Genomic DNA, 72089 nt, shown 5'->3' on the forward strand with positions numbered 1-72089 from the left:
CATCAACAGTAGGTTTTTTGATAAGACAGAAGCATGTTCAAAATTAATGTTTTGAGCACAATTAAACCATGATACTTGACTTTCACATTTAGTTCAAGCCATTATATAAAAATAGTTTTATTAAATCAACAGTAGCCTCTCTACAGTGCAATATAGACTACAATGTATTTTGGACTAAGTCACTGTGAAGCTTCTTTCTGGTGTGCCATGATGAGTTCCTGAATAGAGCAGGCAATTAATCAATTTGACTGAAAAATGGTCGATTTCAACAATTTCAGTGACAATAAAAGTATTGGAAATGTGAAAAATTCATTGTCACTCATTCAATCCCGAGCAACGTCGGGTCTCTCTGCTGGTATATATATAAAAATGACCTTGTCTGTGTGTGCAAAACGATCTTTACCAAACACCCCTCTCAATTTTTAGTCTACAGACTTGAAACTTGATATATAGGGGATTTGGTCATGTGGAACCAATTCGATTTGGTTTTTAACTGGTAAAAATAGCTGATAAGGGGTCAAAATTGAAAAAAAATTGAACTTGGCATGTGTAAGTCGACTAAACTTATTAATTCTACACAAGCACGTTTATATGTTATATGTTTATACGCTTATATGTTAAACTCGTTTCATTTTTAACGTTTTCTTATCCATCTGTCGATAGGTCAAACAGAAACGCTTAAGGCTGTAGTGCTAAATGTTTTGGTTTCGATTCTAGCTGATGGCACTCAAGTAATTTTTTTTAACTTTTAAAATTATTACTATATATTGACAACATAATAATCAATAGAGAATTAGGTTTATAATAATGAATACTAAATCTGCATGAATACTTATCATATTTAAGCGTATTTTACGACTGGACGATGTGTGGGTACTATTACATATTGGGTACAATATAATAATCAACAGAAGATTAGCTCTATAATAATAAATACGAAATCCGCATAAATTACCGTATTTAAGCAGATTTTACCTTTGGGCAATGCTGGATGGCCTGCTACTTTATGTATAAAATTATTTGGTGTAAACTGAATTTAAAAATTTCAGTCAATTCATGAGGATTTTATTAAGAATTTAAAAGCCAGAAATTACTTTCTATTCGACAGTTTAAGTGTTCCTGTATCCATTTTTTTTTTTTTTTTAAATTTTGAAGAGTCACAATATTTGAGGGCTTTTCTCTCCACATCAAAATCAACAGAATCTACATCATTATCTAGATGACTTTTTCCCTATTGAGTGAAGTATAGCTTTAATCTTGTGCAGTTTTAGGATGACCACCCTCTTCTTCCCTTGAGAAAGGGTTAGTTTATTGCTAATTGTCAGAGCCACCTTCTGTTGGAATTTTTTTTGTACCAATAATGGTGCATCCCCCCCCCCTGTTTATATTTATTATTTTTTATCTGGTTCTTGTATTTGATTTTTTGTATTTCGTATCTTTTATGATTCTTAGTTTTGTACATTTTGAGTTTGTATGAAACTCCCTTTAATTTGGAGAAAAGGGAAATGCTAGCTCTGTGATGACGTCACAAGTCCAGCGCAAGATTCGCCCTCTTTTGAAATTCCGGTGACGAGGATATTGGACGTTCGTTTCATTGCCCGGCACTGAAAATGGAATTTTGACGAGCCTCCTTCAAAGAAGAAAACCTGGTAAGAATACCCTGGGCATGCGACGAGGCATGCTTCTGAAAACTATCTACGTTACTACGTTTTGCACGTATATTGAAGGAGTCTAATTATTTAAAAAAAAAAAAAAGACCTTATTTTATGTGACAAGGAATTTTGGAACCTCCTACAAAGAAGAAAACCCAGCAAGAATACCCCGGACATGCGACGCGGCATGCTTCTGAAATCCATCTGTGTGGCTACGTTTTTTTTTTTTTTTGCTCGCATATGGAGGGAGAGAAAATTCTAAAAGGACTTTAAACAAAAAAAAAAAGAAAAAGGCACGTGCCTGACTGGCTTTCAATTTGTGAGTACGCTCCTAAAATTTACTACATATGAGGGTGTGATTAGAAACTACTATTTGAATCTTATTGTTGTATTCGGTCATGGATACAACAACTTCATTATAAGAACCAGTGTTATTTTTTTCATTATATGTTACCTTGCCGTTTTTTAAATTTAATGCCTGCAAAGGGAAAAATTTGCAACTAATTTTATTGTGAATAAAATCTCTTCTTCGTTTCAAAGCAAGACCTTTATATTTTATTCTTTACCCCCCCTACCCCACCCACTTTTATTTCATGCTGTCATTTTTTTTTTTTCAGGTTAGTTACTTTAGCGTCGAATTTATCTGGAAGCAAGATAAAATTCCGACACTACTAGAGAATGTCGATGAGGCTGCCCAGGCATTTTTTGCAAGTCAGGTTGCTCTTCTTCTATGGTGCTGACTTTTCAAATCCCACTTTATGACTCTTGTGTCTGATATCGCAGTGGGTAGAAGATAAATATATTTTTTTCCATTATTAACAAAATAAAATTTAAACAGCATTCTTATTTACGAAGAAGCCTAAATGCATTATAGTAGATTTAATTTTTCTCACTCTACTATTACATTAAATGTTCAATTAATAGTAAATAAAAATAATGACAATTAAATATGTAATTAACAAGATTATGTTGACTCGAGAAATACACACACACACACACACACACACACACACACAAAAGCGGTTACACAAGTTCAAACGTGTTTAGTCCACAAAGAGTTAGGTACTTATTTAGAATGACACTTATTAAAAGAAAAAACAAAATTACAGAAAAATCTTTATGAAGTAGTACTCATCATGGAACAAAGATGTCACATTCCAAATAATCACGTAAATTGATCAAGTAGTTTATTTTTTTAAAGTAAGAAAATCAAATTTATGACAAAGTTAGACGTAACATTTGATTCTTGTTGAGTAAATAAGTGGGGGGGGCAACTCAGTTCGAATTATCGAGCTCAAAATCAATCTTATAATTAAATTTAGTATTAAAATCGCTAAAAATTGTAAATTTTTATTTTCTTAGTTAAAAAAAAAATACTAGATCAATTTACGTGATTTTTTGTTCCGTAACGAACACGTACGCATAAAGGTTTTGTTTTATAAGTGTAATTACAAAAAGCATCAAGAATTGCAACTGTTCACGATAGGTGGCGTTACTGTTGCGAGCAAAAAAAAAAAAAATATAGAACGTGAGATTGGCTGCTGTTTTGCTGCTCCCTGCCGCCATATTTGCACACGTACGTCTCTTAGCGCTAATATTATTTCTTATATTTCTCTCTGATTATGGCATTCCGACGAAAACTCCTTGCCTTGGAATACCATAGCCCGGATCAATTCAACATTAAAGATGAAAAATGCATTCGTGCCATGGTCACTTGGTTGGAGGACCAGAAAATCCGCCACTACAAGATATCCGATCGGGATGCCCTCCGCGATACAGACAATCCAGCATGGCCAAAAGCCTTCGAACAATACCTGTCCGAACTAGGATGTCTACACGATATACAAGACACTCCAGCCGTAATGGACTGGCTGCTTGGTTATGCCGTCCGTCTGGAATACGGTGATAACCAAGAGAAATACAAGATGGCAAGCTCTGAAGCGGTGAAAAAGCTAAAGGCGGACGGAAAGGGTCAGTCGGCGAACCCTCTTGACAATCTTGATTTTAGCGACCCTCACTTCAAGGCCGGTATCGCCTCTCTGGCTATGATGTTACAGGTCCCACCACATCCCGACCACCTGGAACAACTGAAGGCCATTTGCATCCTCGTAAAGGAGAAGTTCTCCAAAGAGGGCCTTGCGAAGGGTGACTTTTCCGGCAATGTAAAGGATAATATTCCTATTGATAAAACTGAGTTAGGGTTCGATGCCGGCGACTATATTCTGAACGATGCGGCCAAGGTTTTGCGACTTTTACATATCAAAGAACTGCGAGAATTGCAAACAAATATCAACAGTATAATTGTTGGGGTGCAGGCTATTACGGCAGACCCCAAGACTGACACCAGACTCGGAAAAGTTGGACGAATGTAAAAAATTTGAAATATCATCATGGTCCTAATTTCTTTTATTTTACACTTATCTAGACTCCCCTGACTGCTAATATTAATTCGGTAAAACCGGATAACTACAGCAGCCGAAAAACAACCACACAAAATGAATCCCGGGTTCCTGAAACGGTAAAGAAAACAAATGATTTTATAACACAATTTAAAACACGGAGACTACAACAAACCACATTAAAACCAAACTAATAATAAAAACAAACTTAATGTCACTGAAAAAAAGCTAACATTAGGAAACAATAACAATGAAAAAAAACAATTTACAAAAAAAAGTACCTTGTAATAGTAAAAAAACTGAAATTTAAATAGAACCGTGCTTTTTTTTTTTTTTTTTTTTTTTTATTCCCCGTTTCAAGAGCCCGGGTTTCGCGTTGTGTGGTTTGATCAACTTTCAGCTGTTGTAATTCTTTGCCGGAATTTTACCGAGCCAGTATTGATTGCCTATGGGGTCTGATCTTGTATAAGTTCCTCCCGTTCTTTTCGTATTGCAAATACATTTTCAGTCTTCTTCGATATTTTTAAAGACAAAATGAAAATTGCTATTTTTTTATTTTATTTTTTTTTATTTTAATGCAAAAACATTAACTATAAAAAAAGTTTTAGGTTTAATTCGACAAAAGTCGATTTGGTTCAGATTTGTACAAGCACTAACATTCTTTAAAATTATTTTTGTAAATTCCTATATTAGCCCGATAAATTATTCGGAATTAAATGTGTTTCAGCATTAATCTCCAAGAACTTGGCGTTAAAACTGTATCACCCCCCCCCCTACCCACACACTGTTACCCGGATATAAGAGTTAGAGACATGGGGGAGCCGGGGAGACTCTTATACCCAGGTTTTGTCTATTTTGTTTAGGCAAGTATAAAAACACTTCATATAATGCTTTTACGTATAGAACACTAGTTTATTTAACAGTTATAGACATAAAAAAAAAACGAAAAAAAATGCATTTTCAATCAGTTTTCACAAATAAGTCAAAAATTACTTAAAAAAAAAAAAAAGTCGGCCATTTTTGATTGTAGAGAAATTTCTCTGTTAACATCATAAACACTTTCATATAGTCCGTAAATCATTTTCAATGCGCCATCAGGATTACTGCTTTTTACTTCAAAGTAGGCTGTCAGAGTTAAAAGTGCATTCAATGCAGCCCGAGAATTTGGCACTGGTTTGTCAGTTTAAGAAACTTCAGAATTTACGCTTTCAGCATCATCTTTGTCAAAATCTTGATCATCCGATTTTATACCACGTATGATGTCCGTGTCAGTAAGTTCTCCATAATGTGTACTGTTGTCGAAGCTGATAAATTTGTCAAAATCTGTTTGCTCCATGCCTAATGGTGGAGAAACTTGATCATTTTCGTCGAGTTTTACTTCCACTTTCAGCCTGTGATTCAATGACAAAGCCAGCCTTTTTAAAATAATTTTGAATTGTTGACGGTTTGACCATGAAAAATGCTTGTTTTATCATGTGCATGAATTTTAAAATAGTGATCTGCTTAGTCATTTCGAACAGCAGCATTGGTGGTGTAGCATCGATCGCCGCGATTTGCATTCGAACAAGTTACCGATGATAATACGCTTTGAATGATGCCTTGATTCAAAGGTTGAATAAAACTGCTGTTTGGTGGCACGAGCAACAATTCGAAGTTTGACAGATTTGTACCTGGCAGTAAGTGATAACAAGTTTCATTGTCCAAAAACAATCTTTCTATTTTGAGCAATCCCTTTTTTTAATCAAGCGTTTTCATAACGTCGGTAAAGAGCTGACTAGTCATCCAGGCTTTACAATCAGCGAAATTAGAAAATGGCAGAGTTTTGACATTTTTGAAGCAGCATGGTTTTGCCAACTTACCAACAACTACAGCTTGCTTTTCACTGCTGTCCATGTTTGTGAACTGAAGCATAGTGAGTCTGTCTATGGGAACTTTGCCCATTTGACTGTTCATCGTTGGCAAATCGCAAAGATCCAGCAGGCATGTCTTTGTAGAAAAGTCTCATTTCATCACAGTTCAAAACATCTTTGGATCATATCCACGAAAAAGTTGCAGCAAAACATTTGTCACCCATTCGTTGACGGAACTGTGATCTACTGGCATTGATTTGCCGTGAAACTTTTTTGAACAAAACGTTATTGGCCTGCTTCCAGCGCATGAGCCAGCCATTGTTTGGTTCAAAATCAACTTCCAAGATTTACAGCCAGTTGTGATGCTTTCGGCCGAGTGACGTGATCGGTGACGGTAGCTCCATGAGTACATGTTTACGTAAACCATTGTGTAAGTGCTTCGTTAACGTCCTTGTGTACCGATTGCCATTTGTGTTTACGATTAGTGTTTCTGTTCATTTGCATGCAAGATCTGAGGTCGTCTTTCTTGATAATTTTTGCTGCTGTTGAATAACCGATTCCGTATTTATTTTGGCTGCACTGACCAGTTTGAGTTTCTTCACTTTGACATTGTTGAGCTCCAACTGTTCAGAAATGCTCGGGGTTTTTTGTTGAGGCACTAATGCTGACATCCCTAATTGCAATGATCGCAATCAAACGGTTTTCAGTAGCAAAATTAACAAACTTCTGACTCAACAGAACAGTGGGTCAAGTGAAAATGCTGTCCAGATAAATGCAACGGCAAGAAAAGTCAGCAAAAAAGCGGGCGGCACTACCTTTCGATGCATAAAGCAAAATCATAAGGTAGAGGGTGTCTCCTACAGACACAAACTGGACACTCTGTCTCTGGACTGGTCAAAATTAAGTCATTGAACTTCACTCTCTCTCCCTCTCTCTCTCTCTCTAACTCATCTCTGACTGATTTACATTGCACTGTCACTCAAAACAAACTCTTATATCGGGGAGAACGAGACCAAAGAAAATCTTATATCATCAGGTTTCTCTTATATCCGGGTTACACTATATGGTTGTATAGTACTAGTTTCCTAGAGGTAAATCCACTGGAACTATCAAAAAATGCTCGATGAATGAACAGAGCATATTTATAGTATGTTTATTTATATAAACCTTATTAGACACATATGTGCTAGGTGTATCAGAATTTTTGTAGGAATTTTTGACACCCCTAACACGAAACTGCGAATAAAATATAAAAAAAAATCGTAATTTCTCTTTTAAAAGTGGGTTGTTTATTTTCTTTATGGATTATACTTCCAAAATAAACTATTAAAGTTGTTTTAAAAGTAACAGAAATATTTTTTTATTTTTTAAAAAACGGTAATGAATTTTACGAACTTAATATTTTTCAATTTTTAAACTTTAAAAATCTATCAATTTTTCTATTGATTCTATTTTTACGATGTTTTCAGGGTTAATGTGAAATTTTATGCTCTTTCCAATAAACCGAATAAAATATTTTAGACAAACTTTTTTTTTTTTAATTCACGCCCCCCCCTCCATTTTCAAGTGTCTATTAAAAAGTAAATAATTAATTTATTCACCAAAGTGTTATATATCACAAATTGAAGAGAAAAGGTCAATAAATAATATATTCAAATTTAAAACGAGAAAAAAGTAGTGTTTTTTAGAAATTTACCTGTAAAGTCTGAAGTTTAAAACTTAAAAAAAAAAAAAATGTTTTTTTTTATTTTTATTTTTTATGAAACCTTGGTCCTTGTTCCTTAATTGAAAAAAAAAATTAGGGCTTGAATTACATTTTTCGAGGAGTTATAAGCTTGGAAAGACGGGGTGGAATTATTCACTATTTTTCACGAAATTTCTGACACACCTACATATGTGCATACATGTTTCTGTAGTATCTCTTTTCAGAGATCATTGGGCTAAAAAAAATCCATTTTGAGACAAAATTCAAAACATAAAGACGTTAATTTATAGCTACTTGACTCGTCTACAAGATGTTATCATTTACGTGGAGAAAAATAACCTTAATGTTAAAGTAATGGTTTCAGCCCCTTTTGTGTAGTGATTTATTTTCGAAAGCGAAAGGGGAGATAATTGAGTATTTCCTTTCTGAAACTACAAATTTGACATAAGCGTCTTTTTTACATGCTAACAATAAGTTAATGTCTCGCAAACAAGTAAACTAGATATAAATATATTTTTTGAAAGGAAATGGTGTTTGAAAATAGTGCTGAAACCGTTTCCACTTTGAATAATTTTAAGTGACTAAAATAAGAATTTACTATTTTTTATTTATTTATTTATTTATTTTTTTTTTTTAAGCGAGTCAAGCATTGTTTTATCAGTACTCTTAAACAAAAGGAAAATCGAGTTTTTGAATGTGTCCCTGTCATATCAAAGAACCAAATGTGTATTAGCATGAAGATAAAACTTGCAATTACATTTGAAAGAAAGTGGTACTAAATTATCCTGTGGATAAATGTTTCTTAATGATGTGATTTTGGAGCAACAAACCTAAAAGTGGTCAAGAAACAACTATATAACAAGGCCAGATAAGTCACTCTTCTACCTACTGGGATAAGTTTTTTTGGTGTTTAACTTATTTAAAAGTTTTATTTAATTGAAAACCCAAGTAGTGCCAAGTGCTTAAGGTAGAACAATAACAAGATGGCAGAAACGAGGCTATCGTCTTTTGAAGTTTTGATAATTGCGCAAAAATAAACAAAATACTTATTGAAACCAATAAAAGTCGCTGTGACATTGATTGAACCACAGAACTTATCCATGTAGGTAGAAGAGTAACTTATCTTGCCTTTGGTAACCTTTATTTTCTTGACCACATTTTCAGTTTGTTGTTTATAGTAATAAATGCATAATTTTTTATTTTGATTCGCATTTTGTTTAACTTATTTCAATCATATAAATTATTTGGAGTGAAATGGATTTCGGTATTATCTCCAAACAATTTATTTTTCTGCCATGTTTTAACAATAATAATGATAATAAATACAAACATTAAAAACAATAAGTTACAGAAAGTTTCATAGTATATGTGAAATATCAAAACAACTCATCCAGAAAATATTTTATAAACAAGAGGCTAGCTAAGGAAGGATGATAACATCATAATTGTCTAGTTAAATGTTATGAATTAGAGTTTACCATAGCTGGCTATTTTATTGGCCTAGTTTTCATTTTTACATACAAAACATTGCTATAACTTGTTGTTAATTTTATATTTTGATTTCCATTTTTTTTTAATAAAACATGATTGAAGTAAACATAACTTTGGAAGTACTTGAATAATTTACTTGACTGAAATAGGAATTATTCTTATTTAAGAAAAAAAAATTTGGATTTCAATTTTCTTTGTTTATTCTTTCACTGTTGTCAATTGCAAACCCAAAATCAAAGGAGTTTTTACAATATGTTGTATAGTAAAAAAAATCCTAATTTTTATACATGATAAATAATGGTTAAAAGATTGTCCTAATGTGCAACCTCTTATTTGGAGTGAAATAAATTTTAACAATTTTCACATTTAAAAAAAAAAAAAAAGTATATCAAGTTTAATTATAATTGCTAAACGCGAACAAAACAAGTTTACCGGGAAACGGAAAATCTCATTTTTCTCTTTTAAGATTGAAAAATAAATCAAGGGAGATAACTTTTTCCGTAAACGATGGTGAAATCTCTCTTGATTTATTTATATCGGCCAATATGTCAACTTTTTCCACGTTTTGCTATAACATTGTTTTTAATGTTTAAAATTCTTTTTTTAACATGGCCTTTTAAGTAAAAGGCAGATAGTCCTTGGTCTGTTTAGTCAGTAAATATATTATTAAATATATACTTTAACTTTGACATTGGTTTATCATGCTTTTACGAGAATTGCAAAGTTGAAAGATTTCATCATGTCAAAATACATTATGATAGACTTTCTTTTTCTCTCTTCCCTTTCTATTACTTCCACCATCTAAAACATTCACATAAAGATGGTGTACACATTGACAAGCAAGATAACATTCTCAGAGTTTTGGTAGCATATAGATAACTTTTTTTCTGAATCACCACTTATCAAAGCAAAAAGATACTAGAGGATAACAATGAGATAGATTGTCGGTTAAATAATGAAGAATTTTGAGAGGATTAAAATTAATGAGCTGCAAAAAATTAGATTACATATGACAAGAGTTTGACAAGTATTTGCTGACATTAGGTTTGAAAACAATCATGCACTAGCTTGCAAGGAAGCAATCACATGGTAACATGTTCCACAGATGAGAAGTTCTTTGGAAAAAAAAAACTCTTTTTATGGAAATTTCTTTTGATGTCAGTCACACGGAAGAAAATGATGTTCTTTACCGTTGGGATCAATGAAATTTTTTTAAACCCATTTTACTGTGAATAATAAATGGCTGTACATTAGGACCTTACCAAGTTTAAATGACTTTTTTTTTTTTATTAATTTATCATAAATTTAAGTTCATTTTAAAATTTTCTTGTTTAAAAGTATTACAAGAAATGACTGAAGAATAAATACTTCAATAAAATGATGTGCAAAATGTATTTTATTTTTTATTTCTTTTGTCAGCATTATTAAACTTCAAGAATTTACGATATGGAAAAAAGAAATTGTGCATTTAAAAATTTTTATTCCATTCAGAACTTCATATTATCAGATTAATTATCACAAAGGATATGTTCATGTTCTTTTATCTATTATGAAGGCGGTAATAGTCAGTTAACGTACTTAACTTCCGGCGTGGCTGCTACCAGAAGCAGTGATAAGGCAAATCGGTTCCTTCACTTTTATTGCTCTTCAGTATTTCTATTTTGCAGTGATTTATTGGAATAAAAGATGGGAAGACATTATTGAAAAATATATAAATATACAATAAAAGTTAACAAAATTATGCAGATAAAAAATAACAAAATAGGCTTTATTTGCACTTTTAATAACAAAATTTAAAAATAAGTTTTTTATTTCAAATTTTATAAGAAATATGTTTATGAAATTACGTTTTTTTTGTTTTTTTTAACAAGTTTATTTGAATTTATATAATATTTTATGAAAGTATAAAAATAAAATTATTGAAATCAAAATAACAAAATTTTAAATATTCAAAAAAAAAAAAAAAAAAAAAAAAATCCTATACGTAATATTCCCAAAGTAATTTTAAAAGATTTTAAAGTGTTTTAAGTAACCTTTTAAAAAAATAAAACTAATTTCAATAATTCTTAATTAAAATAAGACCAAAAAACTTCAACGATTATTAAATAAAAATAGAACACTCAAAAAACTGACATGAAAAAAAGAGTACCTTTGATTTTAAGTACACATAGAAAATATTTGCTGTGGTTGAGATAAATGAGTTCTTTCTGTGAATGCTTTACATGATGTGGGATCATATGCTCAACCTCTCGATGACAAATGATGTTCTCAATGCTATTTCCATAGTCTCTTTCATCTTTTCTTCTGGCTGTGTTGTCGTCTTTCACATTGGTGGCAAATATGCACAGGTTAGCAAGTATAACAATAAAACAAAACAAATTCTGACACATTCTGAAAATATCAGTTGCATTATGAACACTAAGGTCAACATCTACATCTTCTGTCAAGGCTATGTTCATCAGTTGATGTCGTCTCATCTCGATCTGCTCTGAACCACAACCTGTCTCCAACAGGAAACTGGCCTCAATTGTTACAAACTCAAGACTATCTCTAACTGTTGCAAAAGTTATTGCTACTCCTAAAACTGGCCATAAACTAATTCTAAACATATTGACCTCCATTGTCCCAATGACCAGTATACCTTGATTAATCATCTTTAGTTCACTTTGTGTACCTTGGTGAACAACTTATACCTTTGTTGGCCCCTCGACAAAAACAGGATTGCCCCTAGTAATTCATGCCCGTTCGTTTGTTCACACTTTTCTCAATAAACACACCTTGGATTTTTTTTTTTTTTTGAAATTTTGCACAAATATTAGTTATGGTGAAAGTAAATTTTTCACTTGTGTAGGGTAACCCCGCATGCTCAGCTTGTTCTACTGATTTCCTCGTTTTGTTATTTCTTTTTTTTTTTTTTTTTCCTCTACTTCGTAACACTTGCTGGTGATAGGGGAGCGTCAGTATTATTACACTAGCATGTGTTGCTTTGAGAAATATTTAAAATATTAACTTTTAATATAGTAATTGTTTCGTCATTTAATTACTCAATCTGTTATACATTAAGTTATCTCCCTTGCTTTTTTTATTAAAACTATTGAGTTTATTCTGGAAAATTGCCATGTCTTTTGGTCATTTTGATAGTTAAATCAGACATTAAGATTAATAGAATGTTGTTTGTCGTTTTCTTTGCTTTATGGAACCAAGAAAACACTTTATTTAATATTTGTTTTCAATTCCTTGAACATTGTAAGGCACATCACAGAAAAAGGCTCATTACAATTCTTTTTTGTTATAATCTGCTACAGATGCTCTATTAATTATTTTTTATTAAAATGAAAACTTGCTTGGAAAAATTAGTGGCTAATTTTATAAACAAATCCTAGGACGATAGCTCTAGTACTTGTATTCATTTTACATATGAATTAGATGATTCTATTATTGGCATTGATTTCTCTGATATCTTTCGAGTTGAAACTCTTTCAAGAAAGACATGGATACTTATAAGAGGGACCACATGAGGATTGCTTACATTCTAAATGAAAGTGTTTCTCAAGAATGAATTGGATTCGAACTTGGCACATCCAGATCTACAGTTTGTATTGTCAATCACGTAGTCATCTTCATCTTTCATTTAAGTACAAAATCATTTTTTTTTTTTTTTTTTTTTTTAAGAATTTCAATATTGTTTTAAATGCTAAGAATACAATGTCAAATCGAGTTTAATTTTCATGAAAAAATCCTAAATAATATTTTCGTATTGAGTTTTTTTTTTATGGAAATTGCTCCAAACAAGGCATGAAGCCATTGAATATAAAGAGCTAAAAAATAGTACCTCAAGGTGAAAAACTTGCTAGCGATAAGTGTTAGATTCTGATAATTAGATTAGATAAGTGGAATAGATTCTGATCCCAAAACAGCAATTCTTCCTTCTGTGTCAGGAACATTGCTCCTGAATGTGAGGATTAAAGGATAAAATAAGGGAAGTGCAAGTTACTGTTCTTATCAAGAATACAATTATGAATTACTTCTACCTTGTAATGGCTAACGGAATGAAAGTAAGGTACATTGAATAAAGTTTCATTCAAAATTCGGTACAGATTGCAGATTTCCAAGTTCGACAAAATGTACCTGAAAAAGTTTGCAATGAGAATAACAATGAGAACAGTAGTCTGAATAATCAAAATAATATAAATTATCAATCATCTCAAAATTTATTTTCGTATTGTAATTTTGCAGTGTTCATGTTTATTACCCGAAGAAGTAATCATTTTGACACATTGGTTCTCGTTAAATCACTGAAGTTAAGTAACATTGAGTCTGGTCAGTACCAGTTGTCTGAGCATTCGGGAATATCAGAAACTTTATGTAGAAGGATGTTAACACCTCTCTGCAAGAACTCCAAAAAACCTAGCGTCGTTATCTTCTCTGACCAGAATATACATGTGACTGGGAGCCATTTGTGAATTTAATATTCCCTTGACACTTCCTCCTTCAGAGGAAGCTGGTTCAACCCACCTAGGACAAATGACATATGAATATAATGAGTACAGGGTCGAATGATAAACATAAAGAAAACAACACTACAACTTCATTTTAAAACTTTTATTGAAAAAATCAATTTGAGTAACTTGATTATGTAGTAGAGCTGACATCTGTTCAACATAGCTGCCTTCAGCTCCGATCACTGCCTCGATATGGGTCCGGAATTGTAAGCATGCTTTTTCCACAAGCGCCAGCGGGAGCTCGGCAGATGGTGACAATCAGGTTGGCTTTGGTGTTGTGGGAGGTCATGTTGGTGATGTTCTCTATGTATGACCAAATGAAGTAGTCCAGCAGATTCAGGTTGGGGAAGAGAGGAGGCAGTTAGAGAAGGGTACAAAGTCGTAGCACTCCTTCTGAAACCAAGCCTGGGTCTGTTTGGATTTGTGGGCCAGTGTCGAGTCCTGCTGCCACATTCAGGGTCTGCCAGCGGCCATCTGATTGCACCAGCGGATCACCACACTCTCCAACACATTCAGGTACACTTTTGATTTGACTTTCAAGCCAACTTGAGGTGGCATGATGTGGCCCTCATTGGAAACCACAGCAAAAACCATAACTGTGGCTGGAAACTTTGTTTTCGTCACCCTGGGCATGTTCCTGTTATTCGTGGCTATCCAGCAATGCATTTTGAGGGTGCTGGCAATGGTCCTGTTGTCATAACTTGGATCGGTAGAGAGTATGAGTTGTACAGCGATGCATCTCCGATCTCACTTGTTGAACATTGTGTCACTTTCAGACATGATAGAAGGCTCCTATAGCTCCTGGGATTTGTACACATCTGGCCGACTAGTAGAAAAAAAAAAAAAAGTTTTCATCAAATGGAAATGGAATCGTGTTGTCTTTTCTAGGGTATCAATTTTATCATTCCACACTATATACAAAATGAAAGTGATTTTTAACTTGCATTATCTCTATATTAATAACATGGAAGCAATTTTTCTGCTGTAACTTTTGACATTATAGAAAAATAAGAAAACACTTCCTATGCACAACTTTTATGCTCACTACTTACAGTTACTTTTTAAGTGAGTTCCTGGCATATAATACTTACATTTCATCTCTGTCTAATGATTCTTATTTTTTGCTTATTCTCTCAAATATGTAATCTCATAAAAGAACAGCAAAATCTTTCACTCTGATGCAATTCACTTCTCTTCCAAAACCCGAAATCACTGCTTACTTTTATTCATTGGTTAATTTCTTCATATGTGGCCGATTTTATTATTTAACTTTCTACATATTATTATATACTACTTAGTACTTACAGCTTCATTTAACAAACACTTCCTTATTCTTAATGGTTTGATGAAATGACAGAATAAAACAAAACTATCAGTTTAGAATACTTATGAATAGGAGATCGTAAAAATGAACAGCCCAGCTTGCACTAATATGGATGGTGTCACTTAACAATAACACAAACACTACTTATACATATCACAATATTTACTTAACTTCCTCATAGAATTGAACAAAGAATACATTTCCTTTGCCAATAAGCATAAAATAGATCGCAAACAAGTCCTCACTTTAAATTATGTACTGTTTACAGATTTCAATCCGAATTTGTTTTCTAATCTTTTTTTAATGTGCCTTGCAGAATACGGCTTGTGCCATTTTTATTTTACTTACAATTTTCAAGTTATAATCAATTTTAATGATATCTTTTGTTTATTACTTTATTAGATGAACGTACAACATCCACCATTCACGTGTTAAGAATGAGTTTCTAAATGATAATGCTATCATTTCAACACAGTATGTATACGTTTTTCAAACTTAACTTATGCTTAATGTATAGTTAAAGTTAAAAAGAACATTTCGGTTCAAATTCTGTAGAAGTAGCCCTTTTCTGAGCAATAAAAAGGAGGGGAGTGCTTCTACAGAATTTGAATCTAACCATATCGACTTTTTCAAATTAAACTTGAATTTAAATGAACCCTAACTTAACTTAGGGTTCATTTACAGTTAGGGTTAAAAATAACATTTTGGTTCAAATTGTGTAGGAGTAGCCCTTGTCGATTATAATTTATGGTATGAGTAAAAAAAATAATAATTTCAATTATATTAAAATAATAATAAAATAGCTACTCACTATTCCAGAGGAAAATCGAACTGTCCCTCTTTTATATTTTGTTTAAAACTACTTTTTTTTATGCTCCAAATGATTATTCGTTACAAATCAGAAAGTTTTAGATAAGTGTTACAATTTATTTGAAATAATATAGTATTAGTTAATACTATTTTAGACAACATCATGATCAACAACGATTAAAACTAAATTGTAGTTAAATATTAAAGACAAGTCAATTGACATTTTATTCGATAGTTTAACGACTTCCAGTTTCAAACAGTCACAAAGTAATTGATTTTTTTCAACTATTAACACAATATGAAAATGGCTGACTTATTTATGAAGACACCGACATGCACTAAAATGGATTTAATCTTGTGATTGAATTCTAATTTACTACTTTTTATTATTGTTGTAATTAGAAAAGATAACCATCTTCTTAGAACAAACATTTAGAAAAACCAATTTTATTTGCTTTAAAATTACAGTACATCATTTTTTTTTTTTTATAGCAGGGAGAACAACTATTGAAAACAATATTCCCATAAGAATGCTTGTAAAATCGATTATCAGTTGATATTTATCCCATAATTGCACATTTTTCCTACCTTACTAAATCCCCCCCCTCCCCCATTGTTAAATTTTCCGGGTACAATAAAAACCCAAATTTTCCTGATGCATATCACAATTTTTTTTCAGTACAATTATCACAGTCTGGAACAATTTCTCCATCGTGAAAAGAATATGGAAAACAAACAACCAATGATTTCAGCATTTTCCAATATATTTTTATTGCCTTTGTGTGTGTTTTGGGGCGGAAGGCTTATTTTTTCATGAAAAATTCATGTCAGCATTTTTGTTTTAACTCGGTAAATTTCTCTTTTAAGTAGGGTAAAGGGTGGACCTGTATGAGAGTTCTCCCCCTAAAAATGCGTTTTTTTCATCTTTATTTAACTTTTTTTCCAATAATTATTATTAAATGTAATAACTTTTAAGAATGGCGTTCACTTTCTCATTATAACATTCTACTCACTTAACGTACTTTACATCACAGTGAGATTCCCTTAAATTCCCTTACAACAAACGGTCAGAAAAAAACAAAAATATCCCCTACTGATCCTGAAATATATTTTAAGCATCTTTTAATACGGGACCAGAAGGCCGTCTTTTTTTTTATTTTATTTATTTTTTTATTTTATTAGTTATTAAAGTTACATAGACATAAGAACTACGTACACACAGAAAATCTCATTGGTCATGTGACACATCGGTAAAGAGATGTACAGTAAGTCAGGGAGCAAGTAAGTAGAACATAATAATAAGAAAGTGAGCCCCTTTCTTAAAAGTCATTAAATTTATTTTTTATCAAATTTTTTTCTGCTAATATGATAGTTAAGTCTATAATCTATGATAATCGTTTGGGGGGGGGGAATAGGGAAAAAATGCATTTTTAGATAGAGGCACTCTTGTGCAGGTCTGTGGGCAAAGTACTATTTTAGTTTTTCAAAATTTATGGGGGGAAGGGGTCATTCTCTAAATAATGACCACGAGATACCTCCAAAGCACACCATAGAATTGACATCTCTATGTAACACAATATAATTTAATATAAATTAATATTATCATCATGCAAAAGAAGAAGTCTAAAATAAATTACTAATAATTAAAAAATAAAATGCGAGATAAAATTGTGGGGGTTGTATTACTGTACACATAGATTCGAAAAAGTTGTCAAAAAAAAAATATATAACAAATAAATGTTATCAAAGCCAAGATAAGTTACTTTTCTACCTAACTGGATATGTTTTCAGTGTTTTTATTTAATGTAACATGTTTATTCAGCTTGAAAAACATACTGTGTTTACCGATGTCTTCGAAAATTCAAAATTGTGTCCGACTCTCTCTTTAACACAGTAAGTTTGGGAAAAGGCGCTATAAATATAAAACTAGACAAAATACTGTTAGAAACTCGCTCAGTATATATTACTGTGACATAGGTTGACATATATTCGGTGGTTTTTTAATAGTATTTTGTCTAGTTTATTATTTATAACAACTTTTCCCGAACTTACCGTGTTAAAGAGAGAGCCGGGCGCAATTTTGAATTTTCCAATACATCGGTAAACAATGTATGTTTTTCAAGCTGAATAAACATGTTATATTGAATAAAAACACGAAAAATATATCCAGTTTGGTAGAAAAGTAACTTATCTTGCTTTTGATAACATTTATTTGTTATATATTTGTTTTTTGACAACTTTTTCGAATCTATGTGTACAGTAATACAAACCCAAATTGTGTTTACATTATCGATACCTTAAAACACTGTTCTAACATAGTGGCCTCTTTTAATGTGCAGATTTACATGTGTTTATGAATCTATGCCATATCTATGGCAACACGGTGGAAATGCCATTCAAATTTTGATATTCATTTTTATCAACAGTTCTACTATGAGTATGAAGAAGTATTTTATAAAAAATGACAATTTTTGGTTCTTGTTCAGATTGCCGTATATCAATAAAGAAAAATCTGTATGATGTATGTATCCATGATGAAACGAAAATATCATATTACAAAAATCATATAAACTGATCAAGTAGTTTTATTTTTATAAAGAAAATCATTTTTAAGTGATTAATGGAAATTCATAGACATTAAAACATAAATCTTGCAAGTTTACATTGCTAAGTTATCTCCCTTTGTTTTGTGGGTTTTTTTTAGATTGTTTTCAAAATAGCAGACACAACAGCTGGTTTTTAGTTACTCATAAAATTTGGTTTTCTTATTTAAAAATAAAACTACTTGATCAATTGACATAATTTTTGGAATATGATAGTTTCGCTTCTGAATTTTTAGGATGAGAATTGGTTATCCGTATTGTTTGGATTCTTCAGGCTACTATTCTCATCTTGAGTGTCATTTTCATGTTTCGGTCAATGTAATTTCCAACCTTTTTCAGGTGTATTTTGTTGAACTCGGAAATTTTTTCTGTCAAACCCAGGAATCTGCACGGAATTTTAAACAGAACCCTTCATTTGATTCATGGGGATAGCATGCTCTTGTTCTGTCAGCCATGACTGGATAGAAGTCCTAAGTAATTCACGAGAATTGAGCCATCAACCTTCAGAAGAATGTCAGTTTTACAACGGAATTTTTCCAAGTACTCTAATCACTGCACCACGGATCTTTGCAGACAATTCTAGTACGAATTTTAGGAGCCTTATACCTATTTTATTTCTAGATGTAAATATCACTATTTATTACTACATATTATATATATAACTACTTATTACTAAACGGTTCTCATATTGTGTTAAATTCCATACTATGTCAATGTGGCTGCAATATGTGGATAGCACATTCATACTTTAGCCTCACTAAGATGTTCAAGCATTATTGGACCATGTGAACTCTATCCATCCATCTATACAGTTCACGATAGAAAAAGAACATAATAACAAAATATAATTCTTAGATGTGCTGACAATTCATACTGGTCATCTGTATACTGAAAGCCAGCTTTCACTAAACAGTACCTAAACTTCAATTCCCACTATCCGTATAATGTAAAGAAAAGAAAACGTCCATTGCCTACAACATAGAACAAAAGCATTATGTAGTAACAGCAATTCATATCGAAAGAAGATGGACAGTTTAAGAGAAACCCACCAACAAAATAACTATCAAGAGAACATGATATCATCTCCAAGAAACCAGGAGCAGACACTAAAGGACACCATCCAAAAACGCACCACACTTTGTATACCATACATGAAGAGTTTGTCGGAAAAAGTTAAAAGAATTCATCAGTTATGTATGTAATAAATCAGGACATAAGATAAGGCCAAGGAGAAAAAGCAGACATTAAATAAACTAATCCGAGCAGTGGCAGAAGGGGATACTGTTAGCAAAGAACTAGCTAAGGAGGACCTTTAATGTGAAACTAGCAAGTGTTATGAGGGCCAAGTAGTTAGTGCAAAGCTAAGAAAAGTTTTGAACGAAGCCATGAACTTTGATGTGGACAAATGTAAGGAAGTTTCTTGGTGTGGCTTAGATAAGTACATCATCAAAGTCAAGCACCTGGATGGACATACCTTAGGATCGACTTGGGAGATCTGCAAGAGATTTCAAGAATATTTTTAGGTGCACTTCATCCAACTGTTCAACCTCCTAGTCCAGGAGTTTGGCATCTATTTAGTCGACTCTCTCCATCCTGAGGTAGCTAAAGTAAGGTTATAGAGTGTGAGGTCTTGATTGCGCTGAAGTAGGTTGGTTACAACAAATTACCAGGACTTGATGGTCTGCTCTATGAACTCTATTTGAGGCTGTTACACATGTTTATACCGATACTGACAGATATGTTCAACCATTAGTTTGAAAAGGGTTCCATCCCTGGTCAAGTCACTAAGGAAGTGATCACATTGTTGAAGAAGTAGGACAGGCATGGTAAAACTAGATGATTACAGACCCATAATTGCTAAATAGAGTTAAAAATTTTAGCCAAGATCCTATTGAACTGGTTGCAAGGAGTTATCACAGAGTTGATCGGACCTGAGCAAAACTATGCTGTTAAGGGAAGATTGATTCAAAACAACTTGCATCTGATCCATACAATCCTAGAGGAAGAGATAGATGACATGGTAGCTGCGCTAATAAATTTATAGTCCAAAGCTTTCAATAGGATCGATCATTGCATCTGTTTTTAATCTGCAAATAGATCTCCATTCTGTATCATGCACCAACAACAGTGCTGTAAGTCATTGGAAAGTGCTTGCAATCCTTTGCTCAGTACGTCAGGGATGTCTGCTATCACCCTTGTTCTACATCCTTTTGTTGGAGTCGCTACTTTGCAAGCTAACAAAATTCAAGTCCAGTCCTATGTGAAATCGCATTGCCTGATGGATCATGAGCCAGGGTCTCTGCATTTTCCAATGACATCACTGTCTTTGTGTCGGGCTTCTAAGACATTGAAGTGGTGACAGAGGCGCTCTCATATGAAACGATCACAAAAACCAAAATAAATCGCAGCAAGTCAGTCGGTTTATAATTGGGTACCTGGAGCAGTGTCACCACTTTTTCAGCTCCTCTTTGCTGGATGGATGACTCAGTTTGAATCCTTGGCACATTGGATGAGATCTCCAGCTGGAGAGGAATTGGTTGGAGGTACAAGGCTTCAAAAGAAACTCTCTTTAAGGGATAAAACAGAGATGTGCATCACTTAATCTTTCCTCTCATCCTCTACCGGTTAGCTGTACTTTCGCTGCCTGTAACAACCCCCAAAAGCCTTCTGTCCTTGCTTCTCTGGGACAGGAAGAGGCATTAGATTTGGAGACAGGTCTGTATTCAACGTTTATGTGAGGGTGTAAAGATATTTTATCTTACCGTTTTTTGTTCCTTGAAAAAGCGAGACAATTAACAATAAAGGTCTACCTTTTAAATTTAATACAATTTTTATTGATCATTGCAAAAAAGGAATGCCTATTTTTTGCCTCTGTAAAAAGCTGGTATCGATCACAAGCATCCTCGCCCACTAAACGTTTCCTATTTATTGTGTGTGTGTGTGTGTGTGTGTGTGTGCGCAGCATTTTTTCATTTAAACAGTTCAGTTGTATAGAGGGTAGCTAAATGTTTTAAAAATTCTTGCTTGAATTTGTTCATGAAGTGGATATATTGTTTTAAGACCCAAATACTTTCGGGCTCTTTACAGTACATCTAGTAGTTCAATGGTAAGCTTGAACAGGAATGACATTTTATTTTTGCATATTTATAGTTTTATTTAACATTAGCAGTTCAGCCCGGCTTTGCTTGGGTCCTATATATATACTAGCAAAAGTACCCGTCGTTGACTGGGTTCAAAAACAGCCTACATACTGATTTATGAAAGTATGATAGGTTATGAAAAGGAAGGGTTGTAATGAGATAGCTTCGAATTTGGGGGTATCAAAACCAAAGCAAAATATGATGAAAGTAAAAATAAAATGGATAAACCTCATAATTTATTATACAATATCTGTTCACACTGAAACACTTATCACAATATTCTGTGGATCTATATTAAAAAACCTTGTTAAACTTTGTGACATATTTCCATTCTATGGAGGTCAGGTGCGAACGAACACCCCATAATTTTATTATACCATATTTCTTCAAACTGAAACATAATTATCAAAGTATACTTACGCAGATAGATATGAAAAGTCTTTATTAAAGTTTATGCCTATTTCCATTCTATGGAGGCCAGGCGCGAACACAGACCCCACAATTTTATTATACCATCCCTATTTAAGTTAAAACATACTTATCAAAGTATTCTTATGTACATCTATATCAAAAACACTTGTAAACGTTGTATTTTTAATTTTAAAATTTTTTATTTCCATACTTTGTGGACCAGGCGTGAACGCAGATCCCACAATTTTAATGAATCATCATTATGCCAGATCAAACATACCCATTCCTGTGTCTCGATACATCTTCTATCATTATATGTAATCAGTTTTTTAAAATAGTCAACCATATAGGAGCCTATTCGTGACCAGACACACACACACACACACACACACACAGACATTCAGCTTTATATTATATATATATATATATATATATATATATATATATATATATATATAAAGAACAAAGAATTAATAAAACATGTTAAAAACACCTTAAGAAGAGTTAAAAACATATTTAATTTTCAAAAAGGAAACACAAATTAAATGGATTGTCCTTAATCCGCAGAGTTTTGAAAAAAATATTTCCTTCTCATCAGAGGGTAGGAATCAGCAAAATGTGAAATTGGATTTTGCTTGTAAAGTATTTAGTGAAACTACAAGTAAGCCATAGAGCATACTTGGTTAAAATAGTGAAGCAGAGGGAATGGGGGAAAAAGGAAAAATGATTTCACGTGAATGGATGGTCTGGTGACGAGTAGAATATCCAATTACGGTAAAATCCAAGAAAAGTTGGTTTAAGTCTTTAATATTTATAATATATTTTAAGTTTGCTATTTTGGTAAACTTAATTGTAATTCTTATTTTATATATATATATATATATATATATATATATATATATATATATATATACTAGCATGAGTACCCGGCGTTGCCTGGGTTGACATGAAGTTGTTTGAAACACGCCTGCTATACTAATCATTTTCATCATGGGTAACATGGATACCCCCACAACAATTTCAAAAATAGAAGTGAAGATAAAAACATGTAAATGTAATCGCCCCCAAAAAGAAGTATCTGATACCCTCTCCACCAGATATTTCGGCAGAAGGGATCAATGTTTTAAGAAAACTCATGATTTTGTGAACCTAAAAAAATAACGTTTATAAACGTTAATGCATGCATTTATTTTTTATTTTGGTAAATGTGTAGTTTAGCAGCTTAAATTATTTGCCTGACAAAAAATTATAAAAACTATTTAATTTTATATAAAACACATTGTTAGACTCAAAGGCTGAAATAAAACCAGAAAAAAATTCATTTTTATTATTTTTTCATCATTTATATTTATTATTCGAGGCTGCTATATTGATTTTAAAAATTGGCCTTTCTAAGGTTTGGCCCTTTTTAAGCTTTCATGAACTATGTTTCTAGCCACCATATTTTTTTGTAATAAAAGAACGTAAAAAAGGCCAAATTTGGCCTTAAAAAGGCCAATCTGTCAAACCTTAAAAAAAAGGCCAAATTTTAAACGTGTAAGGCGTGCACATTTAGTCTAATAAAAAATGATAAAAAAACATAAAAATGAATATTTTTTCTTGCTTTATTTCAACCTTTGGGTCTAATAATGTTTTATATAAAAATAAATAGTTTTTATAATTTTTTTGTCTGTCAAATAATTTACGCTGCTAAATTATACATTTACCTTTATTTTTTTGTAAGGGCACTTTTTTTACTGGCTTTTTTTTTTTTTAAATAAAGGAAATTTTCGATTTGCTTTTCGTTTGTTTTTTTTATGCATGGCATCTAGGGGCAAATAACTCTAAAAATGTTTTTAAAAAAGGTCGCTGTTGGAAATAATAATTTTTTTTTTTTTTTTTTTTTACATAGGCATCACCACATTATCAAGGCCCAGAGGCCACTCAAGGATAAGGGTTAAAGAGTGTACAGTAGAAATTGGACAATATAGTAATCATTAGTAATGAAACTTTGGTAAATTTGATAACTCATATGGAATGGCTCATCAAGAACTTATTTACTTTAGACTTGAACACAACCATATTGTAGTCAGCCGGAAAGCAGGAAAACGGAAGACAATTCCACAGGCGTGCAGTTCTAAGAAAGAAGCTTTGTTCATGGAATCTACGATTAGGTTTAGGCACAGATAAAGAGTGGGGGGAATTATTGATAGTGTTTACAGCTAGACGAGTGTTTCTTGTGAAAGTTTGGCGAGGGGGGACCATAGATTGAAGCTCAGTTGAACACTTTCCATGAAAATAACGATACATCAGAGACAAACTCGCAACATCTCTTCTGTGAGATAGAGGTTGCAAGGAGGAGAAAAGGACATCTCCTACGAGGCTACGAAGTCTATTTTGAACTCTTTCAAGGCAGGACAAGTCCTTTCTAGCAGCTCCTGCCCAGATGTGGCAACAGTATTCCATCCTTGGACGTACCTGGCTCTTATATAGATAGAGAATAGCATCAGCAGTGAGATATTTACCGGATCGATAGAAAGATCCCACCATTTTTCCAGCGGCCTTGGCAACAGATTTGATGTACGTGTTCCATTTAAGATCAGGAGTAATGGTCAAGCCCAGAAGCTTGTCAAAACTTGAGGCCTCCTGAAGACGAGAGCCATTCATTTCAATTGATGCCAAATGTGGATTAGAATATTGATGATGTAAAGAGAGAAGCTTGGTTTTAGATGCATTAAAAGTAACTAGCCACTCCTTTCCCCATTGTACTACGTGCTCAAGATCAGAGGAGAGAGAATTGGAGAGAATTTGGTGGTTTACTGTCTTAGATGTGCTACCATAAATGGTAGTGTCGTCAGCATAAATGTCTACAAATGATGTAAGGATGTAATTTGGAAGATCATTAATGTAGATCAGGAAAAGAGTTGGGCCCAGGATGGACCCCTGAGGGGCACCGGCATTAATACTGTGAGCTTCTGATTTTTGCCCCTCAACTACTACTCTTATGAACCTATCAGAAAGAAATGATTTAATAATTGAGAAGACATTTCCAGCTATACCATAGCTAGCGATCTTATGAAGTAAACCTTTATGCCACACCCTATCAAAGGCCTTAGATATGTCAAGAGCAATTGCCCTAGAAAGATTGCCATCGTCGAGAGATTTGCTAATCCTATGCGATATAACTGTAAGCACATCTGCTGTAGATCTAGCAGAACGGAAACCATATTGAGTGTCACTAAGAAGGTTATTTTTGTTGAGATGGTTGATTACTTCTGTATTTAACACAGATTCTAGCAACTTACTCATGACGCACAGGAGACTTATTGGCCTGTACTGAGAGGGGGATGAGCGATCACCTGAATTCTTAAATACAGGGCATACTGATGAGATTTTCCAGGGAGATGGGAAACTATTCTCCTTAAGACAATGTTTAAACAGTTTTGGCGCTAGTTCAGGTTGAAGTTTTTTGATTACTATAATTGGAATACCGTCAGGGCCAGTTGCTTTACTCGAATCAAGGTTTTTGATTTGCTTGGCAACATCACGTACAGATATACGTATATCACATAGCGTGTTTTCTGATACAGGAGGAAATATTGGGGGTTGGCGGCCTTGGTCGCAAAGGGTAGAATTAGCTGCAAAGTTCTTGACAAAGAGTTTGGCTTTGTCTGATGCTGACGAGATTACCTCAGGTCCATTGATAATAGTTGGGATGAAGCACACGCTTCTGTTCAGGATTCTGTTTGCTATTTACCAAAACTGGTGGGAACCAAGCCGCTGCTCAGCTACTTTGGACTTAACAGATTGAGCATACAACTCTCTTGCGTTCCTTATTACTTTCTTACAATGGTTGCTGGCAGACCTGAAAACGGCTTTAGTTTCCATACATCTATTACGTTTGAAGCAGTGGAAAAAGTGATTTCTGTGCGCAATGGCAGCAGCACATTCTGGAGAGAACCATGGCTGGCTGTTAGGTTTTTGCTGAAACTTTTTAGAGAGTATGAAATGGTCAATACCTACAATTAACCATTCAGTCAGGTCTAATACTATAGAGGACACATCCTTTTTAAACATTTTAATTTTTAAATAATTCCAAATAAATCAAATTAAATATATTATCAATATAATTGTTGTTTAAAGTTTATTAAATAACTATTTTAAATAGAATACTTAAAACAATTCTTTCGCTAAAAACATTGACTAAAATACTGCTATTTAGTAAAATCAATTTTTCTTAATGTCATATGCAAATAAGGTGATCTCTTAATTGTATATTTTTGCAAGAATCATATTATATATAGAAATAACTGAAAGATTAAAGTAAGACACGTTTTGTACATATTAATCAAATTGTGAACAAATAAACAGGAACACGAAATTATATATATATATATAGATATGCAGAATATATTACCCTAGCTTGCCTAAAATCAAACTCACATCAGGGTACATAAAATATATCATTAAATCATCTTTTGGAGATAGAATTTGAGGGGATGCAAGATCAGATGAAAGATGAAGATCTAACGTATATTACAATAGATTTATGGCACTTTGTAATTGAAACAAAAGTTAAGATTTCTTGCTGTCAAAAAGATAAGAATTTAATGAATTATGATGACATTTCGTACTAGCTTTCATCTATTTCAACTTAAAAATTGCTAAATCTTATTATTTGAATTATTCAGACTACTGTTCTCATCTTAGTTGTAATTTTCACAATGTTTTGGCTGATGTAACCACCGGACTTCTTTAGCTGTATTTTAACAAACTCAGAAATCTTTCTGTTGGACTTCGGAATTTGCACAGAATTTCGAGCAAATATTTTTTATTTAATAGACGGGAGTGGGGTGGGTAGCATACTCTTGTTAGGTCAGTCATGAGTGGATGGAAGTCCTAGGAAATTCACAATTGTATTCTGAACATCTCCCACACTTATGATTGAGCCTCCATTCTCCAGAAGATTGCCACTTACAAGTGAATTTTAAATTCAGAAATATGATAAATCTTAGTTTGTAAAATGCATACTCTTTATCCATTTATGTATGACACTCAACTAGTTGACCTTAATTTGCTCCAAACTTTATATATATATATATTTATTTATAGTTATGTCTCGGAAGTAGAGTGAAAAACACATCTTATTTTTCTTTTATTAATATTATTTTTTTTCCTTGTACACATGTTTGTGAATTATTCCATGGATTTCTGCCTTTGGATTATTATGGACCATCTTCTTCCAATTACGGGATGTCTTTGGATTTACTTGTACAAATGGAATTCTTTTAACTTTCTTGAAGTTTTACATTTGGATTTTACCGTCACTGGATTTTTTATCTTCCACCAGACTATCCATTGATGTGTAATCACCTTTTTCTTTACCATATTCCATCTGCTTAACTTATTTTGTTTTCAAGTAAGATCTTTGACTTACTTGTTGTTTCATCAAATACTTCTGCATGCATAATCCGATCCCGCATTTTGCTAATTCCTACCCTCTGATGAGAAGGAGAGTATTTCTTCGAAACTCCGCGGATTAAGGACTATCCATTTATTTAGTGTTTCCTTTTCAGATTAAATATGTTTTTAACTCATTTCAAAGTGTTTTTTTAACATATTTTATTAACTGTTTACTCATATATATATATATACTAGAGTAGGAATCTTCAAACTATCGCCCCTCAGGCCAGTTCCAACCCACCAAAGTCTTTAATCCAGCCTGCAGAGCTCTTATAAAAACATAAAAATGTTCAGAAAAATATACAAAAAAGAAAATGTATGAAAATAGTGTTGTGGTCTTTCCTTTTTGTTCAGAAAATGATTAAAAAAATGAGGTTTCAAAGAACCAGTTTCACTAAAAAGCAATGAGCAAAACAGTATAAAAAACATGTCCAGGTCATTGTTTTTATTTTTTTATTTTGGCTTACGTAGTTTTAACAAGTCAGCAATGTGTCTCCCTCTCTGTTTGAAAACTTGGGTGATCCCTGTACTAGACTATAACATTTTCATATCATAATGTAACATTTTCAATAGCAAAACTCCCAACTTCTTTATGCATACATTTATATCTGGTCTCTTTTTTCCACTTCTGTTTTAGTCACTTCTTTTCATTGTCACCGTTTCATCTAGTAGTTGCTATACAATAAGCTTCTTTTTTATGCAGAAAGTAATACACAAGGAGACGTTCGTTGAGTTCTTTTCAATGTTTTCTTTGGGGAGAATTGAAACAGTTGGTTACATTTCCGACACGTTTCCCAGACCAGCAAGATCAACATGCCTCACTTCTAGATCTCTTTCTGACAACGGTTCCCAATGACTGTACAACAAATGCCCACAGCCCACTTGGGAATGCTGATCACGCTGTGATAATGGTAGAAATCAGCCTAAATTCTCGCCCTAAAACTGAAGACCCACTACTCAAAACAACGAGGTATTACAAAAAGGCTGATTGGGAAGCCATCAGGGAGCTCATCAAAGATGCCCCATGGCAAAATATCTTTACTCTTCCAGCGGAACAGTGTGCAAATGAGACCACTGAATGGTTCAAAACTGCTATTGAAGCACATGTTCCCGCACGGAAATTCTATAGCAAGCCCCACTCCCCCCAATGGTTTACTTCTGCTTGTGCAGCTGCCATTTGTCAAAGGCAGCATGCATTCCGCAGATCCAACCAACATAAGTCCAGCTCAAATAAACAGAAGTTTATAGAAGCTAGAAATAATTGTAAGAGAGTGATAGAGACAGCTAAGACAGATTACTCTGAAACCACCAGAAAACGCATCGAAGCACAGAAATTAGGAACCCGGGATTTTTGGAAAATCTACAACAGCGTAGTAAATAATGGACAGTCAACTATTCCCCCACTATCAAACGATCATGAGGTTGCTTGCACGGCAACTGACAAGGCTAATCTGCTTGCCAGTCGGTTTGCCTCAAACTCCACACTGAACTCGGTACACCACTCACTCCCTGATTTTCCTCTGCGAACAGACGCCTTACTAGACGATTTGAAAATCACCCCTTCTCAGGTACATGCTATTATAAAAAACCTAGACACCTCAAAAGCGTGTGGACCAGATCTCATCCCGGGTGTGCTATTAAAAAAATGCTCTGCCGAGGTTGCTCCAGTTCTGTCCAAACTTTACAATAAATGCTTTAACGAATCTTGTTTTCCCGACTGCTGGAAAACCGCCTCTGTGGTACCAGTCTTCAAGAATTCTGGTGAAAGAACTGACCCACTAAATTATCGCCCCATTAGCCTCCTCCCGCTTTTCGCCAAAATATTTGAGTCCTTAGTTAATCAAGCCCTAGTCCAGCACCTAACAGCTGCTAAACTCCTGACTGACAAACAATATGGATTCAGGCAAGCCCGTTCAGCAGCAGATATCTTAACTGTAGTTTCTGAACGTATATACCGTTCATTGGATAAAACAGGGGAGGGTAGAGCGGTGGCCCTCGATATATCTAAGGCTTTTGACAGGGTATGGCACGATGGTCTTCTAAGGAAAATTAGATCATATGGAATCACTGGAAGGATTCATAATGTAATTAAATCCTTCTTAAGTAATAGAAAAATCAAAGTTGTCCTCGACGGTCGTACATCCAAGCAATACGACATAAATGCAGGAGTACCTCAGGGGTCTATCCTTGGACCTCTATTATTCCTGATATTCATAAACGACCTCCCTGATAAAATTGTTTCAGAGATGGGTATATTTGCCGATGACACCACTCTCTATAACAGATATGAGGGGAAAACAAATGAACACATATCCAAGGAAATGGTAGAAACACTAGAGGATGACCTCCAATCCGTAGTGGAATGGGGACAAAAATGGTTGGTCACATTCAATGCTGCTAAGACTAAGCTTGTTTCCTTCAATAACTACAAGAAACCTTCTCTACCACCAATAGCAATGGCCAAGAACACATTACCTGAAAGTACTTCTTTTAAACTCCTCGGCCTAACGTTTACAGGGAATATGAACTGGAATAGATACATTGAGAGCATTGCCAAGGCTGCTGCAAGGAAGGTTGGCTCCCTCTACCATGCTAGAAAACTACTTACGCCTGACAGTATCCTATACCTCTATAAGGCAACCATTCGCCCATGTATGGAGTACTGTTGTCACATCTGGGCTGGTGCATCTGCTTCTTGTCTCTCGCTCCTGGACAGGGTTCAAAAGAGAGTCGCCAACCTGATAGGTCCTGAACTGTCATCTAGGCTTCAGTCTCTGTCCCATCGACGAGATGTTGCATCCCTCTGCCTGTTCTACAAATACTTCAATGGTGAATGCTCTGACGAACTGCAAACACTTGTACCTCCCCGACGTAACTACCCCCGACAAACCCGACAAGCTACTAAGTCTCATCCCTTTACAGTAGAGATCCCTAGGTGCAAGAAAGACTTTTACTCCAATAGTTTCTTCCCCAGAACTGCGGGTCTTTGGAACTCCCTTCCGGGATTCTGCTTTCCCAACTGCAACGATATGCAGAAGTTCAAGTGTAATGTCAACAAACATCTTTCTACTCATCTCCCTTCATAATGACCCCGCTAATTAAGTCCCTGATAGTAGCCCCCTGCTTCAAAGTGGCGCTGTGCCTTGTTTGGGGTGAAAATTGAATAAAAAAAAAAAAAAAAAAAAAAAAAAAAAATAGAGACTAAGGTTGCCTTAGCTAATTTTTTACTGCTTAACTTTTAACTTAACTTTTAAACTTACTGAAATGAGTGACGTGCACGGACAATGACATTGATAACATTTGCTGAGATTATCAGTTTTCTACATTTTATTTTCACAAGGAAGTCACCACTAATCAAGGCCCGAAGGTTACTCGAGGATAAGGGTAGTGTAGTAAATCATTAATGGTATAAGTTGATTAAAATCTGATTGTTTAAGAGGACGATTCAACAAGAACTTGTTTACATTGGACTTGAAGGCTACGTTATTGTAGTCAGCTGGGAAGCAGACCAGCGAAACAGTGTTCCATAAGCTGACAGTTCTAGCAAAGATTCTTTGTTCATGGAATCTGGCAGTGTCTCATTTGAAAACCTTTGTTTCTCTCAACTCGAAAAACGTGACATCATTCATCATTCGTCATCATTCGATTCTTGTTTTGTCTACCATTTGACCTGTTTCCCCCTTGCCTCAACTTTACGTCATCCATATTTTATTCAACCCTGGGAATGATTCTCTTTTACAGATCTGGGTTATCATGCACTCAGTGTGAACCTTGTCAAAGACGTAGGGTTCCTGATATGTAACATTTATGCAGAATTTCAAATGAATAAATTTAATGAATTCAGAAATAATTATCATGGAGGTAAATTCTCTGCTTTTTTTTTTTTTAAAGAATTACCCCTTTTTTAATCTGAAAGAGGATTTATGCTTCAATCCTTAGAAGTGTAAAAAAAAAAAAAAAAAAGAATTGGGGGGGGGGGAACATACTCAACCAATACGAACTCGACCAGTGATGCCAATATGAATTTGAACCATAACTTCAACATGGAATTGACCAGTTACATGAATACTAGAACTTAAACGATAATGTTGACACAGACTAAGGTCGACCTATGAAGTCATTGATAAATGACTTGAGTGTCGTCCTTAACTCCCTCCTGGATGAGTGCATGCTCATACTTGAAGGGGTATTTAATGAGAGCACGTATAAATAATTTTCGGGTGATTCTGCACATGCCCATCACAAGAATCTCCCATGAATCAGTTTTTTTGTCAAAATCTGTGGGTTTTTTTGTTTTTTTTTTACAAGGTGGTCACTACTTATCAAGGCCCGGAAGCCACTCAGGGATAAGGGTTATTGCAAGTACAGTACATTAGTGTGAAGATTTAGTGAAGTGTTTACTTAAGGGAGCGGTTCATTAGGAATTTGTTTATGTTGGACTTGAAGACATCCAGGTTGTAGTTAGGTGGGAAGCAGGCAGACGGAACAGAGTTCCATAGGCGTGCAGTTCTAAGCAAGAAGCTTTGTTCATGGAATCTACGTTTTGATTTTTTTTTATTTACATAAAAAAAGATGATTTTTACCAAATTACTAGAGCTTTACCTCTTTATATTCACCTAACTATTTGGCTACATTTTATTTCTCTTTCTACCTCTTTCTTTTTTATAATTCTTTTTCCCTCTCTCTTCTCTCCTTCGTTTTGCTTTGCCTTCCTTTTCACTCTTTATAACAGCTCCCACTAAAAGATTCAAGTGTTAATTTTGACACGAAGGTTAAAATTTTTGAATAATTCATGATGGGGTAGGGGGGTTAAATGACTTTTGTTTTATTAAAGAATGACTTCCTGTCTCCTTTCCCTTACATGCATATTCAGCGTCTTTCTTTTTGGATGTTTTAGTTGTTTTTTGCCTTGCCCTCTTCGCATGCAAGGGATATGGCTCTTCAGGTTGTAAAATTCATCTAAATTTCAGTATTAGTCACACAGAGCATTTAAAAAAAAAATTCATGAGTAGAGCTAATACTTAAAACAGTTACAGTATTTTCTGGTCTGAAACCTTATTCTGCACTTAACAAATGAGTTAAGATTTAAGTATACATATTTGAAGTAAGCCAAACAAAGGAGTAGCCAATAAAAGATTTGAATATAAAATGGTATTTCCTTTGTTCTGTGCATGTTTAACGAGTGTTCACCAGTGAAAAGCTATGAATATTTTATATTCTCACTTTTATGATGTTCTGTAAATTCTCAGTTTTATAGTGTTCCTTTTGCATATGAAGAAAAAAAAAAAAATTAAAAAAAAAAAAAAAAAAAAAAAACTATTTTCCCAACATTTTAAGTGCAGTAAAAGAAAACTATTTTTAAACAATTAGTGCTAGGGAGCATAGATCATTCTTTTATTTTTTACAAGTGGGACTAACCCATAAAACAGTGATAGTATTTTCTGGTACCAAACTTTATTCTGTACTTTAATGAGTTCAGATATATGTATGAATATTTGAGGTGGCCTATTCTACCATACTTGTTCAAACAATAGGGAGGGTGGCCATTTTACATATTATGTGAGATTTTTTTCTTTTAAAACTAATATAAGATTTATTTAGACCCACAAAAAGGCACAATAAATAAATAAATAAATAAATAAATTAACATCCATTTTAGTGAACAGAATAGAAAGTGGTTTACTTTCAGGAGTCTTCCGATGTTCGTTTCCCCAGATTTTGTTTTTTAGTTCTCACATTCTGTGAAATATGTTTTTAACAAAGGGGAAACAATTGCTGCTTTCTAAATCAGTTATTGCTTTAAGTAGGTGGTATGTGGAGATTGTGAATCTTCTCATTATATTCATCATCATTCTCTGTCGATCGACTCAATTCATTAACCCTTATCCTTGATAATTGATGATTCATTTATATACAACACCAAAATAGTCAGGCAGTTTCTTCATCAACTCTAGGCACACTGAAGATTTTTGAATAAATGCATTTTAGTTATTTCCTGAAAGAGTTGTGTCCCTTTCCATCAACAGATAATATGGCAGAAAAAGTATCTAAAAGAAATGAAACAGAAAAACAACAATTCAATAAAAAGTGGATAAACAAAATTTCCAAAATTTAATTTTAAAAATATATTTGTCTTTTACTGTTGCTTAGATGTAATTCAACTATAATATATTCATGCATAACTAGCAGGACCTGTGGAAATTCCACAGGGGACTTTTTCATATGTAATATATTAATGTTGGCATTCTGTAGATGTTCAGGGTAAATGGAGATGCTCTGATATTATTGTAGCTTTTTTGTTAAAACTGCAAAAGTATTTATCTAAGCTAGCACAAACGCCCAGCAAAGCCCGGTCGTAAAGTACGCTTAAATATGATATTTTAATTCTTGCAGATTTCGTACATATTATTATAGAGTTAATGTTCTATCGATTTTTATATATTATAAAGTTGCGATTTCAAAAATAAAATAAATATATCCATATGACCTGGGTGCATTAGCTTGAATCAAAACCGAAATAAAAACTTATGAAAAAAAAATATATATATATATATATATATATATATATATATATATAACTTGAATTACTTCAGCCATAATTAAAACTAAAAAAACAAAACTTATGAAGAATTCTTGATAAAATTATTTATAAAAAAAATAGATTACTGGAGTGGCATCAGTTATAATTGAAACCGAAACCAAAACTTATGAAGAATTCTTGATAAAATTATTTACAAAAAAAAAAAAAAATAGATGATTTAAGTGCCATCAGCTATAATCGAAACCGAAACCAAAACTTATGAAGAATTCTTGATAAAATTATTTACAAAAAAAAAAAAAAAATAGATGATTTAAGTGCCATCAGCTATAATCGAAACCAAAACCAAAACTTATGAAGAATTCTTGGTAAAATTATTTATGACTAGAAATGGAAATACATAACAATTAAACGACCTGGATGTTAGCGTGACACAGAAAATAACACATACACTATCATATTAATATATAGATCCTTATGTCCTTATGCTCAAAATTAGCATTATTTGTTATAGGATGTTTCGGGCTCCAAAGGAGTGTTAAAAGCTTTTGAAGAAATAGTATGCTACACTTCTAAAATCACAATTGAAAATTGTATTTTATTTTGATTTTAGGCAGAATCGGAAATAATCTCAGAGAAAATTAAGTTGAGGAAAAATGACCTCCCCCCACCCCCAAATATTTTTGAGCGAGGAACAATTCTTGAAATAAAAGAAATGTATTTGTCCAAAAAAAAAAAAAAAATGGCAGCATAAATCCAGTCAAAGAAACTTTTCTAGGTAAAAAATTAATTCAGTTAGGATCAACAGAGTACAAGGGTCCTCTTGTGTCAAGATGTAGAACTGCCACTGAAGAACTCAAAGAGATTCAGTATATTTTATGAATTGGTTATAGCATCTGATTAGTTCATTTTTTATCACCGCCTAGTTATAAATATAATCATCCAAATATTTGTGATCATATTCTCTTAATATACCAAAAATATTGTAACACTAACAATATCTGTTCTCCTAGCTCAACCAGAAATCTACTCGTTAGTATAAAATCATGGAGTTGGTTGAGGTGAGAGCGTCAACAAAACAAGGTTAATGAATAAGCACTTGGAAATTAAAGGAATGAATCCACAAACTTGAGAGAAAAGTGGACAATAAAAATTGAATGAATTCTGTTTTAGAATTATAAAAACGGAAAGAAAGCAAATTGCTAAAGATATGTCCAACGTTGTCACTAGAGAGAGGAGGCAAGCCAGGGAATGGTAGGTAGTCATGATTAGTAGTTGAAAAGGCGAATAGAAATGCTAGATGATATATGAGTGTGTGAACAGGTTTGTATAACACCACACACTGAGAGAAGTAGAAGTTAGAAATAGAGAAAGAATGAATCAGGGATGCCAGGCAGCACTGGATTATCATATTGGATGCCGGCCTCAATATGACGAACCACATTTTATGGTAAAGCGACCCTCTTCCGATTGCCCTAGGGAATTTATGCTGGTTGACACGAGACTGAGGTTTGGTATTGAGTCGCTGAATTGCTAAATAAGTCCTCTGTTGCATAACAACACCAGCAAAGTTTGGACTAGAATTACCAAAATCCTTAGATTAACTTGGAGAACCTATCAAAAAAAAAAAAAAAAACAGTGAAGAATTAATTCCAAAATACAAATTTGACGTTATTCATGTACAGCTGAGTTCTTTTCCCAACAATACATATATATGCCTATTTTTTTTTTTCTACTAAAATAATAGAATTGCTTTTATTTTGTAGTTATATGAAATTTGTGTCCATTCCCTAGTTTGATGTCAAACTCTGTTAACTATATCAGACATGCACTTTTGATTGTAATCACAACGTGGTAGTGAGGGGAGAGGGTTGAGATCGACCAGTGAAGATGCTTTTCATCAACAGAGAAATAACATTCCACTCAGCATTATGATGCCTTCAGACACGATGATGGTTAGGTCCTATCATAGAAACACTTAGGTGCGCAAAGCAAAGTTTTATATTTACTCCCTGGCGTAATGCTCAGATGTAAAACAAAGAAAGATGTACAAAGTATGCAAAAATTATATTTTCATATGCGTATGCACATCAAATAAAGATGTTTTTATTTATTTTCTATAGGGAAGTAAATTCTTGAAGTTGGACAATTTGAATTAACTTCATAATAGGATCCTGAAATATTTATCTCATGGCAGGATGATGTTACTCAAGTGTCTGAAAGTGAGATTTGAAAAGCCAGTGCTCGAGAGAAAAAGCACTCTGACATGCAATAATGCCTGGTTAACCCTGTCAAATTACCTCAGTAGGAACGTTTTAGGCAATTAGCAATAAACTAACCCCCTTCTAAAAGGGAGAAGACAAAGTCTGGGAGGGTGGACCGCCTAGAACTACACAAGACCAGAAATATACCTCAGCCGACAATGAACAAGCCATCTCAACAATGGCCTAGACCAGGGGTCACCAAACTACGGCCTGCATGGCAGATGTGGCCTGCCAAAGTCTTTAATCCAGCCTATGGAGCTCTTATAGAAAACATAAAAATATTCAGGAAATATTTTAAAAATGGAAATGCATAAAAATAGTGTTATGGTTTTTCTTTTTGTTCCGAAAATAATTTTAAAAAATGAGGTTTTGGAAAACCAGTTTTACTAAAAAGCAAAGCTAATGAGCAAAAGAGTATAAAACATGTTCATGTAATTTTTATTTTATTTTAGCTCTAAAAAGTCAGCAATATGGCCCCCTGTTCGAAAAGTTTGGAGACCCCTGGCCTAGACTCAGTGGATGGGACATAGTTATAGGGGAGGGAGTAATCTTGAATCCCTCTTATCATAATGGTGTGTGCAGTAAATGTCTCTACCAATACAGACGATTTATGTTACCATTTTGTCTGGGATCTTCATAACATCATGATGTGACAAATATTAAAATTTCGGTCAAGGGAAAATGCCAGACCCTGAAACAAAAAATTAGAAGAAGAAAAAAAAATAAAAATAAAAAAACTGAAAAAAATAAAAAAATAAAAAGAAACTGAAAAAAAAGTATTTAAAGTATATCTAAATTTTTTAGGAATAAAATTATTGTACTGTAAAATTCACTTAAAAATTCCTCTCTCAAGGAAAGGAGATGAAATCAACTGTATTCATCGTCGCCGACTTTTAATTTATTAAAATTTAAATAAAAGATACTAATTAGCTCTAAATCCTTATGTTGTAATGAACTATATGATTCTTGATATGAGATCATTGTAATAATTCTGCTTAATATGCAGTCAGATTGCACTAGGATGAAGGCACAATACAAACCTCTGGACAGATGAGAAGCCTTCAATGAATGAGTAACCCTTAATGAATGCATAACCTTGAACATCCTTCGGCTAACATCCACATTTGTCGTGACTTCAATGTCCACAATGTGGAATGGCTGACCCACTCGAACAAGACAGATAATGAGGGGAGGTTCTGTCATGATTTTGCCATTGCCTATGACCTCACCCAGATTGTTCACAAACCCACCTGTGTGCCCGATACTTTCGGTCAATACGCTAGCCTTCTAGACTTTTTTCTCACAACTTCCACTGAGCTATTTTCATGTTCTGTTCTATCTCCTCTGGGATCTTCCGACCACTCAGTTAAGATAAAAATGAAATGCAATGTCTTCAGATGTACCTCTCCACCATACTGTATATCGATACTCTACGGCTGACTGGGATAGCTTCCGTACATTTATATCTGATCTACCCCTGCATTCCATGTTTAAAAAGGATGTGTCCTCCATAGTATCAGACCAGATCGAATGGTTAATTGTAGGCATAAACCGATTCATTCCATCCAAAAAATTCCAACAAAAACCTAACAGCAAGCCACGGTTCTCCCCTGAATGTGCTCTGCTACAGAAATCACTTTTTCCATAGCTACCAATGTAAGAGATGTACTGAGACTAAAGCTGCTTTCAGTACTGCCAGCAGCCACTGTAAAAGAGTAATAAAAAATGCAAGAGAGCTATATGCTCAGTCCGTTAAATCCAAAGTAGCTGAGCAGCGGCTTGGTTCCCACCAGTTCTGGCAAATAGCAAACAGGATCCTGAACAGAAGCGTGCATTCTATCCCAACCATCATCAATGGACCTGAGGTCATCTCGTCAGCATCAGACAAGGCTAAACTATTTGCCAAGAACTTTGCAGCTAATTCTACACTTTGCGACGAAGGCCATCAAGGTATTTCCTCCTATAACAGACAACATGCTCTGCAACATACAAATATCTGTGCGTGAGGTCGCCAAGCTAATCAAGAACCTTGATTCTAGTAAAGCAACTGGCCCTGACGGCATTCCAATTATAATGCTGAAAAACCTTCAACCAAAACTTGCCCCCATACTTACAAAACTGTTTAAGCATTGCCTTAAGGAGAAGTGCTTCCCAACACCCTGGAAAACCTCATCAGTATGCCCTGTATTTAAGAATCCAGGTGATAAGTCGTCTCCCTTTCAATACAGACCAATAAGTCTTCTGTGTGTCATGAGTAAGTTGCTGGAATCCATATTAAATAGAGAAGTAGTCAACCACGTCAGCAGAAATAACTTTCTTAGTGACATGCAATATGGTTTCTATTCTGCCAGATCTACAGCAGATGTGCTAACGGTTATATCTCATAGGATTAGTGAATCTCTTGACAAAGGCTTCCTCTCTAGGGCAATTTCTCTTGACATATCAAAAGCCTTCAATAAGGTATGGCATAAGGGCCTACTTCACAAGATTTCCAGCTACGGTATAACTAGAAATTTTTTCTCAATCATTAAATCATTTCTCTCTGATAGGCTCATAAGAGTAGTGGTTGATGGGCAGAAATCATAGGCCCTCAGTATTAATACTGGAATCCCTCAGGGGTCCATCCTGGGCCCAACTCTCTTCCTGATCTACATCAATGATCTCCCAAAACACATACTTAAATCATTCGTTGACATCTATGCTGATGACATGACCATCTATGGCAACACATCAAAGGCTGTAAATGACAAAGTTCTCTCTGATTCTCTCTCCTTTGATCTCGAGCACGTAGTATAGTGGGAAAAGAGGTGGCTAGTTACTTTTAATGCATCAAAAACCAAGCTCCTATCTTTACATCATCAACGCTCTGATTCCCATCCGGCATCAATTGATATGGATGGCTCTCGTCTAGGAGAAGCCCCATGTTTTGATGAGCTTCTGGGCTTGACCTTTACTCCTGACCTGAAATGGAACACGTACATCAAATCTGTTGCCAAGGTCGCTGAAAAAATGGTAGGATCCTTCTACCACTCCAGAAGATATCTCACTGTTGATGCAATTCTCTATCTATATAAAAGCCAAGTACGTCCAAGGATGGAGTACTGCTGCCACATCTGGGCAGGAGCTGCTAGATTACAAAATAGATTTCGTGGCTTAGTAGGGGATGCCCTTTTCTCTTCCCTGCATCTTCTCTCCGACAAGAGAGATGTTGTGAGCCTGTCTTTGTTTTATTGTTACTTCCATGGCAAGTGCTCATCTGAACTCCAATTTCTGGTCCCCTCTCGCCAGTCTTTCATGAAAAACACCCGTCTAGCTGAAACCACTGTCAAAAATTTTCCCCACTCTTTATCTGTGCCAAAACCAAAACGTAGATTCCATGAACAAAGCTTCTTTCTTAGAAGTGCACGCCTGTGGAACTCTGTTCCGTTTGCCTGTTTCCCACCTGACTACAACGTGGATGTCTTCAAGTCTAACATAAACAAATTCCTGATGAAGCGCCCCCTTAAGTAAGACACTTTATCAAATCTCAACACTATCGTACTGTACATGCAATAACCCTTATCCTGAGTGGCTTCAAAACAAAAAACAAAAAAAACATGTAACCTTCACAAAACACGTAACCTTTATTGAATATATAATCTTCAATAGACATGTAACCTTTACTAAATATGCAACGTACCTTGCTGTTCCCAGCTCAATGGCCTCACATTTTTTAGCGTTCACCTTATATCGATCACTGGGATCAACTGATTCCTTCAATAGTCGCATTGACATTTGCATGCAAGGTCAAAACATTTGCATGGACATGCGGTGCAACTACTTGCTAAGTTGCACCTGGCAACAGTATGCACGCACAACTTGCTGGTAATTTTATACCTGCTTTCGTGTACTCTCTGCAGAACATCCACAGATTTTAAAGTCACATTAAGTTTATTTTTTATCATCACCATTATATTTTAATGTCTGTTTTACATGCTGACATATGTTGGACAACTTTTACAAATCGATTTCCAAACTAACCTATCTCTGACCAAGTCTTTATCTATCCCTCTTTCTCTCAAATCCATTATGACAATTCCTTTCATATTTTCCTTAGGCTTTCCCTACCCACTGACCCTGCTACTTCAACTGTTCTATATCTACTAATCTAAACACTGTCATCTTGTGACCAAACTAACAAAATCTCCTGCACGTATCTCTCTACACTGTCCAGATTTAAGATTGACTTTTAGACTCACATTACACATCCATTATAATCATCCTCGTATCACTTCTCTCTATGTAAGACATATCCTTAACCTTTTCTAGACAGGTTTCACTTCCGTAGATCATCACATTGCACATTTTGCACATTTTTTATGAGATGAAATATTGTTTATCAATTTATTTTTTTTAATTCTAATTGTTTTATCCTCTATATGAAAATTTTATAACAGAAAAAAAAAAGTCAAATGAAATGAACATATAAACCAAACCAACTGATAAAAACGGACAAAAACTGACAAACAAAACTATCAGATAACAAAGGAGCAATCGTGCACAGTTAACAGTCGAAAAATCAATGTATAACAAAATAAATAACTTTTATCAAACGCAAAGACATTTAATTGTCTACTGATCTGTATAGTTTAAAGTTCTGAAAGTTTGTTTTTTTTTAATTTCAGTACTTGTTTTTGATCCTTATATGGATTTAAAAAACGTTTGGGCATGAGAACACAAAAGCTTTGGGATACTGCAGCTTATTCTGAAAAAATAAATAAAACAAAACAAAAAAGGAAACAAATAAAACTTTTAACTAAAACAGTTTTAATAAATTAAAAATATAGATTGATAGAAAATCAGTGAAAGCCATTTATTATATATATATATATATATATATATATATATATATATACATACATATATATATATACATACATATATATATATATATACATACATATATATATACATACATACATATATATATATACATATATATATATATACATACATACATATATATATATATATACATATACATACATATATATATATACATATATATATATACATATACATACATATATATATACATACATATATATATACATACATATATATATATACATATATATATATATATACATACATATATATATATACATACATATATATACATACATATATATATATATATACATACATATATATACATACATATATATATATATACATACATATATATATACATACATATATATATATACATACATATATATATATATACATACATATATATATACATATATATATATAGATATATACATACATATATATATATACATACAATAATATATATATATACCTACATATATACATATATATATATACCTACATACATATATATATACATACATATATACATACATATATATACCTACATACATATATACATACATATATACATACATATATATACCTACATACATATATACATACATATATACATATATATATATATATATATATATATATATATATATATATATATATATATTACATAGAAAATGCGAGCATGAAAAGTAATATGGTTAAATTTTAAACATGGAAAAGTAAAAGCACTAGTTGTTAAAACTGGAAAAGAAAAAGACAATATTGCAGCATTAAAATTTTTTTTAATTCAATTCAACATTATATAATCAATTCTTAATTAATACTGCAATATTTTAAGTTATAAATTTATTATATTAATCCATGATTTTTCTAGGCTTTGCTTTAAAAAATATTTCCTCTCTCTGTTTCACTTGTTACCTGTGAATTATTAGTGACAGTACAGCAGAGTGACAGATCAAGACAGCAGTGAATTAATAGTGACATTTTTTTTATATTCTATCACATCATCATCTCCACCATTCCCAGCTGATTTGAGGTAGCGTAACAGATTTGGTTGCTATGGTAACCAACAGCTAATAAAAAAAAAACGTTTCTCTGTTCCTTACAGAGTCTGAGAATTTTTTAATACAGTGATTTTATTATAACTTTTGTTTTACTGAACGAAAATTGAACTTTTTTTTTTCAAAATATAGCCGAGAAGGTGACTTATGAACTGTAAAAATTGTTTGAAATTTTTTCCACTCAAGAACACCCTTTTATAAGGTTTCACAATGTAAGACTGTTTGATGCATTTTTAACCTCCAAATTAGCCGGTAGCAGACTACATTGTCCGGAAGTTCACAGTTTAATATGTCTGTCAAAAATGCATTTTTAACAATGTTAGCCTCGATACCTCTTATACCCCTTATTGTTACAGGAAATTTAACTATTTTAATAGTTCTTACATCCACTCCATTTCCAAAACAAAATATTATGTTAGACATACCAATTTCCACCACCGCTTATCTCATTTAATGTATCAAAGAATATATTAAACCAAATTTCTACAATAAAAGTTTGTGAGCAAGCAAAGTCCAACACTGCCATACCCAATGTCTCTTTCATAAGATTGGACATTTTTATATCTGAATAAGAATTAGATATCTGGTAGAGATGTAATTTTTGATACAGAAATTAATATTGTACCAAAAATTCATTTATATTAAACTCCGGTTGCTTTTTTGTATCATAACGTATAATATTAATAAAATTCCTTAAATGACATGTATGCCATCATATTTTCGTCCAGCAAGTAATTTTGTCCAATTCGTCAATAATTATATTCTCTTTATTTGTTCCACCGATATTCATCATTGTCAACTGTTGAACACATTCTCTTATATTTTGTGGTAGTAATAAAAATACAGCAGGGCTCTGATTCTCCCTATATAAGTCTGTAAATACAGACAATACGCCTATATCTTGCTTCCATTCAGCATATGCTTCTTCATTTATCAAAACAGGCGGATGTTTTGTGAAGGAAGCCATTCTTCTTTTAAATGTGTTTCAGCGTTTGCTGAACAAGATAATTTCTTATCACACAAAAGAAGACACTTTCTGCTACTCGTGTTGATTTACTCTTATTACAGATACCTGGTCTAAATTAAACCGCCATCTTTCCAAAGGAAGCTACAACAACAACAAGCAAATCACTCTAAACAAAATTCTTTTGAGCTATAGACAAGAGGAGACAACTCAACAGTCTTAACTCAGATTAACAGCCAGAACTAGTGTCAATCAGAGAATTGGTCATCAACCAAAAGAAACATTAAAGAAAAACAGACAAGCAAGGTATTAACAACCCAAACAAATATTCTTGATTTAAAAAAAAAAAGAATATATATGCCCATGTTCCAACTTCGACTTGCTAAAGTGGCAATTGTGTTAAGGTTTTTGAATGACCGGTGCAAACAGTGTTTTTTCTCCTCGTAGTGTAGAAAAGCAATTCTTTAGGCAAAGGCAACTTCAACTTAAAAACCTAAAGCAATAATTTTGTTATTTATCTTAAGGCAAGGTAACTCGGTGTTGCCCAGCCAAGTTCTGTCAGTAAGCAATTTCATTGGCTGCATACTCACAGTAAACCACCTCCGGACTGAACTCTCTCCTACCAATCATTTACTTCCCTTGCTCAGTGGTTTGGTTGTAACCCAAGCCGTACTCTGTCCTAGACGTATCTTCATATATTCTCATTGTGTTCTCGACCTAGATCGCTTTTGCACAGACTAACCTCAGGTTTCATCCATCAAATTATGACAGCAACGTGTAGGAGTTGACCCCTGACTTTTCCCTTGTCCGTTGCAACTGTGAAACAATGCAGGCTTATCTCAAGAAATCCAAAATTATATTTTCGTCGACATGACTGTTATTCTGAGAAATACAAAACAGTAGTTTGGTGCTAAAAAAAGAATCTGATACTATTTCTCATCGTGATCCACTTGGATCACCAAATATATATACTAGTATACCAATATATACTAGTATACCAATATATACTAGTAAACCAATATATACTAGTATACCAATATATACTAGTATACCAATCCTGCAAAAATTACTTTTGGCAGTCTTGTAATACTCACTTTTGTTCTTTAATCTTCACGTTCCATGAGTGATGCTACTGATAAAGGGAGAAGAATTACTGTTTTCTTGGTCTGAATTGATCCATCTAATAGTTATCGTTAGATAGTTTTTTAACCTTGAAGTGATATATTTTTTGTTTTGTTAGCTTCTTGCATCGTGGCTTCATGCCTTGTCTGGAGCGATTTTAGTAAAAAGATTCTCTGTGGGATCCATTCACTTTGTTACTGATGTGATAAAAAGTGAGTCATTGTTTCATGACGTCATCAAAATTTGTGACGTCATCCAGATAAATACGGAAGTCAAATTTATCTATGACATGTGTGTACATTAAAAAAAAACATTTACTTTTACTATGTGACGCCTGTATGTTGAAAAAAAAATTTCTTGTGACAAAATGAAATTTTCCACACGTCATAGAATAGACGTCATCAATATTTCCACGTCATAGAATAGATGTCAGCAATATTTTCAGAATGTCTGAAAAAGAAAGTAGATATACAAACAACTGACAATGACGTCACAAAAAAAGCAGCCACACCATTGAAAATAACTGCTTGCCATAGACGATCCTCATAGAATTACAATCTTATTTGACATGCAATAACTAGGGCTATGACAACAGAATATTCTTATCATTGTTTTGACTCTCGAGTATATATCCGACACTGTTAAACATGGTTAATCAACCGAAAACCACATCACTCTATATAAAAGCATATAAAATATTTTAATGGATACATACTCGAAAGTCAAAACAATGAAAAGAATATGTTGTTGTCCTAGCCCTAGTAATAGCTAAACTTAGATACTGTTAAAGCTGAAACAATAAACATCAATTCAATAGATAGAATACAGTCTGAGTAATGGTGAGTATTTGAATGACGACTAGACAATGTGTTTTCAGTTTCTCTGTACATGGATTTGTTAGGACAACTTGACATGAGAATGCTTTCACCCTACAAATAAACTTTGACCAAATATTCAAAATAATATGATATTCGAAACACAAATGAAATCCATTCGAAATGGTTACACAAAGGCTTATACACTTTCTCCTATTGATGCTATTTCAAGTAACAATACTTAGTTTGATACACCACCAGACCAGATGAATTTATGTCATGGAATCTGGCAGGAAAAAAAAACCCACAAGAAGGATAAACTATAACATAGCATAGAAAAATTAGTATTATTCATTGTTTGTCTGAGAAGTCTTAGGTTGTTGCAGAAGTTCCCGCCATTTTTTTTTTAAAGAAAATCAAAGAATTTTAACGGCAAAAGTAAGATCGTGTGGGACCCAAGTTCAAAGTTTTTGTGTGAATCTCATCAACTGACACTGGCGTGAAATTATCGCATAATCATCTTTTCACCTAATTCTTTACATATCTGATGGCCATCATCCTTCAAAAGAACCCTGACTCGATCTTCATCTATCTTGATTGGTTTTATGAAATAAGGAGCATCACTGAGATTAAAATTATCGTGTTTGGATCCAGTAAACCAATCTCGAACAGTTCTCTCAGCTATAGCATTTTCTCTATATACGGCACAAATATCCTTGATCACTTCACTCGCTTTTTGACATCGATTAAAGGCAAAAAGGAGGAATTGAAAATGTGATTTTTTTTTTTTTATCTACTTGACAATCCATTTGAAGGTTCTGAAAAACGAGAAAAAAATTATATGAGCAAAAACGATGACCATTGTTTTGTAGAACAGAATAAGTGCTTTCTAATGATATATAACACTTTGCAAATATCAAAACATGTTTTAGAACAAAAATTTTTTATGAAATGGCGGGAACTTATGCAACAACCTGATAGAGGAGAATGTTAAATGAACATTTAGATATCTATGTACCTTGTAAAGAAATCAAGGAAGGAGTTCCCTTGATTTCTGAGAGAAAACTGAAGGCTTAGATCATCATCATATCATATGAATCTGAAGATTATACTGTTGGCATTGGTTTCTCCGATATTTTTGTAGTCAGAATTATTTCTAAAAAGATATCAGATGCTTGCAGGAGGGATCACATGAAAGTAGTCAACATCCTAAGTGAAAGTAATTTTGTGGAAGGAACTGGGATCCCCAGGTTGTCAGTCTGTGTTATTAACCACTAAACCACCATTACCTTCCGAAAGATAAGATGACAAAAATTAATTCTATAAAATTGCAATCATATGAATAAAAACAAAACGCAACATAATGTACAGAAAACAAAATATTATAAACTAGCAGGCCTCCCGACGTTGCCCGGTTGTAAAATATGCATAAATATAATATTTTAATGAATGCAGACTTCTTATTTATTATAAACAGAAATACCATAGGTATTAAACGTAACATTAAATTCCTTTAAAAAAAAATGAAGTAAAAAAAATGGGGAAAAAATTAGACATGTGTATGTGAGTATTATTTTTTTTCTAAACAGTTCACTTCTTGTAAGTAAAAAAAATACTCAAGCTGAGATTGAAACTAAAACCTAAAGCCAGTGAGTCAAGTATGGTAACCATTAGACCAGCTTGCCACGTTCTTTAAAAAGAGTTTTCAAACCTTGTGAGACAGTTGACAAACAGATAAAAATCTGATGATTCACAAGTACCAATTTTTCGATTATGACCCATTAGCACCCGTTTTTTTCCAGAAGAAAACCGATTAAAAAGTTTTCCACATGTCTGATACCCTATATACCAAAGTTCAAGTTTGTAGATAAAAATTCGTTGAGTATATAGGTTGAGAAGTGTCGTTACACACACATACATTCTCACATTTATAAATATATAGATGATAAAATGCGTTATAGTAGGAAAATAGTCCCCTTGTCTATTCCAGCAATGGTAAATAAATCCAAATGATAAATGGAAATTAATCAAGGTATTCCTACATTATAACTCATAACCATTTGCCTTATTCTTATGAAATCATCATATAAACAAAATATGCGTAAATGTACAAAAATCTTAATGCATATACTTAATACTTATAGTTATATGCATACACTAGATAGCTAATAGACATTTTGAAGCAAGATTTATCTTACCTTATTAACAGAAAGGGAAATTCAAAATGGAGAATGTGCTAAAATTAACTTAATGGCAGACAAGTAATTCCACCTCATTACATAATAATTTCTTTAGTTGTAAAATTATTGAACAAATCATTTTATACTGTTAATCCTCATAGAATCGTTTTCATCCATTTATTTCTACATATTTGTATTTCACCAATAACATATCTCCACAATAGGGATAGAGTATGGCAATGGTTCCTAGGTGCAATGACTTATATGGTTTTAATTGATGAATGGTTGCGAACTTATGGTCAGCTAGAACATCATATGAGAAATAGATAGTTAATTGCTTAGCTTAAACATATAATGTAAAAGAAATTTGAAATTAAAGGTGGCTGCTGGCAAAATTTTCTTCAAGTTAGATTTAATGTAAGAACATGATAAATAATGCTGCTAACCCAAATTGGTTCCCTCTTTTGGGATGTTCCTGCCAGAATCAACTGTTGATTAAAGAAATAAAGTATCATTAGTTTAGATTAAAATGTATAGTTCATGAAAATATGAGAAAAAGATCACAAGAACATATTCACTTCTGACCCTTGACAGACAATATAACACAGGGCTTCATACTATTTGGATTATTTGGACTACTGATCTCACAATGTTTCAGTTGATGTAACCTTTGACCTTCTTCAGATATCTCTTATCAAACTCAGAAATCTGAACGAAATTTCGAATGGAACAATTTGTTTAATCCATAAGGGTAGCAATCCCTTGTCCCATCAACAATGAACGGCTAGAAGTCCTAAGTAATTTGCAGTTGTATTTTTAATGTTACCCACACTGAGGATTGAACCTTCAGCCTCCAGAAGAGTGTAACTTACAACTGAATTTTTAATAACGGTAATAAAACTAACTATAAAGCTAAATAATCCAGTATAGGCAAAAAGAAACATTACCAAAGGTATTAATATAGATTTTGGATGAAGGCTCATCTCATATTAATGGATTTTGGATGAAGGCTCATCTCCTGAGAGGAAAGTCATTAGCAAAATATTAAATCTGGTTTGATATAATTTTGCTATTCAGCACATACATAGAAAATATATTAAAGATTAAATCTTTTTAAGGCACATAGAGGAAAGAAAATAAACTTTGAAAAAAAAAAAAAAAAAAGGATTAGGTTCCAGATTGGTTGAACCTAATAACATCGTCCCATTCTATATATATATATATATATATATATATATATATATATATAGAGAGAGAGAGAGAGAGAGAGAGAGAGAGAAGGGGGGAGAGATAGGAAGAAGAGATATGGAGGAGGTATAGCGAGCAGAAAGAGATTAATTTTGTCTTTTTTTTTTTTATTTAACTTTGTCTTTGTAAACTTACTTTTTCCTAACTCAAACAATCTTACCCGAGCTCAATGGATGATTTAACATGTTACATATTTTTCTATTTCTTTAGAAATATTTTTGCACGAAAAAGAAAAAAAATCCTCTTCCTCCTTGGTTGTTTTTTGTTGACTTACAGTTTTTGCCCACAATTTATTGGGCTGTAAAGCAATTAAAATTAGTCTCAGCTACAGAGTTCTGATGCCCTCGGGTAATGCTTACTCCATTACATTAAAGCAGGGAGCTCAAAGCAAATGGTGCCCTTCTTATAAGTAAGCGCTTCGGTATGCAAGAAAGCGACAGACGACAGACGTCGACCTCCCCCACGCCCATACACCTTAGAATCGCACCTGTGTACTGTCTGGCCTTATAAGGAAGTCGCATAAAATGATGTGAGAATAGCATGAAAAATATGCCAACATATATATATATATATATATATATATATATATATATATATATATATATATATATATATATATATATATATATATATATATATATATATATATATATATATATATATATATATATATATATATATATATATATATATATATATATATATATATATATATATATATATATATATATATATATATATATATATATATATATATATATATATATATATATATATATATATATATATATATATATATATATATATATATATATATATATATATATATATATAAAAAGTTACTTGTCACACCTAATTACTTTCTAGTTTCATTTCTATAAATAGAAAACCTTTGATTACAAAAACAAAACAAAACAAAAACATTTAGAACTTTGAGTTTATTCCAATGTGATTCTGTGGAAAACAAGACAACTTTGGTGTCTATGTCATATTATGAAATATACTAGATGCACTCATGGCCTGTCAGGTCACAAGCACAATCAGTATTTATTTTATGAGGGTAAAAAGCAAAAAGTAAGGCCTTCTATTGTTGTTAACTAAAAAAGTTGAAGAGCTACGAAGAAGAATTAAAACAAACGACCTTTTCTGCTCCAGAATTTATTTTTCTACATAGTCACCACCATTCTCAATGCACTTTTGCCAGGAAATTCAATGTCGCATCTCTGCTGCTGATGCACGTCCATAACATGGGTTGCTTTCTTAGAGTCTCACACCGTCAATATCTGCAACGGAGAGATGAAAAAGTTATGAAAGCACAAGTTCAGTCATCAAAAAATTCATAAACAGTGAGATATCTTTTAAGATATTCTTTTTGCATAACTAAAAATTTTACTCACTGGGAATAGTCACACAAGTCATCATCAAAAATTTATCTTTGAACTTGTCGTGTTCTCTGGAGTGTGAGTGACAACAAGTCTCCCCAGATTTCCAGTACTCTCCACCTTTTTCGATAACCTTCGCAAATGAATTTGTATTATCGCAATAGCCACTTACCATTGGTTTCTCATTAGCAGTGACCATTGGTCTTCACTGGAATTTAGGTGGCAATAAGCTTCCTCAAGTCCCAGTCCTCTTTGCACTCATCTAACGTAGGTCTGGCTTGTGCTTTTTATTCTCAGTTTTTCCATCCTCCTTAACCCTCCTCACTTATTTGGTATGGTGCCAGTTTATGATGACATACACACACACACACAAAAAAAGAAGGGGAGCGGGAGACAGGGGCGCAGAGGGGTCTTAACTTAAGATTATACCGTTTCAGTTTTCATGATTCCATGTGATATTCCTTTGTGTTTTATATCTGTAGCAGTTTCCCTATGTCCACTTTGTGCCTGTAGCTTATGTGTGTTAGTTTTTGCATTCAAGGGTTTTCCTTAATATTTCAGCCGTTTTCCATTGTGTCTTCTCAGTCATCACACTCATTCCAATTTCCCCCATTCTTTTTTCAAAGTTTCTCAGTATTGTTCCTAGCCCTCCTACTATTAGTCGCGTTATCTTGACTTTCTTTATCTTCCAGATCTCTTTGACCTCTCTGGCCAGTTCCGTGTATTTGCTCCGCTTCTCCTTCCTCTTGATCTTCACTCTGTGGTCTGCTGGAATGGCAATGTCTACAATCTTGTTAACTATTATGATATCCAGTCTTCTTGCTTGGATGGGTATATCTGTTTGTACGTCCATCTCCCATAGGCTTATGCTTGAACCATTTTTCTGGATGTTCAAGATGCAGTTGCTTGAATATCCAAGTGTTTTTGTAAGTCTCCTCTTGTCATCCGTATGAATCGTCTGTGTAGCTGTTTTTAGTCCCATTTTTTTTCTTGTCTTATACTTTGCCTCCCCATTTTTCTGTCTTGTTCTTGCTGCAGTGATTAGCCTTTCCATGTTCTGCATTATATATTTTTCGAATTTTCTTTTTGTATCATTCATACAGTTTTCTATACTTACTAGTCCTCTTTCTTTTTCACTGTTAGCATCATCTTTGAGTGTAACGCAGTATGCATGATCATAAGTTTCCTGGTCTTCTTGTCAAAAGGCTTCAGTTCTTCTTTGGTCCAGCCTATGAATAGTACAGAGTATCTTACTAGTAATATTGCCCATATATGTATACCTTTTATCAGGTTCCTCTAATATAATTTATTATTACTCAGTAGGAGTTTCACACAGCTCATCAAAAATTTCTCTTTGAACACTTTGTTCTATAGAGTCTGAGTGACAATAAGTCACCCCAAATTTCCAGTACTCTCCACCTCTTTCAATAGCCTTTGCAAAAGAATTTGTATTATCGCAACAGTCATTTACCATTAATTTCTTATTGGCAATTACTATTTGTCATCATTCGAATTTGGGTGGCAAATGTCTTCCCAAGGTTTCAATCCTCTTTGCACTCATCCAGTGAAGGTCTGGTTAGTGCTTTCTCTCCTCAGTTTTGTTATCCTTCTTGACATGCTAGGACTAGTTGGTGTGGTGTCAATTGATGCCGACACTTTTTTTAGGGAGTAAGAGTAACTTACAATTATACAGTTTTAGTTTTCTTTCCATGTGGTGTTTCTTCATGTTTCACTTCTATAGCAGTTTCCATACATCCGGTTAGTGCCTGTAGTTCATGTGTCTCTACATTCAAGGATTTTCCTTAATATTTCAGCTGTTTTCATTATTGTTATCCGTTGTATCTTCTCAGCCATCCCTTTCATTCCAATCTCTCCCATTCTTTTTTTTTTCAAAATTTTTCAATGATCCTACTATTTATTGGTGTTATATGACTCTATCTTACTTATTCCTTTCAGCTTTCTGCTGAGTTCTGAGTATTTGCTTCACTTCTCTATTTCCTGCATATTCACCCTGTTGTCTGTGGAACAGTGAAATCTACAATCTGACAGGACTTTTCCTTCTTGTTAATTATCATATTCGGTCTTCTTGCTTGGATGGGTTTATCTGTTGTGTATCCATGTCCCATAGGATTTTATTATATCTGTTTTCAAGTATTGCTACCAGTTTGTGCTTGTACCATTAGACTAAGTGTTCAAGCTGCAGTTTTCTGCATAATTTCCAGTGTACTGCGTTGATCGTGTCTATTCTTGCATTATTATTGTCATTATTATTATTATTATATAGCATTATTATTATTATTATTATTATTATTATTGTTATTATTATTATATAGCAGTATTATTATTATTATTACTATTACATAGCAGTATTATTATTATTATTATTATTATTATTATTATTATATAGCAGTATTATTATTATTATTATTATTACTATTATATAGCAGTATTATTTTTATTATTACTATTATATAGCATTATTATTATTATTAATATTTTATAGCAGTATTATTATTATTAATATTATATAGCAGTATTATTATTATTATTATTATAGTATATAGAAAAGTTTTATTATTTTTCCATCTAATTTACAAACGTGTTTGTGGTGTGCATATTTTGCACACACACGCACACACACGCACGCACACACGCACACGCACACACACACACACACACACACACACACATGGCTTCTATTCAATTTTGAGAGATAATGGATACCTCCTGCAAATGTGCCTGTGCATATAATTGTAAGGCAAGGCTTGCGCAATTCCAACCACTCTTCTCCTAAGTCAGCACTGCTGCCTGATTCCAGTGGTAATGAAAAGTTCAGGATGACTGGAAACAATATCAAGAGTACATACGGTACCTGGTATTCCCAAATGGTCAGCAATTTTTAGCACTAATAAGGCTCAACATTCTTTCAGTGATAGAACGAGAATTGGTGTGTCAATGTGATTATGATTTACATTTTAGATAACAACATTGAAAAAGAGAGTCACTCTTTCCCTAAATGCTCACTGAGACAATAAGAAATATTAGAGAGTGGTTGGATCAATGTAGAGTGAGAGAAACATACAGATAGCTAAAAGAGAGATAGTGACTTGTTTAATTAATTTTTAATAAAGGCAAATTATAACATTTAAAACAAATCTTTTCAAACGTAACTCAATCCCAGAACTAATGTACAACTGAGCATGCATTTTTGAAAATAGCGTTAGAAAAACAAACGTTTATTAACTCACATATATTTATATAATTTATCCATAATAATAGAAATCAATTAAGCAAAATTCCATGAATTTCAACTTTTTCTTAAGACTCCTTAAATGTTAGACATTTTCTAGAATGAAAATCATGTAATGGATTTTGATAAAAATTGGAATAAAGATTCTAGATATAAGACTTAGTATAATTATATCTTGATCTTAATCTTTGTAAGAAGAAATAAAAGTGATGCAAAACTGTTCTGATTGAGGAATTAATTTTACCCGCCCTGGGACGGATATTTTCCTAGTTGACTATAATAACTAGGTATGTGCAAAATAAATGGCTGATCATCAAAATGTATAAATATTTTGACCCCTCCCTTCATTTAAAATTCACCAAACTTCAGGAAATCAACCAAATTTATTGAAGTTTTCAGTAGTTATTAATTAACGCTCACAAAATATAATGAACCTATTAGTTTTTTTTTTTTAATCAAAATGAAAACGTATTATTTTATATAAACAAAAATCACCATAATAATGTTACAGTTACATGAATTTATTTTTGCTTTTTTATGAAAATAAAGCATCATAGATGTTTTAAGGTACGGCATAATAACGTTGACACACCGGTTCTCGTAAGATCACCAAAGTTAAGCAACATTGAGCCTGGTCAGTACCAGATGGGTGACCAATTTGGGAATTCTAGGTGCTGTATGTAGGAGAATGTTGACACCTCTCTGCAAGAGTTGCAAAAACCTAACGTGGTCATCTCCCCTAATGGGGATATACATGTGACTGGAGACAACTTGTAAATTTTATACTCCCATAGAACTTCCTCCCTTGGAGGAAGCTTGTTAAACTCACATAAGTTTAGTGCCGTTTCCATCATAGATGTTAACAATTAAAAATTTAAAAATAATATATTTCAGGAACATTACGCAAAAGACTCCTAAACCCCGTGTTAATGAAATCAATATAACTTGAAGAAAAATAATTTCTCAAACTAACGGATGTTTATTCAATATTTTCAATCAAAAAATAATATAAATGCAGGAAATATTTCATGTGATTTTAATGATAAGAATTTCAAATGTAATATTATATTTTCCTTGTATGCATGAACGTGTAAACATCAGTGTAAGAAATTTTTTTATAGTCTTGCAAATAAAATAAAAGTGATAAAATTTAGGTCCAGGATCACTAAGAGAAAATAATTTTTAAAATATGTCATTACAATAGGGGGCAGGGGTACTCGTGTGTGTGTTGAAGGGTAGTAGATCAAAAAAGAAGGCTCGAATTAAAAAGCGAACAAAAACAAAATAAAGCAGCAAAAAGTTTTGGGAAGGAGGTAGGCTTGAACCTGAAGCCTTGAGAGGGTGGGGGAGTTAACGAAAACCTAAAACAGAAAAACGAACGTTAAAAAAATTGAAAAACACGTGAAAAATGGCTTAAATAACCCTGCTTCAATATTAAAATTTTAAAAATCGAAAAAAAAAGACATCTCACACCACGATTCGAACCCAAAACGTTTAGATAATGAGGCCGCGCTCTAAGCAACTGAGCTAAGACAACGTTGCCGAAATTGTGTGGCTTTTTCAAATATTTAAAGTAAATCAGGTTACGACGTCATATGACGTATGCATAGAAGCGAATTTGTCATGAGAGGAGGGTTTTTGCTGACCCCTCCCTGTAGAAAAGTGATGATTTCAAGGTGAAAAAAATTAACGTTTTTGGCCAATTTTTCGATATTTGTCGGGCGGAGGTTGGAAGTTTAAAATGACACTGATCTGGCGAAAATCCGTGACCCGTGTGGAAAGTTTTTGCGAGACATACAAACACACAAACACACATACATACATACACACATTTTCGCTTTTATATATATATATATATATAAAATATATTTTAGTCATCGACATACAGACCTGTTTCGTTGTTTCACAACTCATCAGTGCCGCTAGACTAACACCTCTCCCAAGCCGAGGATCGAACCTAGAACCGTCGTGATGACAGTCGGCAGTTCTACCCCCTGACTACGGAATCGGTGGCCGAAATTAAACTGTCGGAATGCGTATTTAAATAAACATCCGTCCGCTACTCGTAGAGGGCTCAAACGTTTTGTTTGTAAACAAATTGCGAGCTTCGCATTATTTCAGCTAAATTAAGTAGCGAGTAAGATAATTTACGAGAGTGCTCTACCAAAGAGGGGAGCTTTATAAAATATATTTTAGTCATCGACATACAGACCTGTTTCGTTGTTTCACAACTCATCAGTGCCGCTAGACTAACACCTCTCCCAAGCCGAGGATCGAACCTAGAACCGTTGTGATGACAGTCGGCAGTTCTACCCCCTGACTACGGAATCGGTGGCCGAAATTAAACTGTCGGAATGCGTATTTAAATAAACATCCGTCCGCTACTCGTGAACCTCCTTCCCCCCACAAAAAAAGAAACAAAAACTCTTCTAGTAAGAGATTCGGCAGACATTTATGTAATTACTCCCCGCTTCTCTAAATTTCACAATTTACATTTTTTTTATTGTTTAACATAAAACTCGTTGATTACATACTTAATTTCAAGGGGAAGAAAATATATATAAATGAAAAAGCAAAAACAAAAATTTTTATGACTTTTATCGTCAGGAATCAGTTTTCAATTATAACATTCTACTAAACTGAACATGTAATTTGCGACCATCACCGAGAAAAATCTTGTCGAAATATTTCAACAAGATTTTTCTCGGTGACGGTCACAAAGTATGTGTTCAATTTAGTAGAATGTTATAATTATAAACTGATCCCTGACAATAAAAGTCATAAAATTTTTTTTAATCTGAAAGGTAAGTCTGTAATCAGTGAGATAAACGTGAATAAAGTCTAAACTGTGTAATTTAGAGGAGGGGAATTCAATTTCCTAGACGTATGTCAGACATTTGTTCATATTTTTCATCTCATAAGTTTTGACAATCGATTCAACGATATTTTTTATTAAATCAAATGATTAAAAGAAGAAAGCTTGGATGGTTTAGTTTGTTTTTTTGTTTTTTTTTTAAATGCAGAAAGCAAATGTTTAATAAACGACACCAGAAGACAAATGTTAAACAAATGTTTAACAAACGACTGTACTGTTAAAAAGAAAAAAAATAATTGTAATATAGTTGCTGCAGCTTTAAACTAGTAATATTTTTATATAAATGCATGGCGATTGAGCCGCCATCTTGGTTAAGGCCTCATGTGTTCGTTTTTTGTATGATCCGGAATAATAAAATTTTAAGGTGGCAGCCAACGAAAATAGGCGGAATGTTACTTGGGAGAAATCATGATTTTCGAAGTGTAATGGTAATTGTATGTGTATGAGTGTTTAATCCAGTTAATAAGGGTGTCAAGTCAATATAGTTGTAATGGTTATATGTTTACTTGGTCTTGACCGGGAGAATGGGAGGACTTATCAGGTAGAGGGGAAACTACGAACTACTGCGTCTGTAGATGTGGACAGTAGTGATAATGCCTCTCCTAGGATGTAATATAGGATTTGATTATAACGAATAAATGTGTATAAAACGATGTAGTGTAGTTACATAAGACGGGTGTTGAAGGTTTAGACATAATTTGTATGTGGCATTTGTTAATGAAAACCTATGGTAATTTGGTGCAGAGGGGAATTTCTGCAATCAAAATATTATATACAGGAGGATAATTTTAGCTTATTTTTTCAGTGAATAAATTATCTGTGTAATCAGTGATTTCAATTGACTTTTTCATATTTAAAATTCATTTTACTTTTATTTAAAAAGTATTAATTTAATTTATCGTTATCACACATTTAAGAATAAATTGAGTCCTCATGTACAATCTGAATAAAATAAATTGACGCTGTAGGCATTTTACAAACTTGCTTGTTTGTTTCTATCAATAGAAAATTCTACATACAAAAGCGTGACTTTTACAAATGCAATAGCATGAAATGAAACGTTTTTTTAAAAATCTTTTTTGAAATACAGTTTAAAAGAAAGAATTTAATGTACCAAGAGACCATCACGAATAGAGTTAGCTTTAAAAGCACATTTCTGTTCCGACTATTCGTGGAAATGCTTTCAGCCACCTCTGAGCCTTCCATTTTTTTGCATGTGAGTATTATGTTTTTTTCTAAACCGTTCACTTCTTGTAAATAAAAAACCAAAAAATACTCGAGCTGAAATCAAAACCAAAACCTAAAGACAGTGAGTTAAGTATGATAACTAGTAGACCAGCATGACTCGATCTCTAAAACATGTTTTCAAACTACTCATTCTTAACATAAGTAGTCTTTAATTTGAACTATTCACGCAAGCACATTCGTGAAACAGTTAGCAGATAACTCCGATGACTCCCACGTAACAATTTTTCAATTATGAGCCCTTAGCATCCTTTTTTTTTTTTTTCGGGATGAAACCAGATTAAAAAGTTTTCTACATGTCTGAATATCCTATATACAAAATTTTATGTCTGTAGATCAAAAATTCGTTGAGTATATAGGTTGAGAAGTGTTCCTACACACCCATATTCTCACTTTTATAAATATATAGATTATCTCATTTTTTTTTTTTTTTTGTTAATATTTAATGTTTGTCATTACATTTCTGAAATGCTATTGATGTCGGACATTTTCTCATTTTGATTAGCGGTTCTTGTCCTTGTTTGTTATTTATGTTAATAAAACTATGATTAATGAAACAAAAACGAAATTAAATAATAATAAAAAATATAATAATAATGAAATCATTGTACATCAGAACATCAATGAATCTAAGCCCAGTGAAGCAAAACATTAAGAGTATCACAGGTGTCAAATGGAGACTATTCGCTTGGTTGCACATCACTGAACAGTTTCTAGGCAGTCAATGTTCTGAGCAAGATAGGGATTCCAGAGTGATGACACAAATTCTAAATGCAGTCGTACGATAGCTATATACAATTTTAACTAGATGACTGAAGAGCAGCTAACAAAGCTAATGATGCCAGAACACCCTCTGACTTTTTAAGATGTGCTTTGTCAAATGCTGAAAATAATATCAAGGTCACATTCACAATAAAACTTTATATCAATGTTGTACCTATTTACAATGCCTCCCCACGGGACAGAGTTAGACACCATGGTCGTTTTTTAACGTGGAGAAAAGGTATAAAAATAAAAAAATTGTCTCAGTCGTGAAGGGCTGCTCCTCCACCGAAAGAGAACAAGATATGGAAGTGCAGCATCTGAAGAACAGATACTACACTTTGAGATATTAAATCTTTTATTCATGTTAAAAAATACAGTCAAAATCAACGATGAACAAAAAACTTAGGCACATGGCCAACTCAAAAGGGGGGATTTTGGGGGTCGTTGGTCATCCTTGTCACTCCAGAACTAAACAAAGTCAAAAGTTTCTCCCAGCTAGTATCTTCTTTCACCATAATACTGCATTCACCCTTTCATCCTGGGGGACGTCCTACTTAACTCCCAATTTTTAAAACATTTTTTATTGACATGTAAAAACAAAAAAGATAACAATAAAATGGTACAATAATTCATTTGTGTCGAGGGCGGGGCGGAAGAAAAAATAAAAGGTGATTAGTAGGACCCTCCCAACCCCGTCTAGTTGATAGCCTGCCCGTTCCACTAGGTTTGTAAGAGGAACCTCGCTTCTGCGGGTCAGTCTCTAGGTGGGGATGCCCTCTTGATGGGGGTGAATGGAGAAAAGAAATTTTTGTGAGTAAGGGATGGAGGTTAGTTTGTATTTCTTTTTCTCCAAGATGGGTAAAATTTAGAGGAAGGGGTGAAAACAAAAATTGCAGGTAAGAGGGGATGGGGATCTTGGAGGCTTCCTAATCGGGGAGGGATGGAACACACACTCAGCTAGCTGAGAGGCTACTTGTTTAATTTTGCTTTACAGAACTGCGCGTTCCACACCTAGGCGTATTCAAATTTGGCTCCTCTTCGTACACACAGACTTGCCACATGTATCCATCTTCTGTCAAATGCCGCGCGATGCAGCCTTCTTCTATCACATCTGATCTTCACCCGTAGTTGGTGTTTAAAGAAAGCGATCAGATTTTGATCAGAAAAAGACAACACCCCCCCGGCAACCTTGCAGACGCGACGTCCAAATCACCATTCTCGCCACATCCAGGATCGTAACGTAGACCATTTGTCTTTCCCAGTCCCACGGCGGCCTCACGTTGTCCACAACATTGGATACAGTAATTGGGCGAGGATGCTCAGGATCGATGCGAGCCGTCACTCCGCTGACATACGACCAGTACTGGCGGAGTTCGCGGCAATCGAAGAAAGCGTGATCCATAGTTTCTACGGCCGTTGTCCCACAATGGGAACAATCAGGCGACTCCAAAAACCCGGAACTGCATTGTATGTTGTTGAGTGGAAGTGCATTTCGGGCCAATCGCCAGGTCAGAAAGAACTCCGAATTGTTCAGATGACTCGAACCTGGTGCCCAGCTCCATGCGGAGCGGATCTCACTCTGCTGCCACCCCAAACGCGCGCATAGCGGGTCGTCGGCGGCCCTCTTCACTAGATCCCTGTGGAGTTCCCTACGGGTAGCAGTCACAAGGTCACTGGACCTTGGTAGTCGTTTTAGCGCGGCTCGGCACTCTTTCATGTAGGCAGATTCTCCCCGCGGCCTGCGACGGCTCTCGATGGCGGGGTCAAGAACGAGGTCGGGGAAGGCGGCAGTAACCACGGGGTGCCACGGTTGGTCATCCTGCATATAGTGGCTCAGGAAGGCCAGCCTCTCAGCATCTCGATGACACTTCAAGTCCGGCATTCCCAAACCTCCCTCACACGGACGTTGAATACACACCTGTCTGCTCACCCAGTGTCTTCCTCTGTCCCAAAGGAGCAAGGACAAGAGTTCGACAAGAGCTTTTAGGTGTTGTGCAGGCAGGGGAAGTATGGCCAGTCGGTAAAGGATGAGAGGAAAGACGTAAGTGGCACACGCCTCAGCTCTACCCTTTAAGGAAAGTTTCCTAGGAAGCCACGAATTGACTGCAGCCTCCACCTTTGACCGTACCTCCAAATAATTCTTGTCAAGCTGGAGACCCGGTCCGAACCACACGCTGAGGATCCGGACCGGGCCATCTGTCCAGCTGAAGGGCGCCGGGAGGTTTGCGTTGCCACTCCATGCGCCCAACCGCAGTCCTACCGACTTGTTGCTCTTGGCCAAAAGGCCAATGTAGACACTAAATTTTCCCTTTCAAAATGCATGGTGGTGCACTTGTCCACAGATAGCTTCAGTCCCCAGTCTGTGCTCCATTACTGCATTGTATCCAGGTCTGATTCTAAAGAAGATGCATAGAGTGAAGGATATGTCCTTTTTATTTCAAAAGTATATCAGAATGTATTTCGGTTTAGTTGTAAAGAAGTCAACCATTTTGATATTTTTTTAATAAAAAAAAAATGAATTACATCATGACCCTTTTAAATTTTATTATTTAATTGTGTTATGATTAAATTGTCTTATTGTCTGATGCTCATGTATTAAAAAACGGAAAGCTTTGGAAGCTTTTTACATCCAATAATTTTATAAACAAAGATTAAACCAACATTACTCTAACAAAATTAGTTATAGTTTTATAACAATTTGATTAAATCATTCATTTAATGATACAAAACACCATAATAATTACTTTTAACACTCAAAATCCTATTAAAAAAAGAAAATAAAAAATTTGTCATAAAAAGAAAACAAAACAAAAAATGAAAGTAAAAAAGTAAACCTAGTTAACAATAAATAACCATAAAGCTAATTTTGATGATTACAACGTAAACAGTTCATTGATTGAATGTAAATACGTTTTATTGTATCATAAAATGCCCCTTCTTTTCTTTACAATGCTATCCTAACAAATTCTTTCCATCATTTTTAACAGAACAGTTATTTTAGTAGATCATAGTAGAGCACCTGCCGAAATAATGATATCATTTTTTGTCTAAAGGTATTTGTTCACTAGTGATGGGACGATTCTAATATTTTCCCGATTCCAATACAATTACCTATTCTGTACTAAATTCTCAATTCCAATATGATTACCGATTTTTATAAATCTCTAAATATTTATCTATAGAGTTGTTATTTTTTCTCAATTATCATAAAAACATACGTTAAATGTGCATATATTTTCTCAAACATAAAATAACACACTTGTCGGGAGAGAGCTATAGATTTTAGTTTAAAATCAATAAATATTTTTTTCTGTCATATGCAGTGGAAGATTTTACATTAAACAAAATTAAATAAAAACGGCAATCAATAGCATCGTTTTTGGCATCAGAAAAAAGGCACAAATTGTTGCAATTTTAATACTGATTCCTATACTTCCAAAAGTTCCAATATTTCGTTTCTGATTCCAATTTTGATTAATCGTCCCAACACTATTGTCCCCCATATGAGGCAGTGATGATCGATTTTCTAGTATTGTAAGAACTATATAACTGCTAAGATTTTTAAGAGGGTATCATTAGTGTAATGGATACTGATACAGACTATGGAATCGACTAAACTGAGTTCAAGTCGAATTAGATTCAATGTATTCATTTACACTATTAATATCATTGACAAAGGCATGAAATGATCCCCCCCCTCACTGCCGAGAGTCTTTTTAATATATCATTTTCATTAGGCATTTGAATGATATGATAGATATGTAATGGCAGTGTTAAAGACAGGCTTAGATCTGGTGACCTCAGAGGAAGAGTAAATCTATACAATATAGAGAGATGTGTGCAGGACAGAAGACTTCAATACTATGGCCATGGTGAAAGAATGGATGAGAGTTCTTGGATCATTAAGTGTAGAACAATTGAAATAGTAGCGTTATTTCACAGAGGAAGGCCAAAGAAAACACGGAAAGAAGTGATATGAGAAAAAGGTATTAATAAAGACCTGGCCAGAGATAAATTAGTTTGGAAATCAATTTCAATGATGATGATGATATCTAACACATACTAAAAACTACAGGGTAACTACTTAATGAAATAAAATTCACAATCCTTTATGAAACCCAACCATATTTGATACTAATAAACTTTAGTCTATAACTATCTTGTCCACCAAACTTCAGTCGTAAATGTTCAACAGTCTTTGTTTTATTACTGGTTAATAATGTGCTCAAAATGTATACCTCTGCATTGATTAATACAAAGTAACCTATTGGTTGTTAAAAAGTTTTAGGCAGCCTTGGACGGACAAAAAAATGTGTGGTGAGAAATGCATAATGGGTTCAACAGTATGGACTAAATTGCTATACTTCAAATAACGCTTAAATAACTGTGAGGATACTTTAGTGATCGTCTTTTCAGTAGGAGGTGTGATCCTGAATAATCTTCATACTTACCAGATTTGAACTCCCAGAGTTTTATCTGCGAGATTATCTCAAAAAGTTAATGTCTATTAACTATTAACAGTGTTCAGACTATTCCTGAAGATAAACAAAGCTGATAGGCAGCCAGACCCCCCCCCAATTATAAAAATAAATTAATAAATAAATAATAAAAAATAAATAAAATCTGCAAAATCTTGACAGAGTCCAAAACCAGCTTCAAAACCTAATAGTTGATGCTCTTTTCTCTTACTCTGCAACCTTTTTTCTCACAGAAGAAACGTTGTGGACCTGTCTTTGCTCTCTCATTGTTTTCATGGCAAGTGCTTGTCCGAGTTTCAATCTATGATTCCTTCTTACCAAACGTTCACAAAAATACTCCTCTAACTACAACCACTATCAAAAATTTTCTCCACTCTCTATCTGTGCGTAAATCTAAACACAAGTTCCATGAACAAAGCTTCTTTTCTAGAACTGCTCGCATGTGGAACACTGTTCCAGTTGCCTACTTTCCAGCTGACTACAACATGGTAGTCTTCAAGTCCAATGTAAATAAGTTCTTGTTGAACTGTCTCCGTAAATCATCAAATTATACCCAATTTCCATTCACTAACGATCACTATGCTGTTGTCTCAGTGTCCTCCCTACATTCATTAACCCTTATCCTCCAGTGGCCTTTGTAAGTAGTGACTCTCTTGTAAAAAAAAAAAAAAAAATAGTAAAATTAACTCTGGCTTAAATTGTAGATTTTTAATTCAAATATACTGTTGGCTAAAACATCTTAGATTTGTATGGCATGGAACCGAATTCAATGAACGGTACCTGGTGGTCTGATATGCCAGTCACAAAAATTGACCTCCTTCATTTCTTTCTTTAAAATATGTGGGAGGGATTTGGGGGAAGGTGCTACAGCAGAAGTAGAAGACTAAAGTGCAATATGGGAGATACCAAACAGACAAACAATCTACCGGAGCTATGCAAGAAGATAACGATGCCTTTACTGATAAAAAAATAAAATCCCATTCGACTTTTAAAAGTGTGTTCCTATGAATATCAGCCAATTTCTAAAAGCCAGTTAGCACATGCCAACATGTAAAACGAACGATAAACTGATGAGGGTAATGGTGGTGCTGGTGATGGAGGTGATGGTGATGTGATATGTGTGTGTGTGTTCAGTAGATAACCATTAATTAAAACCAGTGATAGATAAACACTAAAAAAAAAAAAGAAAAGAAAAAAAGAAAAAAAGCGATACAACGAAAATGCCATCAAGTTAAAATTCTAACCTATTTTTTAAATTAACTCATAAAGCACTGAAGGAATATCATCAAAATGGTTTTAAATAAATGGTGACCCCCCACCCCACCCCACCTTTCCCTGCGCACTTATACATCAACATCAAATGAGTTAAAAGAAAAGCATAAAATCAAATTTACCATAGCGATGAGAATATGTCTACATACATTAACAGAATAGTGACTTGATTGAAAAATTTTTTTACGTTTCTGACTTGTGGGGATAAGAATTGATAACTTGAATTATTTGGATTATTCGGATTACTTGTTCATATCTTGAGTGTCATTTGAACAACATTTCGGACGATGTAACCTCCGATCTTGTTCTTGTTGAACTCGAGAAGCTTTTTGTTGGAATTTATTTAATTCACGGAATTAGAAGGCACTCATTTAAAAGCCATTAAAAGTCTTAAGTAATTCTCAAATTGTATTGAGAACTGAACCTTCAATCTCCAAAAGAGTGTCCCTTATAATTGAGTTTTACTTAGTACTTTATTCATTAGGTACGGGCAAAAATGGACGGGCAAAAATAGGGGAACCTAGTTTTGAAAGCCAATTTATCATAATTTTTTTGTAGGTTTCCGACTACTTTTTGATTGTATTTGAAAGATTAAAGACTAAAGTTAATTTCTTAAAGGAAAAAAAAATATTTGTACACGTGAAAAAGAAAAAGTTATGAAAAATGTTTTCACGGCGAGCTAACCAATTCAATTAAATTTTGAAGTTTAATAAATTCATTGTAAAAATCCTTTATATGATAAATATTAGTTTTCTGGGTCTATTTAAAAGATAATTAGTAAAGTAAAGTCCTATGATATTGAATTAAATTAAAAAAAAACACCTTGTTTATACAAAATACAGCTTAATTAACCTTCAAAAAGCAAGTAATTATGCTGTTCACCAAAACGCAACCGATAAAAGTTTGTAAACACGAATATACGGAAGCCCAAAATTTTAGCCAATCGAAACGCTGTTTCAAAATGAAGTCATGATAGTAAAAGGAAGTAGGGGTGTCAGATTTCTTGTTTTTCCCCCAGACGTGCATCCATACATTCCTATTCTGAACGTTCGTATCCATTTTTACAATTTTTTAATTTAATTATTTTTTATGTTCCTGTTTTTAAAATAATTTTTTATTTAATTATTGTTTGAGATTATATAAAAATTATGCTACGCCAAAAGTTTCACACTCTTGTGAGAAAGGAAATTATTAAAATCTTGCATATAAAAATTATGCGAAATCTGTAATTTAAAAAAAAGTAGAAATATTTTTGCTATTATAATTTTTTTTGTGTGTGAAAATATTAAATAAACAATGCTTAATTCAATGGTAATATACGTAGTTCGAAAAATTCATTTTTCTTTGAGTTATATCGAATTCATTAATACGGACTTTAGGAACTTTTTTTTCGTAATGTTCTTGTAAAAATTCTTTTATTTTTTTATTATTACAAATTATGATGTAACGTGCATCCAGGAGATAAGCGCCCGCGTGTTTGCGTGTTGTGTGGGTACGTGGGAGAGACGGATGAGGGGAAAAGACTTACCTCGAGACCAGCTCAGCGTTACCGACCAAAAATAGAAAAGAAAGACCAAGATGGCGGCCGCCGTCTTTTGTAAAGTATGATGTCTCGCAAAGTCACACAAATTCTCGCAATATGCAAATTTAGCCGGCCTAGAACGACGATAAAAGCGGGTGATGAAAAAGACGTTGGGAGAGCGACGATTGAGTTGGCCAGGGAATCGTGTGGCTGTTGCTTCTCGTGCCGTGTGAGGATATTTTACCGTTGTTGGATTCCATGCAGAACCGGTGTATAATGATTATTGAATTGCTGCAACATTTATAGCATCTTTTCCTGAACTTACCGTGTTAAAGAGAGAGTCGGGCGCCATCTTGAATTTTTCCTTACACATTTCTGTTTCAAGCTATTTCGGCAGCACTGAGTTGCTGATATACACTCAAGGCACCCCCAGCCAATCTCAGGGGAATCACAGTGTATACCCTTTTCACCTCACAAAGGTCGCACGTCAGCTCGACCCTTTCAACCCAGTCGACGATGGATGTGGACCCGTCAAACTCGGGTATGAGCTTTAAGTCAAATTTCGACTCGGTCATAGTCCTAGAGGCCAAATGGCCGAGATAGCTTGAAACAGAAATGTGTAAGGAAAAATTCAACCTGGCAGAGCTGGACACTGTTGTAAAGGGGGTAAATCTGGCCCTGCAGTGGCAGTCTAAGAAGTTGAACTTGTACACAGATTCTCTGTGTGTCTACCACTGGGTGTCTGACACACTTTCAGGACAGACACGAATCCGTACCAAGGCAGCAAGCGAAATGTTAATACGGAGAAGGCTAGATACGCTAAAAAACCTGGTATCTGAGTATGGGCTATCACTGAGCGTCACTCTGGTGCCATCACATTGTAATCGTGCTGACCAACTGACCCGTGTACCTCACAAATGGTATGAAGCCACGAAGATGGGAATGGAGATTACTGCTCGATCTTGTGCAGTTGCAATCGACCCATGTCAAATACAAAAAATTCATGCACAGAGCGGACATCCGGGTATCAAGAGGACCCTTTATTTTGTGAGGCGCGTATACCCAGCAGTGACCAAGATGGATGTCAGACAGATCGTCAGAAATTGTGAGGCTTGCCAGTCTATTGATCCTGCACCAGAGCGATGGCAGAAGGGTCGCTTGGAAGTTGAGTGTGTGGCAGCGGCTGGCCATGGATATTACCCATTACAGTGGCAAGCCCTTTCTAACTCTCATTGATTGCTGGCCTACGAGATTTGCGGTGTGGCGGCAGATGACCAGACAGGATTCAGCAAATGTTGTTCGCCACCTATCATCCATTTATTTTGAGCGAGGTGCGCCGGAAGAGCTCCTGACTGACAATGATGCAGCGTTTTGTAGCCAGCAAGTTCGGCAGTTGTTAGATGAGTGGGGCGTCCGACTACGGTTGCGATGTGCCGTCAGGAAATGGCATTGCTGAAAGAAGCCATCGCAGCATCAAGAGAATTGCTGCCAGGAAGCGATGTACTATTACGGAAGCCACATATTGGTACAACATTACGCCAAAGGACGGGACGTCCCCTTCAACCGCACCTGCGAATGCTATTTACACGCACCAAGTCGGAGTGAAGGGAATCAACACTACGCAGCCAGCCGACAAGGGAACATATAACAGATATGAAGTGGGAGATCCAGTGTGGGTGCGGCCCCCAGGAAATCGGTGCACCGACAAGTTTAAGCGAGGACAAATATCTGGAGTGATTAGCCAGCAGTCTGTTTTGGTCAATGGAACCCCACGACATGCGCAAGATCTTCGCCCAGCTACCGAGGTGCGTCACACAACTACAGAAGAAAGCAGTGAAGCGTCTAGCGATGAGCTGCCGATGCACGGATTCAGTGAGCCCCCTCCAGAGACTGATAGCGATACTTCATCTGATGAGGCGGAACCAGATCCAGAGCCCGAATCTGAAACAGTGAATGTACCTCTTCGCAGAAGCACACGCACTAAAAGGCCCCCCCCCCCCAGTGCTCTCTATGTGATCATCAGATCAGGGGGGAGTGTAACGTGCATCCAGGAGATAAGCGCCAGCGTGTTTGCGTGTTGTGTGGGTACGTGGGAGAGACGGATGAGGGGAAAAGACTTACCTCGAGACCAGCTCAGCGTTACCGACCAAAAATAGAAAAGAAAGACCAAGATGGCGGCCGCCGTCTTTTGTAAAGTATGATGTCTCGCAAAGTCACACGAATTCTCGCAATATGCAAATTTAGCCAGCCTAGAACGACGATAAAAGTGGGTGATGAAAAAGACGTTGGGAGAGCGACGATTGAGTTGGCCAGGGAATCGTGTGGCTGTTGCTTCTTGTGCCGTGTGAGGATATTTTACCGTTGTTGGATTCCGTGCAGAACCGGTGTATAATGATTATTGAATTGCTGCAACATTTATAACATCTTTTCCTGAACTTACCGTGTTAAAGAGAGAGTCGGGCGCCATCTTGAATTTTTCCTTACACATTTCTGTTTCATATGATGCTTTATTTATTATCAAAAAAACAAAAATAAATTCTTGCGTTTTTTATTTACTACTGAAAATCATAACTTTAGTAAAGGTATTTTTTGTTTAAACAATATAATACATTTCCATTCAGAGTTAAATAAAAATAATTAGTTCATTATATTTTGCGATCATTATTTGATAAATACTGAAAATTTCATCAAAATTAGTTAATTTCCTGCTTTTTTGGTGAATTTTTAAGTAAAGTGAGGGGTCAAAATGTTTATACATTTTGAGCATCGGCATTCATTTTGTCCGTACCTATTATTCATTATGCGGACAATTCTAGTATGAAGTTTAGAAATCTTAAACTTATTCTTGTTTTGAGGCATGCAATCTTACAATTCATCACTATAGATCTCTACTTATCAACAACCCGCTTAAACATGATATTAGTGTGTGTGTGTGTGTGTGTGTGTTTCTGTGTACATTTCCCTACGCAATAACTCTGTCCATTTTAAGTCTACAGACTCGAAATTTGATATACACGGTATGAAGATTTGGGAAAATCTTTGTAATCCGTTTTCGGCCAGGAATTTGGCTGTTAAGGGGTCAAAGTTCAACGATTTGACCTTTGAGAACTCTACCAAACTCCTCCGACAATTTTGGGTCTAAACACTTGAAATTTTAGATATAGGTTCCTTGGACATGAATCTAACTTAATAACTTGATTTGAGCCCAAAACAATAAATGTTAAGGGGTCACAATAGAGGTCAAATTAAAAAAAAGAAATTTACCTCTGCGGTCTCTACCAAATTACTCAAATAATTTCTGGTCTAAACATATGAAATTTTACATAAAGGGTATTCAGAGATAGGGCAAGCTTTTTAATTGGTTTGGGTCGAAAATTTGAGCTACCAATATATAAATGTATGTATGTATGTTTGCATATCTGCCTAAAATTTTCGACAGAGGCAACAAATTTTCACAAGCTAGTATCGTTTTGAAGCTTGACCCATCAGACAAATACCGAAAAATTGGCTAAAAACATCAATTTCTTCATCCTCAACTAGGCACTTTTCTACAGGGAGGGGTCGCTTTCTCCGATATTTTCGAAAGTGATCCCCTCTTTTCGATTGTCTAGCCTTAATTTAAACTTACGTCACTTCCGGTTTGGCGGTGGTCGTAACAGCAAAGACATTAGGTTTTTTTCTTGTTCTTTTCCTCCTTTGCTCAACACACATCTCCAAACACCCGGGCAACGCCGGGCTGAAATGCTAGTATATATATATATATATATATATATATATATATATATATATATATATATATATTAAAATGTTACGGAAGGTCAGAAAAATCAGATATAAGGAGACCAGTTTATGATCGAAAAATATTGAATTCTATTCAACCTCTGTTTATATCTGACAGAACAGATATAAACAAAAGCTGAAGAGAATTCAATATTTTTCAGCCATAAAGTGATCCCCTTATATCGGATTTGAAACCGACGGTACCAGTGTTTTTCTGACCTTCGGTAACATTTTCAAATAAATATTATGCTCTTATATTGATTTTTACTAAAAATTGAGCAACTTGCTGGGGGTTTCTTTCCCACAAATATCACACAGTATATATATATATATATATATATATATATATATATATATATATATACTCCTCCAAGAATTTTGTGTCTAAACACTTGAAATTTTAGATATAGGTTCCTTGGACATGGATCTAACGTAATAACTTGATTTGAGCCCAAAACAATAAATGTTAAGGGGTCAAAAAAGGGTCAAATTTTTAAAAAATTGACCTCTGCGGTCTCTTCCAAATTACTCAGAAAATTTCTGGTCTAAATATTTGAAATTTTACATAAAGGGTATTCAGAGATAGGGCAAGCTTTTTCAACGGTTTGGGTCGAAAAGTTTTAGTTATCAATATATAAATGTATGTATGTATGTCTGTTTGCATGTGTGCCTAAAACCTTCGACAGAGGAGACGAATTTTACCAAGATCAGTATCGTTTTGAAGTTCGACCTTTCATACGACAAATACCGAAAAATTGGCTAAAAACATTAATATCTTCATCTTCAACTAGGCACTTTTCTACAGGGGGGGGGTCACTTTTTTTGCCGATATTTTTTAAAGTTATCCTCTCCTTTAGATTGTCTAGCCTTAATTTTAAAAAATGTCGCTTCCGGTCTGGCGGTGTTCGTAACAACATAGACGTCATGTTTTTACCCCGTTCTTTTCCTCCTTTGCGGTACGGGTTCGACCCTGCCTTCCTACTACCACTTTTTTTTTGTTCAACAGAAACATCCAAACACCTGGGCAACGACGGGCTGAAATGCTAGTATATATCTATAAAAGTGAAAGTGTCTCTGTGTGTGTGTGTGTGTGTGTGTGTGTGTGTGTGTGTGTGTGTGTGTGTGTGTGTGTGCATTTCCCTACGAAATAACTCTGTTTTAGTCTAGACTCGAAATTTGATATACAGGGTACTGAGATTTGGGAAAATCGATGTGATAGGGTTTCGGCCAGAAATTTCGCTGTTAAGGGGTCAAAGTTCAACGATTTGACCTTTGAGAACTCTACCAAATCTGGGTTTAAACACTTGAAATTTTAGATATAGGTTCCTTGGACATGGATCTAACTTAATAACTTTATTTGAGCCCAAAACAATAAATTTTAAGGGGTCATAATAGGGGTTAAAGTTAAAAAAAATTGACCGTTTTTTTTGTTTGTTTTGCTCAGCATACACCTCCAAACACCCGGACAACGCCGGGAACCCATGCTAGTATATATAAGTGAAATTGTCTCCGTGTGTGTTTTCTGTACGTGTACATTTCTCTACCAAACTAATCTGTCAATTTTCAGTCTACAGACTCGAGATTTAACATAAGGAGTATTGAGATTTGGGAAAATCTTTTTAATCGGTTTTCGGTCAGAAATTTGGCTGTCAAGGAGTCAAAGTTCAACGATTTGACCTTTGAAAACTCTAACAAACTCCTCCACCAAATTTGGGTCTAAACACTTGAAATTTTTTTAAGTAATGGATCAAACTTTTTAATTTGTATGAGCTCAAAATAATAAATGCTAAGGAATCAAAATTGGAGTTAAAGTTAAAAAAAATTGATCTTTGCGGTCTCTATCAAATTACTCAGCCAATTTTTGGTCTAAACATTTGAAATTTCACATAAAGTGTATTCAGACATAAGGCAAGCTTTTTAATCGGTCTTTGGGTGAAAATTTGTCTGCCAAGAGGTCGAAGTTGAAAGAGTTAACCTTTGCAAACTCCCCAAACTCCTCTGCCAATTTTAGGTCTAAACACTTGAAATTTTAGATGTAGGTTACCTGGACACGAGTCAAAGTTTTTAATATATATATATATATACATATGCACAGTTATGAACAGTACATAGGGCCCGAGCAAAGCCGGGCTGAACTGCTAGTATATACATAAAGTCAAAATTGTGTGTGTGTGTGTGTGTGTACATTTCCCTACCAAACTACTCTGTCAATAGACTCGAGATTTGACATAAGGGGTATTAAGATTTGGGAAAATCTTTTTAATTGGTTTTCGGCCAGAAATTCGGCTGTCAAGGGGTCAAAGTTCAACGATTTGATCTTTGAAAACTCTACCAAAATCCTTCGCCAAACACTTGAAATTTTAGATGTACGTTACCTGGACATGAGTCAAACTTTTGAATATATATATATATATATATATATATATATATATATATATATATATATATATATATATATATATACATATGCACACAAAGTTATGAACAGTACATAAGGCCCAAGCAAAGCTGAGCTGAACTGCTAGTATATATATATATTTAGTAATGTGATTGATAATTTAAAATTCAAATTAAAAAAATCTGTTTCATATTCTCAACCCATATTACTTCGCTTATCAACATTAACAAGTAAATATTTTCCTTTTTATTTTAATTTTTTCCAGATATATCTGCCTTACTTAAAAAATGCTAGGTTTATTTATGGTGTCTTTTTATATATAAAAAAAAAACACCCAATACTTTTGCTGATGAGGAGACTTTGTTTAAAAAAAAAACTATATGTCAAAAATATTGTCCATGACTTAATGTCTATCACAATAAAAACATTGTTTCCGAAACGATCGTACAAATTATTGACTTTGTTGTGTTCCTTCTTATGAAACAGATTTTTTATTTTTTATTTTTATTTTAAATTATCAATCACATTACTAAATATTAAAGTAGCTCTAGGATATTTGCCTATTGAGCTTTTTATATATCTGCATTACAACGAGCACTGCTCTTTTCTTGTATTTTAATTAAATTAGTAATTTTACTATCACATTAAAATACACTCTGCTCTTTAGACTACTGTTCTAAAACCTCCTTTAAATTATATATATATATATATATATTATATATATAT

General features: G+C 34.0%; 1 protein-coding gene and 1 long non-coding RNA gene across 3 annotated transcripts; one reads left to right on the top strand and one right to left on the bottom strand.

Annotated features, from left to right (window-relative positions):
• Positions 1-3113: 3113 nt before the first annotated feature.
• Positions 3114-8811, top strand: LOC145279706 (tRNA-splicing ligase complex subunit RTRAF-like). Its single transcript, XM_080130986.1, has one exon. The coding sequence runs from the start codon at positions 3275-3277 to the stop codon at positions 4022-4024; it is 750 nt and encodes a 249-aa protein (XP_079987112.1). The 5' UTR covers positions 3114-3274; the 3' UTR covers positions 4025-8811.
• A 23845-nt stretch (positions 8812-32656) lies between these two features.
• On the bottom strand, positions 32657-44599 carry LOC145279711 (uncharacterized). Of its 2 annotated transcripts, none has more exons than XR_013868435.1 (3): positions 44126-44599; positions 36749-36822; positions 32657-33376 (listed from the first exon to the last, which is right to left on the bottom strand). It is a non-coding gene; the product is annotated as an uncharacterized LOC145279711 (long non-coding RNA). The 2 variants fall into 2 exon arrangements; XR_013868434.1 differs by lacking the exon at positions 44126-44599 and adding an exon at positions 39811-40472.
• Positions 44600-72089: the final 27490 nt, after the last annotated feature.

This window comes from Euprymna scolopes, chromosome 7, assembly GCF_053919585.1.
Source record: "Euprymna scolopes isolate OS-2025 chromosome 7, ASM5391958v1, whole genome shotgun sequence".
NCBI lineage: Eukaryota > Metazoa > Mollusca > Cephalopoda > Sepiida > Sepiolidae > Euprymna > Euprymna scolopes.

What these genes read in the sequence shown, in the direction of transcription:
- LOC145279706 (XM_080130986.1), top strand. Translation starts at nt 3,275, where the DNA reads ATGGCATTCCGACGAAAACTCCTTGCCTTGGAATACCATAGCCCGGAT.